We start from the raw sequence: 72,089 nt of genomic DNA, 5'->3' as shown, positions 1-72,089 counted from the left end.
GGGTGATCAATGACGGGGGGGGTGATCAATGACAGGGGGGTGATCAGGGAGTCTATATGGGGTGATCACCCCCCCTGGAAGGCTCCAGGGAGACGCCTGTATGTGTTTTGCGGATCCGATCCATCTATCAGTGGATCTGTAAAAATCATGTGGACATCTGAATGGAGCTTTACAGGGGGTTGATCAATGACAGGGGGGTGATCAGGGAGTCTATATGGGGTGATCACCACAGTCATTGATCACGCCCCTGTAAGGTTCCATTCAGACGTCCGTATGCGTTTTGCGGATCCGATCCATCTATCAGTGGATCCGTAAAAATCATGCGGACATCTGAATGGAGCTTTACAGGGGGTTGATCAATGACAGGGGTGTAATCAATGACAGGGGGGTGATCAGGGAGTCTATATGGGGTGATCACCACAGTCATTGATCACGCCCCTGTAAGGCTCCATTCAGACGTCCGTATGCGTTTTGCGGATCCGATCCATCTATCAGTGGATCCGTAAAAATCATGCGGACATCTAAATGGAGCTTTACAGGGAGTTGATCAATGACAGGGGGGTGATCAGGGAGCCTATATGGGGTGATCACCACAGTCATTGATCACGCCCCTGTAAGGCTCCATTCAGACGTCCGTATGCGTTTTGCAGATCCGATCCATCTATCAGTGGATCCGTAAAAATCATGCGGACATCTGAATGGAGCTTTACAGGGGGGTGATCAATGACAGGGGGGTAATCAATGACAAGGGGGGGGTCAGGGATTCTATATGGGGTGATCACCACAGTCATTGATCACGCCCCTGTAAGGCTCCATTCAGACGTCCGTATGCGTTTTGCGGATCCGATCCATCTATCAGTGGATCCGTAAAAATCATGCGGACATCTGAATGGAGCTTTACAGGGGGGTGATCAATGACAGGGGGGTAATCAATGACAGGGGGGTGATCAGGGAGTCTATATGGGGTGATCACCACAGTCATTGATCATGCCCCTGTAAGGCTCCATTCAGACGTCCGTATGCGTTTTGCGGATCCGATCCATCTATCAGTGGATCCGTAAAAATCATGCGGACATCTGAATGGAGCTTTACAGGGGCGTGATCAATGACAGGGGGGTAATCAATGACAGGGGGGTGATCAGGGAGTCTATATGGGGTGATCAAGGGTGAATAAGGGGTTAATAAGTGACAGGGGGGGGTGTAGTGTAGTGGTGCTTGGTGCAACATATTACTGAGCTACCTGTGTCCTCTGGTGGTCGATCCAAACAAAGGGGACCACCAGAGGACCAGGTAGCAGGTATATTAGACGCTGTTATCAAAACAGCGTCTAATATACCTGTTAGGGGTTAAAAAAATCACATCTCCAGCCTGCCAGCGAACGATCGCCGCTGGCAGGCTGGAGACCCACTCTCTTACCTTCCGTTCCTGTGAGCGCGCGCGCCTGTGTGCGCGCGTTCACAGGAAATCTGGGCTCACGCGAGATGACGCCAATCGGCGTTAGTGTGACCTGGGAGTGCCGCAGAAATGACGCCTTTCGGCGTTAGCGTGGCGGGAAGTGGTTAAAGTTGTGATATTTTGTGAATTCAAGATTATATTCTTGACTGCGAAAATTGGCATTGTATTATTTGCGTAATGCGTGCGAAATACCAGTGTGGGGTAGGCAACTTTTCTATTGGTTGTAAGGAATGTTGCTAAGCTGTGACAAAGCCTTTTCATTGGCCCACAAGCTAGAAGAAGGGAGGGATGATCACCTGATGTGTGCTGCGTTAAAAACAAAAACTATATTTGTCATTACGAATATATAGCACCATATTCAAAATATTAGCGAATTCTCGAAGTGCCGATATTCGCGATAAAAATTAGCTTTTTGAATATTCGCGCTCAACACTATTTATTATATGTTATAGGTAATGAAGTTGCACGCGCAATATGCACATATTACATTACTGATTTTCACAATCACAAATTCTCGAATTTGTGAACTTATGGTGAATACGTGGCCAAAATATCGCAAATTCGAATATTGCCTATGCCGCTCATCACTAGTGAACATAGAGCTTATGTGACTTGCCAAAAAGCTCCAGTTTTGTCTCATATGTCTAAAGGACATTCTCCCAGAAGCTTTGGGGCTTGTCAATATGCACTTTTTGTATGAGTTGCTTTAAACTGTTTCCTCCTCCTTCTTCTTCCAAGCCCACCTTGGCTAAGACAGCGACGGATGGGGCTAATTATAGAGACCAACTAGTATTCATGAGGAGTATTTTATATGGAGAAATGCTGCTCTGGGTTTATGGGAAAAACATATGTAAATTATCTTAATTGTGCTTGCATCAGATAGGCCTACATCAGCCTGACAAATTTGATTTCCTGACAAAAAGGGCAAAAAAGGTAAGCCTTTATGATGCCAGCAGAATTATGATATGCTAATTTACATATATTTTCCCCAGAAATTCAAAGCAAAACTTAAAGCCAAACTTACAATACTCCTTATGGATCCTGACTGGTCTCCATTATGAGAAAGAGCCCCCTCCCCCCCTAGATCCTGGCAATCCAGAAATGGCCTCTCAGATGTTACTTTTGCTGGTGTCCTTTTGGAAGGCAAACTTACTTGCACATCTCTTTACCAGAAGAATGTTTCACATTGATATTTCTCCCTTCTTTTCTTCTCATATTTATTCGCTGATTCTTTTCATAAACATATGACTCCTAGGTGAACAGAGATAGTTAAAACCAATTTTCATGGAAATTGGTGCAGTTTTGATTCAGGTAGAATCAGGTTTTTTGGAAAATTGCCAATTAAGACATAATATGAATTTCAAGAAATTTGCTTATCTATGTCTTCAACTAAACCACACCCACTTTTATTGCCACTTTTTAAAATTTTATGCAGGTATGAAAAGTTGCAAATTATGGCATGCCATAATTTGTGACTTTTTTACCCCATGGTGGTACATATCACTTGATAAATCCCCTATTTCCCTGAATAAGCTTCCAATATATTCACTCTTTACATTGTCGAGCAAAATATCATCAGCACTTGATCAATCTCCCATTTTTAGTCTAGGGATTCTCTGCTTATCTACGTTTGGAGACAAAAGAGAGAAACTTAAATGGTGTACTGTATTGAAATTAGGCATAGTACTTCTCTGAATATACTAAATAATAGTATAGTAGGCAATAATAGACAGAAAATGTACAGTTGTGGCCAAAAGTTTTGAGAATGACACAAATATTTGTTTTCACAAAGTTTGCTGCTAAACTGCTTTTAGATCTTTGTATTAGTTGTTTCTGTGATGTAGTGAAATATAATTACACGCACTTCATACGTTTCAAAGGCTTTTATCGACAATTACATGACATTTATGCAAAGAGTTAGTATTTGCAGTGTTGGCCCTTCTTTTTCAGGACCTCTGCAATTCGACTGGGCATGCTCTCAATCAACTTCTGGGCCAATTCCTGACTGATAGCAACGCATTCTTTCATAATCACTTCTTGGAGTTTGTCAGAATTAGTGGGTTTTTGTTTGTCCACCCGCCTCTTGAGGATTGACCACAAGTTCTCAATGGGATTAAGATCTAGGGAGTTTCCAGGCCATGGACCCAAAATGTCAACGTTTTGGTCCCTGAGCCACTTAGTTATCACTTTTAGCTTATGGCACGGTGCTCCATCGTGCTGGAAAATGCATTGTTCTTCACCAAACTGTTGTTGGATTGTTGGAAGAAGTTGCTGTTGGAGGCTGTTTTGGTACCATTCTTTATTCATGGCTGTGTTTTTGGGCAAAATTGTGAGTGAGCCCACTCCCTTGGATGAGAAGCAACCCCACACATGAATGGTCTTAGGATGCTTTACTGTTGGCATGACACAGGACTGATGGTAGCGCTCACCTTTTCTTCTCTGGACAAGCCTTTTTCCACATGCCCCAAACAATCGGAAAGAGGCTTCATCGGAGAATATGACTTTGCCCCAGTCCTCAGCAGTCCATTCACCAAACTTTCTGCAGAAAATCAATCTGTCCCTGATGTTTTTTTTTGGAGAGAAGTGGCTTCTTTGCTGCCCTTCTTGACACCAGGCCATCTTCCAAAAGTCTTCGCTTCACTGTGCGTGCAGATGCGCTCACACCTGCCTGCTGCCATTCCTGAGCAAGCTCTGCACTGGTGGCACTCCGATCCCGCAGCTAAATCCTCTTTAGGAGACGATCCTGGCGCTTGCTGGACTTTCTTGGATGCCCTGAAGCCTTCTTAACAAGAATTGAACCTCTTTCCTTGAAGTTCTTGATGATCCTATAAATTGTTGATTGAGGTGCAATCTTAGTAGCCACAATATCCCTGCCTGTGAAGCCATTTTTATGCAACGCAATGATGGCTGCATGTGTTTCTTGGCAGGTCACCATGGTTAACAATGGAAGAACAATGATTTCAAGCATCACCCTCCTTTTAACATGTCAAGTCTGCCATTTTAACCCAATCAGCCTGACATAATGATCTCCAGCCTTGTGCTCGTCAACATTCTCACCTGAGTTAACAAGACGATTACTGAAATGATCTCAGCAGGTCCTTTAATGACAGCAATGAAATGCAGTGGAAAGGTTTTTTTGGGATTAAGTTAATTTTCATGGCAAAGAAGGACTATGCAATTCATCTGATCACTCTTCATAACATTCTGGAGTATATGCAAATTGCTATTATAAAAACTTAAGCAGCAACTTTTCCAATTTCCAATATTTATGTAATTCTCAAAACTTTTGGCCACGACTGTAGATATAAAACCAATATAATAAATGTGATAAGACATAGCCACGTTCAATCTAAGAATCAATGTTTCTATGGCATATTTGTTTTGTAGTAATGCAAAGTAATTGTATCTCACTGTTAATACTGATATTGAGTCCTACAGTACATCTGATTTATTAAATCTGCTTTTCTGCTGCTGTAATTAGCAGCATATGGGTTTCATTTTTCCACTTCTGTTATTTTGACTTTGTATGAAGTTGCGCTGATCAGAATAATGAGTTTGGGTGTTTGTTGTAAAAGTAGTTGCATGTTAAAGTAAACAAGCAGATTGGGTAAAGTACCACTGTCAGCACTGTTGGCAATGAAGTAATGACAGTATGTTGAGCGCCAATTCTTTTACATTATTCAAAGTACTGGGTGCAACATAAGATTAAATAAGAAGTCAAGTCAAGTAAAATGAAGGTCCCACAAGGAAAAAAAAAATGTTTAAACTAACAGTGTATTAAACAAGTAATGGCGTATCTAGCTTGCTAATAAATAATTTGAGAAGAAATTCAATTCAGAAGTAACAAAGCAAGGTTTAACAGCCAAACAAAATTCTATATTTATTGCCCCGATTCTGTAGTTTGCATAAACACCCCATATGTGGCCGTAAACTACTGTACGGGCACACAGTAGGGCGTAGAGGGAAAGGTGCGGCGTATGGTTTTTGGAAGGCAGATTTTGCTGGACTGGTTTATTTACACCATGTCCCATTTGAAGCCCCCCTGATGCACCCCTAGAGTAGAAACTCCATAAAAGTGACCCCATCTAAGAAACTACACCCCTCAAGGTATTCAAAACTGATTTTACAAACTTTGTTAACCCTATAGGTGTTGCACAAGAGTTATTGGCAAATGGAGATGAAATTTGAGAATTTAAATTTTTGGGCAAATTTTCCATTTTAATCAATTTTTTCCAGTAACAAAGCAAGGGTTAACAGCCAAACAAAATGCTGTATTTATTGCCTCGATTCTTTAGTTTGCAGAAACACTGCATATGTGGCCGTAAACTACTGTACGGGCACACAATAGGGAATAGAGGGAAAGGTGCGCCGTGTGGTTTTTGGAAGGCAGATTTTGCTGGACTAGTTTATTTACACCATGTCCCGTTTGAAGCCCCCCTGATGCACCCCTAGAGTAGAAACTCCATAAAAAGTGACCCCATTTTGGAAACTACGGGATAAGGTGGCAGTTTTTTGGGGACTATTTTTAGGGTACATATGATTTTTGGTTTATCTATATTACATTTTTGTGAGGCAAGGTTACCAGAAATAGAAATTCAGAAATTTCATCTCCATTTGTCAATAACTCTTGTGGAACACCTAAAGGGTTAACGACGTTTGTAAAATCAGTTTTAAATATCTTAAGTGGTGTAGTTTCTTAGATGGGGTCGCTTTTATGGAGTTTTTACTCTATGGTTGCATCAGGGGGGCTTCAAATGGGACATGGTGCCCAAAAAAAATGTCATCAAAATCTGGCTTCCAAAAACCATACAGCGTTTCTTTCCTTCTGTGCCCTGCCGTTTGCTCATACAGCAGTTTACGACCAAATATGGGGGTTTCTGTAAACTGCAGTATGAGGGTAATAAATGATAAGTTTTGTTTGGCTGTTAACCCTTGCTTTGTTACTGGAAAGAAACGGATTAAAATGGAAAATTTGTCAAAAAATTGCTTTTTTGGCACTTTTTTTTTTTTTTTTTAGCGTGTTCATCTGAGGGGTTAGGCGGGGGTTATTTTTCTAAAGCAGATTCTTACGGACGCGGCGATAGCTAATATTTTTATTTTTTTATTTTTATGTTTTACACTATATTATCTTCTTATAAACAAAAAAAAATTTTTTTTTTGTTTTTAGCCGATTATCTTAGGTAGGGGCGAATTTTTTGCGGGATGAGAGGACGGTTTTATTGGCACTGTTTTGGGGGGCATATGACTTTTTGATCGCTTGCTATTACAATTTTTGTGATGTAAGGTGACAAAAAATTTTTGCACCGTTTTTATTTTCTTTTTTTGACCGTGTTCATCTGAGGGGTTAGGGGGGTATTTTTATAGAGCAGATTCGTACGGACGTGGCGATACCTAATATGTCAACTTTTTTTATTTATTTTAGTTTTACTAAATAATATTTTAGAAAAATTATTTTTATGAGTATTAGTGTCTCAGTGAGAACCAGTTTATTATCCGATTGTCAGTGGCTAAATTGGGATATAAATTTAGTACTCCATGGAAGTGTGGTACTCCTTGAAGCAACCAATAATGCAGAGGCCCGGATGATCGGGGCACGTGTCACACTGAGTAGTGGTGTCCTTCCGTATCCCCCTCCTGTGACACACTCTGCACCTTTTTTGGGTCTGTCCCTTCTTTCCAGTATGGAGGACCACACCTGGAAAGTGTTGGCCAGGGACGATCCAGGCGCCTCAAGTTCCCGAGGTACTCCAGCCTGCTCTTTCCCGGTCAGAAAAGATTAGGTCCTTGAGGACTGCCTCATAGAACTAAAGGAATGTCCTTGTGTTGCCAGCGCTCCAGGACAGCACAAAAGAGTTGTACAAGGCAACCTGCAACTTTTTTGTACCATGCCCAGGTTTTGCGCATGGCGTTATATGGCTTGAGGACTTGATCAGATAGATCGACTCCTCCCATATACCGATTGTAGTTGATGATACAATCGGGCTTGAGGACCGTTGCTGCGGTACCTTGCACAGGGACAGGGGTGATGTCATTACCATGAATTGTGGACAGTACAAGGACATCCCTCTTGTCCTTATATCTGACCAGCAACAGGTTTCCACTAGTAAGGGTATGGGTCTCACTCCTGGGGATAGGTACCTGGAGGGGGTGGGTAGGGTACCACAAGCGGACGTGGATCTGGCGGCGAGGGACTGGAACAAGGGGATACTAGTATAAAAGTTATCCACGTACAGGTGGTAACCCTTATCTAGCATGAGTGCATAAGGTCCCACACAAGTTTCCCGCTAACACCCAGAGTGGGGGGACATTCTGGGGGTTGAATACGGAAATCTCGCCCCTCATACACATGAAACTTTTAAGTTTACCTTGAGGTACTCTCACAAAGTTTGTACAGCTTCACGCCATACCTCGCCCGCTTAGAGGGAACATACTGGCGGAAAAGGAGTCTCCCCTTGAAAGCAATGAGAGACTCATTAACCGCGATGTCCCTTTCAGGTACATAGGCCTGTACAAATTTGGCCCCAAAGTGATTGATGATCGGCCTGATTTTGTACAGGCGGTCATAGGCAGGATCACGGGGGACATGCTACATTATCTAAATAATGCAGGCATTTCCGGATGGCCTCAAACCGGATGGCCACATCACCTCTCAGGATCGCAGGATGGTGATGTATTATCACACCACCGATCACCATCCTGTTCCGGGTTATCCCAGAGACCCGAATAACCCGGAAACGCAGCAAACCACAGGTCTGAATTGACCTGCGGTTTGCTGCGATCACCGACATGGGGGGTCACAGGACCCCCCGGCAGATTTTGGTAAGGTGCCTGCTCAATAATTTGAGCAGGCACCGGGTTCCGATCAGTGCCCGCCAGAGCAGCGGTGATCGGAACTATACATGACGTACCGGTATGTCATGTGTCCTTAAGTACTGGGACAATATGCCGTACCGGTATGTCATGTGTCCGGAACAGGTTAAACTTTTTGTCAGCATATTTTGAGTATGGGAGGAAACACACAGAAACATGAAAAGAACCTGTATATGTTGAACCCAGGACCCCACTGCAGCACGCCACAGTTTTGTACAGGTTGTCTGGAAAATTTATTTTGATGGCCCTATCCTCAGGACAGGCCCTCAATGTCAGATCAGCTTGACTCCAATTACATTGTAGCTCCAGCGCTGAATGTCAACACTGGAACTCATAGCTCTATCCCAATGATGGCTTACCTCCGGCACTCCAGCTGTGGTGAAACTATGACTCCCATCATGCTCCAATCAATTCTATGGAGTCCTGAGAACAGCCAAGCAAGTGTATATCTTGGGAGTCCTAGTTTTACCACAGCTGGAGTGCCGGAGGTTAGCCATCACAGCTCTATCCATTGTACAGTGGATGGAGCTGGTAACTGTAGCACTGTTCCCAGTTACTTCAGTGGGAGCAGCACTGCAGTTACCAGGTCCATCCACCGCACAATGGACCATCTGATCGTATTCCCTTTCAGTACAAGGGAGCTAAAAAATAGATGAGCTGTGTAGTTTGTCTACCAGGTAAAAGTTGATCAGCAGAGGTGCAAAGTGTCAGAACCCCACCAGTCTGGTATTGATGGCCTATCCTGAAGAAAGGCCATAAATATGAAAATCCTGGAAAACCTCTTTATGATAAAATTATTAAAAGTGTATTGTTCTTTAGCTACAGATTTTTTACTATGCTATTATAACTGTAATTTATAACTCATTTAACTAATTTAAAACTCATTAAAAACTATTCAGGTAATTATTACTAAGACTCTAGAAATTAATGAAGGTGTTTATGGGGGTTTTCAAGAGCAAGCTCTAAAACTATCTTGACCAGCTTTATAAATTCCTTATAGACATCTAATATTGATTTATTCATGTAGTGATTTTTGTTTCTTTATATTACATGAAGCACATTGATGCATAGTCACTTTACTGATATAAATCTTATACTTATAAGTGGTCCAACATGTAGAGCAATAGATAAAGCAATTGACATTGCATGTAACAAAGTTCATAAATGTTGCATTAATGTTATGTTTATAGAAATATAAACACAGCATAATGTAGACAATAACTCATTACATATTACAATTTCTAATCATGTTAAAAATTAAGATGAAAAGAAAATGAAAAGAATTAAAGAGAATTATTTGTGACATTTGAATCCTGACAGTGAATAAAACATCCCTAAATTCTGCATTCATAGTCCTATTATGAGACTGTGAGTTAAAGGAGTATACTGGTTGTAATTAGTTATCCCCCATCCGCTGGATAATGCTACTTTCACACTAACATTATGAATTCCAGCATACAGCATTTTCTGTCCGGCAAAATACTGGCATATTAGCTGCGTAGCAGACAGATCTCCACCAGACTACATTATAGTCAATGGGGCTGGTGAGCCTTGCAGAAACATTTGTCAGTGCCGGATTCAGAGAGCTATGGCAGGCTGTTCTCTGCTGGAACAGCCTGCCAGAACTTATAACGTTAGTATAACACTAGCCTTAGTTGGGAAGCCTGCTCATGAGAAAAGGTGTTGCATATCCCCTACTAAATGGGATGATGGTCAAACATACACAACACTGCTCTGTTCAAACTGTATGAGACTTTCAGAGATAGCCTAGCACTGTACAAGGCTATCTTCAGCAATCCAATATACTTTGAGTGAAGTAGTTGTGCTCATGTTTAACCATTGCTACATTGAAAAGTGGGAATCAGGACACCAATTCTCATGATTGTGGGGAACTCAGCAGTTGGACCCAGACCCATCTGTTATGCTCTATTCAGTGAATAACTTATAATAAAGAAAACCCCTTTAAGCATCATGCATATGGCAGAGCTGGGTGCAGGGAGGCTTTACTGAGTCACGGAGAGACTGTGCAGACCTGTACTTTATATGGCACTGTATGGTACTGTGCCCAATGGAGCATGCCTAAAACCTCTATATTGTAGGCATTGCATAGGTACTGTAGGGTCCCATAGAAGTCCTATAGAAGTCTAAAGGTGACATATTATGGTTATGTATAACTCACCATTAGAGATGAGCGAATCAAATCTAATGAAGTGAAATTTGTTCCGAATTTGAGGATACATTCTATTCACCGCCAAGCCGAATTTTCCTCGTGCATCATAGTAGCAAATCCATTTAACCTGAAATAGTGTAAAAAACAACAAAAATCATACTTTCCTCCTCCATTTGCTCGCGAAAAGGCCGTTGTCATCTTGATTGAAGATCTCGGCCGAAATCTGGTGTGTGGTGACATGAGCAAATGATGAGCAAATGATGAGCAAATGATGTCGCATGCAAATGCAGGCAGTATGATTTAATATTTTTTTGGCAATTTTACACTGTTTTTACTCTCAAATGCCACAATCATGTATGAACGCGGCATCTGAGGGGTACCCACTACTCAATTCGTGATGGTGTAATTCATCACAAAGCAAATTTTTTTGTAAGATTTGGTGAAGCAGCTGAATCAAATTTTCCAAAACTTCGCTCACTTCTACTCACCACCGTGCTAACAGATTTAGGCATTATCTTGGCAATCCTCTGGTATTCACTCTTTAACCCCTATACAGGGATCTGGACTTTGCTGCAGGGGAACCCCTAGGCTGTTACCTTCTGGAGTAGTCTTTTTGGTTACCAGCTGAACCCCAAGGTTCAGACAGACCACCAGTGAAGGGTCAGATAGAATCGTAGTCAGAGACGGACTGAGGTCAGGGCTGGCAGAGAACGTGCAATACAGAAATAAGTCTGAGGTCAAGGCAGGTAGCATAGGGTCAATATAGTAAACAGGCATTGCAGGCATTGCAGGCATTGCAGGCATTGCTACGGCATTTTCCCACAGGCAAAGGTGCCTTAAGTACCCCAAGGTTACTAGCTATTGGCTGGTGAAGATGCAGAGGGGTATAGAGGCAGAGAGGTATAGGCCCTCGCGTCAAAAAGCCCACAGCCTGCATGGAAGGACAGAGCAAAGCAGGTCCAGGCTGCCAGGCAGGATAAGAAGAGAAGCAGCAGCTCACAGCCGTTGCATATGAAGCCAATATAGAGATAAACTGTTTGTATAATAATCCTAACTTCCTGTTACTTTAGAAAAGCATTACTCAGAAGAAAAACTTAACATTCTTAAACATACCCAAATTCTCTTGGAATGTCCTGGTTTGGCTCTAAATTTTTACCAATGGATATTCTCTATTACATTAACTCAATATAGTTTAACATTTCTATTTCATTTTAGAAAGAAAAAAGGAAATTATTTTTTCACAAGAAAGATTAATTTCTTATGTAGATGTATATTTTATAATGATTGAAAATAAACCATCTGACCCTAAATCACTTTCAGTACAAGGGAGCTAAAAAATTATCTTCATGCCCTGTCTCTTTCTGTGTACTTGTAGCCTTTCCGGGAACAAATCATTATTAACTGCAAATTAAATGATTGGAATAAAACAATGTAACTTCATTTGTTCAACATCATTCATAAATGTGATATCATAAAACACTTTACTGGATTGCAAAGTAGAAAAAGTGGACATTATAAAATAAGATGTGTATGAAATTAATAAATTGTACTGACACATCCAGAGAGATATTTTTATTGTATAAGGTTTTATGTATGAGGTTAAGAAAAAGAAAAAAAATCTAAATCCGAAAGTGTCTTAGTAAATTATGATGAAAGACAGCCAAAATCAATAAAATTCTGAAAATATTAAAAACTGTACTATTATTGAATTGCCTACTATTGCTATATATAGAACCACAATAGGATCACAACTTGTGATGTCACACTGCTTTAACGTGCCCATGTTTTAACATACTTATTACATACATAAAACCCAGACTCTCCACGGTTCTACTGACCTAATCAAACCACAAAAATCACCATTAGTAGAGATGAGCGAATTAATTCTAAATAAACTGAATGTATAAATTTCCAAATAAATTCTGAATCAAACAGATCCAAATCTTTTGTGGATCATGTAGCTCAAAATAGTGGACACCATTTGTTACCACCCACTACCATCCATTTACCCATAGCCATGTATATTGATGTCAGTTTATTGATGCGGTTTTGAAATCAAAGAGCTTGAAAGGGATTGATACAGTCCTAGGAGACCCCAGAGTGGCGTATGCAATTTTTGGGTTACATTTATTTGGACCTGAATCAAAATCAATGACAGAGTTGTGTGAAACCGACTGAAATCTCAAGAAAGGTGCTCATCTCTAACCATCAGGTTCTAAAGTGATCTAAGAATAGTTCAGTAGAACTATAAGGCTGCATATTACTGTCGTGTAAATCCAGCTTAATATAGTTGTCATGGATTATAAACTGAAACTTTTAATTCTGCGTAATTTCAAATGTTATCAATAAATATACTTTTATGCTGCTGAATATTTAATTCTAGTGCTTGATTAAAGTTATAATGATTTATATTTTATGCTCCATATGGGACCACTTTGAGTTTTATTTATTTAAGAGTAATTATAGCATATTCTGCAGCTCTATTCTTGCCATAGAAATACCACGCACATTGCTCTGTGCTGACAAAGGGCAAAAACTCCAAAACAGCCATCTACAGATGGATGTTGCTTCCTTTTGGAAGAGTCTCTGGTTTGGTTGATATGAGATAGTTTACTTCTAGAGAAGTATACTTCTTCCTATGGAACACTATCTGTAAATAAATCACTATACCCCAGCTGGGTCTTTTCAATGAGAGTACCCCCAGAGCTATATCACAGGGATCTCATCCAGCCAACCAGTACCCTGGTCTGTACTGACAGGGGGCAAGATATAAAAGAGGAAGGCTTTATGTGCAAGACTACAAGTAAAGATGAGCTGGCACAAATAGAACAATTACACACACCTTTATGTGTGGTGCATATAAGCATAACAACTATTCAAGCCTTTTGTTTAAAACTTCTTGGGTAACTGCAGCCACTATTGCTTCTGAAGACTGAAACCAAGAAAAAGCAATAAACACTTGCTGGCGCTGTATGATGTTGATAGAGAGCCTATGATCCAATAAGGGGCAGGATTTTGGTTGGTCCTTCCGTCTCTGAAACCAGAGACACCATTCTTCGGCTACCTTATGAGGAGAGCATTTGTCTTAGCTGTGTTTCCAAAAATGCAATTACAGACACAAGCCAGTAATCTAGTTAAAGGGGTTATCCCATGACTATTGTAAAACATGAAAATCAGACATCATATAGTACATGACAATCTCTTTCTAACAAAGCTAGAACCAGCCCTGTGCCTCACATGGATGCAGAGATCTCCCCATTCATTGCTCTGCTAGATTTATATCAAGCTGACAGCTCAAGGGGAGTGTCTTTTCTGCTGCAGCTAAGGGGGCGTGTCTTTTCTGCTGCAGTTCTCTCCCTATCACAGCTCAGGAGGCAATTAAAGGATGAAAATAAGAATGTGTAGCCATCTTAGTGAACTGGACAAAGAAATAAGAAGAAAAGCAAACAACAGATAATGCTATACGGATACATTTTATTGAATAACTTATTAGCTATGCAACATTTTTAATTACATGCAATTATAAAAGTGTTTAGATCCAGGTGCTGGTTTGAAAACTGTAGAATATATTTTGTGGGACAACCCCTTTATGGGACTTATTTATTTAGGTAGAATAAATAAGTACATGTGAAAGCCAGGGTTTTATCAGGGACAGGGACAATTTACTCAGAGTTATGTCTGTGTTTCATACTGTTTTCATACAGGTGCTGGCAAGTGAAAAGTTCATGTTGCACTACAAAATCTTGCCCTAACAACCACATTTGTTCTGTAAATAAACAGCCAGCCAGCCTTTTTTTTTAAATAAAAACCTCAAGTTTCTACAGTTCAAGTGCTTTATAAGCTGTGAGGCAGTGACAGGCCTCACGGCTGCTAGGGGAGAGATATGGCAGGAGTTTCCAGCAGCACCTGCTCAAGCGAACAAGCAGGCTTCCGGCCCTTTAAATCACTGCACAGCAACACAGCAATTCCTTAACAACATTCAGCAGCACCTGCTCTTTTCCGTCAGGTCATTGCCCCTAGCAACCTGCTGTTATTGCCCGCATCCTCCACCATATGTAAGGGATCGCCTCTTATTCGGGGGTCATTCTCACAATGATCTTCATCGACCACAGGGTCATGTGATATTTTTATAGAGCTGGTTGTTATGGACGCGGAAATACCAAACATGTTTAGGGTATTTTACTTTCTGCATTTTTACCCAATTATAAATGTGCCTATATGGGAAAAGGTTAGATTTAGTTTTTTACTTTTTTATTTACTTTTTTCATTTTTGTTAGACTTTTTTGACTCAGACCCACTTGGTTCTTGAAGATCCAGCGGGTCTGATGGCTCTGCAATACACTGCAGTACACTGTATAGTGCACTGCAGTGTATTTTCCTTCTCAGTAAGCCTGATCAGGCTCCTGCCTCTGGCAGGACCCTGTCAGGCTTACATACCATGGCAAGCCTGGATGCCTGTGTAGGGTATCCAGTTGCTATGCTAACCATTGGGACGCTGCCACAACAGAGTAGCGGCCCGATGGGAGGGGGGAAGGAGGGAGCTCCCTCCCTCTGTTATGATTAATCAGAACGCTGCCACAGCAGTGCAGCACCAGATGGGGGGGGAGCTTCCTCCCTTTTAACCCTTTCCATACAGCGGTCCCTACGGACTGTGGCATGAAAGGAATTAAACGGCAGACATCAGTGCCAGTACCGATGTCAGCTGTTACAGTAGATTGGTAGATGTATGTTACAGCTGACAATCTACTACCGCTCGGCCATCCTGAAATACTGTGGGTGCGGGGAGGGATGGATGGTCCCGCTCCGCCATCCTGAATGGGGGGGGTTGCTCAACACAGCAGCGCAGCCCCGATCTCCTCAACACTCACTGAGGAGATCTGAGCTGCGCTGCTGAACGCTGCGATTGGTCATTCAAATCTGACTGACCAATCGCAAACATTCAGAGGCAGGGACCACACTGATTGGTCCCCTGCCAGGTACCCAGACAGCTCTGCTGTCATTGACATGCCAGTGTCACTGCAAGTGGGTGGCTTTAATTCTCCCTTGGTTCTGATAGGTACCATATTATTATTGATGACTAAGAGAATGAGATTGTGGACTGGATGGCTCATTCCTTATCTCAGTCACAGCTGGATGATGTCAATGTCACCTCTGTGACTAACATGTGCCTTGGAACCAGGGGTTACCACATTTGTTGCTTCTCTTCCTTGGAGCTCACAGAAGCCATCATCTCTGTCTTCATTGACCACTTGTTGTGGGGCACCTTCTTTTTTCATAAGAAGGGGCAATGAAACCCCATGTGGTATGGAAGATACTCAAGACAGTCTTCCTGTTGACTTGTGGTCAGTGGTCAGCTTCAGAATTTGGACTGCAATGAGGTTGAGGCTGGGCACCTCATGCATAGCTATGTTGGTGGTACTGGTAGTCGTGGCAATTGTAGCCATGGTGGTGGCAGTAGAGGCAGTGACAAACAAAAAGGCAAGGGATTGGGAGGGGCACCAAGAACCCCACAATGATATAACACAGTCTGATAAAAGTGGTGGGGATGGTGAAGACTATCATGATGATTGTGTGTTGGACTGGACCTGACAGCCAGATTGGGGGGCTATGGAGAAGGTGACATCAAAGGAGAAGATTGGTGGCAATAAAGAACAGAGGCAATATACAGCTAAAACCTCCAAAAAGACTGTCAGGGCCAGATCTGCTTCTAGTATGGTTACCTTGGGAACTGGCAATGATGCTGATACTGTGAGCACAGGCTCAAAATGTGCCAGAGCTAGGCCAAGACCTCGGCTGCCACTAGCTCTCTGCAGGTATCTCCCTTATGGCATTCATTCTTAACAAGGCTAGTATACAACACCACTGTTGTGTGCAAGATCTGCAAGTTGAAAATAAGCCATTAAACAGACATAGGTACAGTAAAAGGGCTATACATAAAGCAGAATCTCTGGATCCTGTGGGAAAATAGAATTGGCCTGCAATCTGAAATAGAACAAGTCTATTCCCATTCTCCTGGTCTTCTTTGTGGCAGCCAGGCCACATCCCCAAGAAGCACAGGGTCCTTGTCATCATCATAAGCTGCTTCTTCGCCTGATCCAACCCCTCCGCCTCATTGTCCTCCACTCCATTGTGAGATATCCATAATGGTATGTGTGGCTATGAGAAAAAATCTTTACAACCAGTGATTGCCTTGCATGCAAGCTGAACTCCCACCTGACCAAGTTGCTGGCAATACAGTTGCCATTGTACCGTTTAGTTTTGGGTTCTGGCATTTGTGGTACAGCCTTATACATTCACACATTGGAAGTCAATTTTCTACAAAGTAAAGCAGTTAAAAGGGTCCAGAGTTTTTCACCTCCCTCTCTTTCTCTCTCTCTATATGTACAGTATATATATATATATATATATATATATATATACCGTATTTATCGGCGTATAACACGCACTTTTTCCCCCTGAAAATAGGGGGCAAATCATGTATGCGTGTTATACGCCGATATTCATTGCGCTGTATGAGCCGGGAGAGAGGAGGGGCTGGAGTCCGTAACTAGGGGCGGGGCCCGGTGCAGTCACTGTACTCTTACACCGGGCCCCGCAGCTCACCAAAGTATTTATAAACGTGAATCCTTATCCTGTTATTAAGCTGCCCTCTCCCATGTTCCCCCTGTATCCCCATAGCACTTACTTAAGCTCCCATAGCAGGCAGAGCGGACGGCAGCAGTAACGTCACTCACTGACGTTGAGCGCCTGCTCCGCCCCCTTTATGAATGAAGCAGGCGGAGCAGACGCGCGACGTCAGTGAGTGACGTTACTGCTGCCATCCGCCCTGCCTGCTATGGAAGCGTGTGAATGAATCGTAAGTGCTGTGGGGATACAGGGGAACATGGGAACATGGGAGAGGGCAGCTTAATAACAGGATAAGGATTCACGTTTATAAATACTTCGGTGAGCAGAGGCCCGGTGTATTGGGGGACACTGTTATGAGGGGGATCTGTGGATGACATATAGCAGTGTCATCCACAGATCCCCCCCATAACAGTTCCATCCACAGATCCCCCCACCTCATAGCAGTACAATTTGAAATGGACACTGTTATGAGGGGGATCTGTGGATGACATATAGCAGTGTCATCCACAGATCCCCCCCATAACAGTTCCATCCACAGATCCCCCCACCTCATAGCAGTACAATTTGAAATGGACACTGTTATGAGGGGGATCTGTGGATGACATATAGCAGTGTCATCCACAGATCCCCCCCATAACAGTTCCATCCACAGATCCCCCCACCCCATAGCAGTACAATTTGAAATTTAATTTTTTTTCCTGAAATTTCCCTTAAAATGAAGGGTGCGTGTTATACGCCAGTGCGTGTTATACGCCGATAAATACGGTATATATATAAATATACCGCAGATACACACACACGTGTGTGTATATATATATATATATATATATATATATACAGTACAGACCAAAAGTTTGGACACACCTTCTCATTCAAAGAGTTTTCTTTATTTTCATGACTATGAAGGCATCAAAACTATGAATTAACACATGTGGAATTATATACATAACAAACAAGTGTGAAATAACTGAAAATATGTCCTATTCCAGGTTCTTCAAAGTAGCCACCTTTTGCTTTGATTACTGCTTTGCACACTCTTGGCATTCTCTTGATGAGCTTCAAGAGGTAGTCCCCTGAAATGGTCTTCCAACAGTCTTGAAGGAGTTCCCAGAGATGCTTAGCACTTGTTGGCCCTTTTGCCTTCACTCTGTGGTCCAGCTCACCCCAAACCATCTCGATTGGGTTCAGGTCCGGTGACTGTGGAGGCCAGGTCATCTGGTGCAGCACCCCATCACTCTCCTTCATGGTCAAATAGCCCTTGCTTTCAAAGTTTTCCCATTTTTTCGGCTGACTGACTGACCTTCATTTCTTAAAGTAATGATGGCCACTCGTTTTTCTTTACTTAGCTGCTTTTTTCTTGCCAAAATACAAATTCTAACAGTCTATTCAGTAGGACTATCAGCTGTGTATCCACCTGACTTCTCCTCAACGCAACTGATGGTCCCAACCCCATTTATAAGGCAAGAAATCCCACTTATTAAACCTGACAGGGCACACCTGTGAAGTGAAAACCATTTCAGGGGACTACCTCTTGAAGCTCATCAAGAGAATGCCAAGAGTGTGCAAAGCAGTAATCAAAGCAAAAGGTGGCTACTTTGAAGAACCTAGAATATGACATATTTTCAGTTGTTTCACACTTGTTTGTTATGTTTGTTATGTATATAATTCCTCATATGTTAATTCATAGTTTTGATGCCTTCAGTGTGAATCTACAATTTTCATAGTCATGAAAATAAAGAAAACTCTTTGAATGAGAAGGTGTGTCCAAACTTTTGCTCCCTGAACCACTCTTTCACAATTTGAGCCCTTTGAATCCTGGTATTGTCATCTTGGAATATGCCCGTGCCATCAGGGAAGAAAAAATCCATTAATGGAATAACCTGGTCATTCAGTATGTTCAGGTAGTCAGCTGACCTCATTCTTGTAGCACATACTGTTGCTGAACCTAGACCTGACCAACTGCAGCAACCCCAGATCATAGCACTGTCCCCACAGGCTTGTACAGTATGCACTAGGCATGATGGGTGCATCACTTCATCTGCCTCTATTCTTACCCTGATGCGCCCATCACTCTGTAACAGGGTAAATCTGGACTCATCAGACCACATGACCTTCTTCCATTGCTCCAGAGTCCAATCTTTATGCTCCCTAGCAAATTGAAGCCTTTTTTTCTGGTTTGCCTCACTGATTAGTGGTTTTCTTACGGCTACACAGCTGTTCAATCCCAATCCCTTGAGTTCCCTTCGCATTGTGCGTGTGGAAATGGTCTTACTTTCACTATTAAACATAGCCCTGAGTTCTACTGTTGTTTTACTTCGATTTGATTTCACCAAATGTTTAAGTGATCGCCGATCACGATCATTCAGGATTTTTTTCTCGTTACATTTCTTCCTCTAATACGATGGGTATTTTAGTAGTTTCTGCAATCTCCTTAGATGTTTTCTCTGCTTGATGCATGCCAATGATTTGACCCATCTCAAACAGACTAACATCTTTTCCACAACCACGAGATGTGTCTTTTGACATGGTTGTTTAAGAAATGAGAAGCAACTCATTGCACCAGTTGGGGTTAAATAACGTATTGCCAGCTGAAAGATAATCGCCCATGCAGTAATTATCCAATAGGAGGCTCATAACCATTTGCTTAGTTAAAATCCAGGTGGCGACTTTTTATATATATATATATATATATATATATATATACAGTTGTGTTCAAAATAATAGCAGTGTGTTTAAAAAAGGTAATAAAGCTCAAAATCCTTCTAATAGCTTTTATTTCCATACACACAAATGCATTGTGAACACTACACATTCTATTCCAAAACAAAACATGAAGAATAATATATCACATTTGTATTGTTCCTCTAAAAAAAATTGAAGAAAAGTGAATATTTGACAAAAAAATAGCAGTGTTTGTATTCTTCTTTACAAACTCAAACATTTACTATATAAACTGAAAAATGTTTGAAGATTTTGCTTTCCTTTGAATCACTTAACTAATATTTAGTTGTATAACCGCTGTTTCTGAGAACTGCTGTACATCTGTGTTGCATGGAGTCAGCCAACTTCTGGCACCTTTGAACAGGTATTCCAGCCCAGGATGATTGGACTACATTCCACAGTTCTTCTCTATTTCTTGGTTTTGCCCCAGAAACTGAATTTTTGATGTCACCCCACAAGTTTTCTATTGGATTAAGATCCGGGGATTGGGCTGGCCACTCCATAACGTCAATCTTGTTGGTCTGGAACCAAGATGTTGTTCGTTTACTGGTGTGTTTGGGGTCGTTGTCTTGTTGGAACACCCATTTCAAGGGCATTTCCTCTTCAGCATAAGGCAGTATGACCTCTTAACGTATTCTGATGTATTCAAACACGAGCCCTGCTATGCAATAAATAGGCCCAACACTGTAGTATGAGAAACATCCCCATATCATGATGCTTGCGCCACCATGCTTCACTGCCTTCACAGTGTACTGTGGCTTGAATTCAGTGTTTGGGGGTCATCTGACAAACTGTCTTCGGCCATTAGACCCCCAAAAAACTATCTTACTTTCATCAGTCCACAAAATGTCCCTTTAGGCCAGTCAATGTGCTTTTTGGCAAATTGTAACCCCTTCAGCACATGTCTTTTTTTAAACAGTGGGACATTGCGGGGGCTTCTTGCAGATAACTTGGCTTCACATAGGCTTCCTCAAATTGTAACAGTACTCACAAGTAACTTTAGACCTTCTTTGATCTTCCTGGAGCTGATTGTTGGCCGAGTCCTTGCCATTTTTGCTATTCTTCTATCCATTCAAATGGTAGTTTTTTGCTTTCTTCCGCGTCTTTCAAGTTTTGGTTGCCATTTTAAAACATTTGTGATCATTTTAGCTGAGCAGCCTATCATTTTCTGCACTTCTTTATATGTTTTCCCTCTCCAATCAACTTTTTAATCCAGGTACGCTATTCTTCTGAACAATGTCTGGAACGACCTATTTTCCTCTGAATTTCAGAAAGAAATGCACTGTAAATACAAACTTAAAAGAATGGCGTGGTATTAAACAAGCAGGAGCTGCTCAAACCCACATGCAGTTGTGCATATATATAGGGGAGCAAATCCTGCACTTGTGGCCCGTTGCTAATGACGATCCCCAGCAAAAATGCATACAGTGGAGGATGCCCGCAGCGAACCACAAGTACCACAATAGACATCCTACACAAGATAGCAATTATGTGGATGTGAAATGCACTGCAACCAGCATGTACAACATTTGCTGCCTTCCTTCCTTAAATAAGGGCAATAATTGCCACCTGTTTTTCAAAGAATGAATGACCTCACTCATTGAACTCCCCACTGCTATTATTTTGAACATGCCCCTTTCAATTAGTGATTCATTTACACAGAATCAGCAGCATTCATGTCATGACTGTTGGGTCTGTTGAGTTTCTATTACTCTACTACACCTGCTAGTAAATTATTTGCCATGTAGAAATATCATTTCTAACAAAAACAGTGATTGATCAGGTTAGTGATGTCTGACTGCTATTATTTTGAACACAACTGTATATATATATATATATATATATATATATATATATATATCACTTTTCCATAATTCTCTCAAGCATCTCAGCATGCAAACTGCCATCCTGGTGCCCTAAACTTCCTATTCTGCTGCCACTCCAATTCTGTGCCTTCTGTGTTTTTCAATGGGCCCAAATGCTATACTTTAGAAGAAATAGTGCCATAAAGATATAACCCCATTAAAATGCTAGTACCATATATAAATACTTGTGCCAAGCAAGGTGTCCTCTACAGTTATAGTGCCCCATTATAGTGCCCTGAGTATATTCTCCTATAGAAGCCCCAGGTGTAATATTCAGCACCTGATAGATGTCTGTAGGTTCCTGTCTGTGCCCTGTCTCCAATCCTTTACTTGATTTCTGGAGCTGGTTATCAGTTTCTCTCTTAACTGTACTCCTGACCACCTCCACAGCTGTCCTGACATTGGGGTGGGGATGTCTACCAAAGGAGAATGCCTGCATGGCAGATCATGAACATAAAAGGTTAGTGTTGTATGAGTGTGTTTAAGTACATTAGTTCATACTGTACAGTGTATCGGTGTAAATGTGCGTATACTGGATGTGTATATAAATGTGCATATGTGTGCAAATATTTATATGTGTATATGTGTGCATTAATGTATATGAGTGTATGTGTGTGTGTGTGTGTGTGTGTGTGTGTGTGTGTGTGAACATATGAGTAAATATATTGATATTAAGATAATAAGTATTATGATTTATTTACATAGGACTGGCCTGGCCTTTAAAGGCTTTATTCACCACACGTTTATGGCCTACGTTTACCGACAGTATATATGTCATGACATTTAGGTTAATCGGATGCCTCTGACAGATGCCATGGAGTGATATCCATACCCTAAAGGCTCCACTGTAAAAAGAATAAATACTGTACATTTCTACTGGACACTGCTATAGCATAACCTTAGGTAGTTTTTTGTTTATGTTGTACATTTTACATGGTATTGTGAATGTATATATTATGGAGGTCATTTACAAATAGATATACGCCACTTTTTGGCATATATCTGCCGCAGGTTGTGGCACAAAGTTTATTTGTGCCGCAATCTGCAACTTTTTCCCCTTTTCCGCCGCTCACGCCAGGTCTAAAAAATAGGGCATGGCATGTGCGTAGAAAGGGGCAGTCCGACAGGCCTGTCTCATTTCTAATTTTCTACGCCTGTTTTAGGTGGCATAGATTTAGACAAGTGTAAAGTCTGCCTAAGTTATGTATAGGATGGCACCTCTACATAATTTAGGTGGATGACCCGCCAGCATAGGAGGGAATCGCCTGTCTTCATAAATGTCTCCCTATGTGTTTATGCACTTAATAAATATTTATCACAGGGTCCAGAAAAAAATGTAATGAGTGTGAAAAAAATATTACAGTAGGAAATATAATAAAATTAAATAAACATTATTCTCCTCTTACAGTCCTGGTAGCTACTTAGCCAACTCTTCAGTGGTTTCTACCAATGCTGTCCTATGTGATGAAGTCAGGTACATTCACATAACCACTATAGACATACAGTATATCATTGCAAAATAAGCAGACAGGCAGGGATTACTGGAGTGTTGGCACAATAGTGGCAGGGGATTTGTTGAAAAATGGTTAATTTTAAAAATTTTAACACATTCCATTATGCCCATGTTTTTAACACTTCTTTAACAAAGTAAGTCTTCATGAACACAACAATGCTCATTTTGCTGCGTAATCTTAATATTCATTAAAATTTTTGCTATCAATCTTAGGGCTCATTCACATGACCGTAGTGCTCCTGTGACCGTATTGCGGCCTGCAATACACGGGGAACCAACCGTGTGCATTCCACATCACGGATGCGGACCCATTTACTTGAATGGCTCCGCAAATCCGGAGGTGCGGTGCGGTGCTGAACAGAGCGGAAGCACGGAACGGAATGGAAGCACTAAGGAATGCTCCTGTGGGGCTCCGTTCCATGCTTCCATTGAGCAAAAAAATAGAAAGTGTTCTATCTTTTTGCGTAACGGACGGATCGCGGACCCCATTCAAGTAATGGGGCTGTACACGTAGGATGCCATTACAGAGATCTCTTACTGTCCTCTACTAGGCCTCAGTTGAAGCCTTTGCAGCCATAACTATAAAGCAGTGCTGTGTTGAGCCATGACAGAGTCACTATAAGAAGTATACACAGACAACATCACATAATGTTACAATGATGCAGTGGCGTACCAAGGGGGGGGCGGCCCGCCCCGGGTGCCACTCACAAGGGGGGTGCCAGCCGCGACTGAGGATAAAAAAAAAATAAATAAATTTTTAAATAAAATAAAAAATATGTGGCGAGTGGGCCAGGCGTGGCGCTGTGATAGGCGCAGGGCTCCAGATGGTCTCTCCCTCCCCCTGTGCTGCTGCCGCCGCGGCCAATAAGAAGAGGGACAGGGCCGGGGGAGGGGCTGTGGCCACTGCGCCACCAATGAAGATAACTGACCTGTTAATACAAATGCAGGAGGCGGGTGCCGGAATCAAATAGCGGCACCCGACCTCTATGACAGGGAGCTGCGATCAGCCTCATCAGCGGCAGTTAACCCCTCAGGTGCCGCTCCCTGTCATAGAGGTCGGGTGCCGCTATTTGATTCCGGCACCCGCCCCCTGCATTTGTATTAACAGGTCAGTTATCTTCATTAACATTGAGTGCGGCCCCCCCCCCCCAGTATAATAAACATTGAGTGCGGCCCCCCCAGTATAATAAACATTGAGTGCGCCCCCCCAGTATAATAAACAATGAGTGCGCCCCCCCGAGTATAATAAACATTAAGTGCGGCCCCCCCCAGTATAATAAACATTGAGTGCGCCCCCCCCCCCCAGTATAATAAACATTGAGTGAGGCCCCCCCCCCCCCCCAGGATAATAAACATTGGTGGGCAGTGGGCAGTGCCAATGAGGGTTAAAAAATAAAAAATTAACTCACCTCCTCCAATTGATCGCGTAGCTGCTGCCGGTCTCCTTGTAATTTCTTCAGGACCTGTGGTGACGTCACTGAGCTCCAGCCTCTATCACATGGTCCATTACCATGGTGATGGATCATGTGATGTATCATGTGATGAGCTCAGTGACATCACCACAGGTCCTTTGACAGGTCCTGAAGAAAGTACATGAGACCGGCTGCTACGCGATCAATTGGAGGTGGTGAGTTAATTTTTATTTATTTTTTTAACCCTCATTGGCACTGCCCACCAATGTTTATTATGTTGGGGGGGGGGGGGCGCACTGTGCCACCAATGTTTATTATACTGGGGTGTTGGGGGGGGCGCACTGCACCACCAATGTTTATATGTTTATTATGCTAGGGAGGGGGGGCGCACTGCCCACCAATGTTTATTATGTTGGGGGGGCACACTGCGCCACCAATGTTTATTATACTAGGGTGTTGGGGGGGCGCACTGCACCACCAATGTTTATATGTTTATTATACTAGGGAGGGGGGGCGCACTGCGCCACCAATGTTTATTATGTTGGGGGGGGCGCACTGCGCCACCAATGTTTATTATACTGGGGTTTAAGGGGGTGCAGGTTTTTATTTTATTAAGGAAGGGTTAAGGGGTCTATTAAGGGGTGGTTAATGGGTTTTATTAAGGGGGGTTAATGGGTTTATTTCGTTAAGGGGGTGTGCAAAGGGTTTGCCCCGGGTGCCAAATGCTCTAGGTACGCCCCTGCAATGATGACTACCTCCTGAAGGATATAATGATAACTACTCCCTGTAGGATACTAACAGGGCCCCAGTGATAATATGGCTTGGATAAAGGTTAGAGGTAATATTACATCAGGTTTATGTCTTTCAGGCTCTATGATGCATGACTTCTAACTGCTAGTTTTCCATTTTCACCTCTGAAGATGGAGCTTAAGTATGTGCACCACCCACTGACATGTACAGTGGCTTGCAAAAGTATTCACCCCCCTTGACTTTTTTGTTAGATTATAGCCTTAAATTTAATGTTTTGTTAATCTGAATTTTATGTGATGGATCAGAACACAATAATCTAAGGCTGCGTTCACACGGGCGAGATTTCCGCGCGGGTGCAATGCGGTAGGTGAACGCATTGCACCCGCACTGAATCCAGACCCATTCATTTCAATGGGGCTGTTCAGATGAACAATGATTTTCACGCATCTCTTGTGCGTTGCGTGAAAATCGCAGCATGCTCTATATTCTGCGTTTTTTACACAACGCAGGGGCCATAAAAGTGAATGGGGTTGCGTGAAAATCGCAAGCATCCGCAAGCAAGTGCGGATGTGGTGCGATTTTCACGCATGGTTGCTAGGTGACAGTCTATTCACTGTATTATTTTCCCTTATAACATGGTTATAAGGGAAAATAATAGCATTCTGAATACAGAATGCTTAGTAAAATAGCGCTGGAGGGGTTAAAAAAAATAAACAAATTAACTCACCTTCTCCTCTTGATCGCGTAGTTCCCAGTCTCTTCTGATGAGCTGTCGGCTAAAGGACCTTTGGTGACGTCAGATCACATGCTCCAATCACATGGTCCATCACCGTGGTGATGGACCATGTGATTGGAGCATGTGATCTGACGTCACCAAAGGTCCTTTAGCCGACAGCTCATCATTAAAGAAGTAAAGAAGAGACCGGGAACTATGCGGAGGAGGTGAGTTAATTTTTTTATTTTTATTTTTTCCCTCAATTGATCACCTACTATGCATTCTGTATTCAGAATGCTATTATTTTCCCTTATAACCATGTTATAAGGGAAAATAATACAATCTACAGAACACCGATCCCAAGCCCGAACTTCTGTGAAGAAGTGCACCCGCGCGATAAAGAAGAAGTGCACCCGATAAAGAAGAAGTGCACCCGCGCGATAAAAACTGAACATCGGAACGCAATCGCAGTCAAAACTGACTGCAATTGCATTCCTACTCGCGCAGGTTTGCCGCAACACACCGGGACGCATCTGGACCTAATCCGGACACACTCGTGTGAACCCAACCTAAGTTGATGAAGTGAAATTAGAAAAATATATAATTAAAACTATTGTTTAGAAATAGAAAGCAGAAAATTGGCATGTGCGTATGTATTCACCCCCTTTGTTAGGAAGCCTATAAAAAGTTCTGGTGCAACCAATTACCTTCAGAAGTCACATAATTAGTGAAATGATGTCCACCTGTGTGCAATCTAAGTGTCACATTATCTGTCATTACATATACACACCTTTTTTGAAAGGCCCCAGAGGCTGAAACACCTAAGCAAGAGGCATCATTAACCAAACACTGCCATGAAGACCAAGGAACTCTCAAAACAAGTAAGGGACAATGTTGTTGAGAAGTACAAGTCAGGGTTAGGTTCTAAAAAATATCCAAATCTTTGATGATCCCCAGGAGCACCATCAAATCTATCATAACCAAATGGAAAGAACATGGCACAACAGCAAACCTGCCAAGAGACAGATGCCCACCAAAACTCATGGACCGGGCAAGGAGGGCATTAATCAGAGAGGCAGCACAGAGACCCTGAAGGAGCTGCAGAGTTACACAGCAGAGACTGGAGTATCTGTACATAGGACGACAATAAGCCATACACTCCATAGAGTTGGGCCTTATGGCAGAGTGGCCAGAAGAAAGATATTACTTTCAGCTAAAAACAAAAAGGCACGTTGTGAGTTTGCAAAAAGGCACATGGGAGACTCCCAAAATGTATGGAGGAAGGTGCTCTGATCTGATGAGAATAAAATTGAAAACGCTTTCACTGATGGCGATGCACCTTGCCCTGATAGTAGGGGCTCAGCTGTCAGTGACAGCTAGACCCGTGCAGCTGATCGGATGGGCAAATCTCCTGCACCTGCCAGATCAGCCCACCATGCCTGTGCAGCGCTGGCACTCAATTCACGTCCTGCAGCGCCGTACAGGTACAGCACTGGTATCCTACAGGTTAATAAGCCTGGTCCTTTCCCATCCATATTTGGGCCCCTTGTAAATTTATGTCCTAGCACTAGCTGGCAGCAGCCTTGTAACTCCTTAAAATTCAATACAGCAAGGCCCTTAACAGAAAAAATACCTCTCTAGTTTGTCTAGTCTGCAATTTTTATTTTATTTTTTTTAACCGGCATACTAGGAATAGCAGTGGTACCATACACCCAAAAATTGGTTAATTTCACCAGAAAATGTTAATTACAATTTTTATATATTTTTTTAAACGGCCTACTAGGTATAGCAGTGGTACTTTACACCCAAAAATTGCTTAATTTCACCAGAAAATGTAAATGACAAAGTAGTGAAATGATATAAAATAAAACACGTACAAAAAAAAAAAAATGGATTTATGAGGTGGACTTCCATATGGAGTAGGAGTTTGAGGAGGCGGTGGACGTAGCGGAGTAGGTCGAAGCGGCGGTGGAGGAGGACAAGATAGCCAACACAGGTTTTTGGTTTTAATTTAATTTTGTAAAATTAAGGTACACTCCAAAAGAGTGTGAAATATCCAAAATACAAACATGAGCAATTGCGCTGCAGTATAACAATGGCTGCTTAGTGCCAGTATACATGTCTATTGTGCACAAGGAACGGACAAGTCCTGTGGGATCTATGCCTGGTTCATTTTAATGAACGTGAGCTTGTCCACATTGGCTGTGGACAGGCGGCTGCGCTTGTCTGTGATGACGCCCCCTGCCGTGCTAAACACACGTTCAGATAATACACTGGCTGCAGGGCAGGCCAGCACCTCCAAGGCATAAAGGGCAAGCTCAGGCCATGTGCCCAATTTGGAGACTCAGAAGTTGAATGGGGCAGACCAGTCATTCAGTACATGTAGGCGTGTGCACACATACTGCTCCACCATGTTGGTGAAATGCTGCCTCCTGCTAAGACGTTCCATATCAGCTGGTGGTGCTGGTTGTTGTGGCGTGCTGACAAAGATTTTCCACATTTCGGCCATGCTAACCCTGCTTTCTGAGGTGCTGGCGGTGCCCCAGCTGCGTTGGCGACCTCTTCCTCCTCCTCTGCCTTCGCCTTGTGCTTCCACTGTGCCCCCGCTGTCAGGTGGGAATGCCACCAGCAGCGCGTCTACCAGCGTGCGATTGTACTCGCGCATCTTATGATCACGTTCCAGTGACGGAATTAAGGAGGCCGCCGAGCGACTCACCCGTGCGTGCTGCAGCTGAAACTCCACTATCGCCTGCTGCTGCTGCTCGCACAGTCTGGATAGCATGTGCAAGGTGGAGTTCCACCTTGTGGGCATGTCGCATATGAGGCGGTGAGCGGGAAGGCCGAAGTTACGCTGCAGCGCTGACAGGCGAGCAGCAGCAGGGTGAGAACGCCGAAAGCGCGCACAGATGGCCCGCACTTTATGCAGCAGCTCTGACATATCGGGTTGGATTTTAAGGAATCTCTGCACCACCAAATTCAGCACATGCGCCAGGCAAGGGATGTGCGTCAAACCGGCTAGTCCCAGAGCTGCTACAAGATTTCGTCAATTATATGAGGCTGACGGGCACAAACCACTCATCGGTCTGTTGTTCAAGGCCCGTCCACAGCTCCTGTGCGGTGTGGGGTTTGTCCCCCAAACAGATAAGTTTTAAAACTGCCTGCTGTCGTTTACCCCTGGCTGTGCTGAAGTTGGTGGTGAAGGTGTTACGCTGACCGGATGAGGAGCTGGTAGAGGATGAGGAAGCAGAGTAGGAGGAGGAAGCAACAGGAGGCAAACTGAAGCGCCCTGCAATCCTCGGTGGTGGAAGGACATGCGCCAAACTGCTATCCGCCTCAGGACCAACCACCACTGCATTTACCCAGTGTGCTGTTATGGAGATATAACGTCCCTGACCGTGCTTACTGGTCCACGTATCCGTAGTCAGGTGCACCTTGCCACAGATGGCGTTGCGCAGTGCACACCTGATTTTGTCCCCTACTTGGTTGTGAAGGGAAGGGATTGCTCGCCTTGAAAAGTAGTGGCGGCTGGGCACGACGTACTGTGGGACAGCCACCGCCATAAGACCTCTAAAACTCTCTGTCTCCACCAGACGGAATGACAGCATTTCAAAGGCCAGTAATTTAGAAATGCTGGCATTCAGGGCTGGGGATCGCGGGTGGGTAGGGGGGTACTTCCTCTTCCTCTCCAGCATTTGGGATATGGAGAGCTGAACGCTTCCGTGGGACATTGTGGAGATGCTTGGTGACCCAGGTGTTGGTGTTGCTGGCAGATCCTCTGTTTGCGGGGTGCCAGGTGGCACTGTCACTCCAGAGGTGGATGAAGAGGCTGTGACTGCAGCAGAAGAGGAAGCAGGAGGAGCCAGAGACCTTTCTTGGTTTTTGAGGTGTCTACTCCACTGCAGCTCGTGCTTTGCACTTAAATGCCTGGTCATGCAGGTTGTGCTCAGGTTGAGAACGTTTATGCCTCGCTTCAGGCTCTGATTGCACAGCGTGCAAACCACTCGTGTCTTGTTGTCAGCACATTGTCTGAAGAACTGCCACGCCAGGGAACTCCTTGGAGCTGGCTTTGGTGTGCTCGGTCCCTTGCTGCGGTGGGCAGTAGGAGGCGTACTGTCTAGAGGACGGCAGCTAACTCTTCTGCTGTGCTGGTGGCTCTGTACGACCACCGCCTCTTCCTCCGAATTACATAGGTCACTCGCATGACCTTGATTCCATGTGGGGTCGAGGACCTCATCATCCTCCACATCATCTTCCACCCAGTCTTCACCCATGCCTTCCTTGTCGGTCTGCGCACTTGCAGCAGTTGGCACCTGTGTTTCGTCATCATCCGAGACAAGCTGCGATGGTCCTCCCATGTACTCATCTTGAAAGATAAGTGGTTGGGCATCAGTGCACTCAATCTCTTCCACTTCTGGGGCAGGGCTAGGTGGATGGCCCTGGGAAACCCTGCTAACAGAGTCATCAAAATGCAGAAGAGACTTCTGCATGACTTGGGGCTCAGACTGCTTGGCTGATTTGTAAGGGGGTGAGGTGAAAGACTGATGGACATCGGCTGCAGGTGCCAACTGTGGTCTTTCAGCAGGAGACTGGGTGGGAGACAATATGAAGGAACTGGATCCACTGTCAGCAACCCAATCTACTATCGCCTGTACTTGTTCAGGCCTCACCATTCGTAGAGAAGCATTAGGCCCGACCAAATACCGCTGCAGGTTTTGTCGCCTACTCGCACCTGAGGAAGGGGTTTCACTTGTGCGTGTAGCTGGCACAGATCGACCACGTCCTCTCCCTGCAACAGGAGCTCCACCAGCAGCACCACGACCTGGGCCACTTCCCTTATTTGATGCTCTCCTCATATTTTTCAAATTTAGGATCTTGCCCTAAATGGGTGTTTAATTAATAGTAGAATAGAACAACAGTATGTAAAGGGTGTATCTCTCACGGCATGAACCAGACTAGGCCTTAATTAAAGATTTTTTTGCCCAAAATGGCTGTATTTCAAATGCCTGAATCAAACCCCTGTATGTAAAGGGTGTATCTCACAGGGCCTGAACCAGTGTAGGCCTGAATGAAATATTTATTTGCCCAAAATGGCTGAATTTCAAATGGCTGTATTTCAAATGCTTGAATCAAACCCCTGTATTTAGAGGGTGTATCTCACACTGTCTGAACCAGTGTAGGCCTGAATTAAATATTTATTTGCCCCTCCAGCCCTATTGTACTATGCATTCTGTATTAAGAATGCTATTATTTTCCCTTATAACCATGTTATAAGGGAAAATAATACAATCTACAGAACACTTAACCCAAACCCGAACTTCTGTGAAGAAGTTCAGTTTTGGGTACCAAACATGCTGATTTTTCTCACGTGCATGCAAAACGCATTACAATGTAATGCACCAGCATCTTATCCGGGCAAAAAAATATGACGCCCGTGTGAAAGAGGCCTAACACTGCCCCGTTCCGATTGGTTAGTGTGCACAGACTAACCAATCAGAGCGATCACCGACAAGGGACCACTCTGATTGGTCCCTTGCCGTCAATACTGGGCCGTATTCTGTCGATGACAGTAGCAGTGCAGGGGTAGAAGCTTTAATCCAAGCGTTTTGCAATGCTTGGATTAAAAAGCTGCCATGATGGGGTATGTACAGATAGCTCGTATATAGCCATATGGCAGTCGTGAAGGGGTTAATGAAAACTCTGCCATGTATATAATGTCATTGCCAATTTCCCCCAGAGGATGCCAGGGATCTGGCAAACATTTTGGTGGCAGCGTATGAAGCCATTTTAGAGGACAGCTATCTTCAGTGCTGACCCTAAACCATATAATCAATGCGATTAATCAATGAAAAGGAAGTAATAGAGGGCTGAGTGGTGACAGTGCACAGAACCACATTCCTGGTGCAGGATTGAACACAGAATAATACACTACGATAGCTCGGGGGTGTTTAGTGGTTGGAGGACTTTTAATGAAATAGAGAGGATTTATTATTAGAGATTATGGGATAAATGTCAATTGGGGGCTATCAGCCATAGGGGGGCCAGATTTTATTTAGTAGAACCTAATACCCTTCATTTATCTAGGTCAGATTTGTTGAATTGACATCTATCATATAACACCTCCAGCCCCACATAGTGTATAGCATACAACACTCCGCAGTATACAGTGTAATACCCCACAGCATACATTATTTAAAACCGCCCAGAATACAGTACCCCACAGTATGCAATACATAGTATACAGCACCCCACAGTATGCAGTATAGCACCCTATAGTATACAGCACCCCACAGTATGCAATATAGAACCCTATAGTATACAGCACCCCACAGTATGCAGTATAGCACCCTATAGTATGCAGCACCCCCCAGTATGCAGTATAGCACCCTATAGTATACAGCACCCCACAGTATGCAGTATAGCACCCTATAGTATACAGCACCCCACAATATTCAGTATAGCACCCTATAGTATACAGCAACCCACAGTATGTACTATAGCACCCAATAGTATACAGCACCCCACAGTATGCAGTATAGCACCCTATAGTACACAACAACCCACAGTATGCAGTATAGTACCTTATAGTATACAGCACCCACAATATGCAGTATAGCACGCTATAGTATACAGCACCCCATAGTATGCAGTAAAGCACCCTATAGTATACAGTAGTGATGGACGAACATCTGGGGGGACGGTTCGCGAACGCGATCAAATGTTCGCGAACCGCAAGTTCGCGGTGGGTCCCATTAATTTTAATGGCAGGCGAACCTGAAAAACCTTCAGCTAATATTTGCAGCCAAGAAATAATTACTAGAAGTGCACAAATAGTCCCACAACATGGACAGTGACATACCAGAAGTGCACAAATAGTCCTACAACATGGACAGTGACATACCAGATGCATTATTCGAATTTGCGATCTCCATTAATTTTTTTTTCAATGCAAAATATCGGCAATATAATTTTCGCGTACGCGCATGCGCAAATGCACTATACAGTACCCAAATGCACTATAAAGAAAGTATATTGGTATATAACACCCCGCTTCAATCAGTTTTTTTTTTGGGACGACTGGTATATCACACCAGTAGAAATTATTTGTTCCAATAACGCTTGTCCCTCTATATACCTGCAGTATCGCAGCAGAACCGCACACAACTGCCGCACAATACAAATGCACTATAATATACTTTCTAACATAGAAAGTATATTATAACATTGTACAAGGAAGGCAATCCATTAGAATATACATGAAGATAAAACGTAACCTTTAATAATTTTACTATGAGGGTCCATTCACACGTTCGTAAGTGTTTTGCGGATCCGCAAAACACGGACACCGGCAGTGTGCATTCCGGAATTTGTGGACTGCACATCGCCGGCACTATAATAGAAAATGCCTAATCTTGTCTGCAATTGTGGACAAGAATACCACATTTTCTATTTTTTTGCGGAAACTGAAGCACAGATGCGGAAGTGCGGATCCGCAAATGCGGATGCGGACAGCACATTCCGGCCCCATTGAAAATGAATGGGTCTGCACCCGTTCCGCAAAATTGCGGAATGGATGCGGACCCATTTTGCGGACAAGTGAATGGAAAAATCCTTCAAAATTAAAATAATTTAAATTATTAAAGTTAAGCAAAAAGTATAGATGTGGTAGGCAATAACAAGTGCTCGGCGGCACTAAATCAGGTGCTCGGCGGCACCAAATCAGAAACCATATGTCCTACCACAATCCGGGGGGTTCCAGTGCACATCGATGAATCCAGGAGGGAAAGCAAAAAAAAATCTATCCCTGGGCTAGATAGTGATGTGGTATTGAAGGACAGGGTGGGCAAAGAACTGTCCCTGATATTGCCCTACAGAGGGGTGCTATTCTGGCCCTGATAGCCTAACCACAGACCACCCGCCCTGATAAGAGCGACCCTGTCCGGAACCTTACCCTATATAAAAATGGCCCTAGTAAGCCCCTAGCCCCTAGGCCCCTGACTTCCAGGTGATCAATATATAGATCTATGTGTGGCAGCACTTGTATTCATTCCCTTTGCAGAGCACGGGGAGGGGCAGAGATTTTTGTTATTGCGGGTAAATAAAGGGCCAGAAGAGAACCAGGGAAATGAGAAAATAGATTTTTTTTTTTGCCGAAAACTTGCTTAGCTTAGTTATATATTGCTGATCATCAGATTTACAGTGCTATATATATTTTTTTTTATAACTAAGACAACCCCTTTAATGTTGGAACCAGAGCATCCATCACAGAGGAGTCATTTGTTTTCATTCCTAGCACCCTGTCTGCCCATATGAAATGGGGTTCCCAGTCTCAAAGAATCCTTTTAAGGAGTCACAGCCAAAACATTTTTGATTGGAGATGATGTAATATATTTATTGAAAATTTGACATTTTACAAGTTGAAAATGGAAAACCTCAATAAATTTAAATTTGTAGCATCTTTTAATATTTCTTACAGGTTGTTACATCAAAAAACAAATAATAAAGCTGGTAATTTAGCATGGATGGTTAGAAATCTTTAAGTCTATGCTATTCATTTACTTTTTTTGTAGTATCGTTTGATTCAGCAGCATTGCCAAAGTTTGCCAAGAAATTAGATTAGTGATGAATTTATTCATCACAAATCACTACTTTAAAACCCTACTCAGCGTATCAATCAATGGGACCATTTTTAGTGGCCGCTTAGACAAAAGTGCACCTATCTAACGGTCATTAAAAACGGTAATACGCTAGTCCAATGGGGCCTTTTGGGTTTAAAAAAAGGTCTTTCGGCAGGTATTTTCTGCTCAAGAAAGTAGTGGACTGCCTCTACGCGAGCAAGTGATTGAGGTGAGTATTTTTTTTCCGCTCTTTATAAGACTCTAGCTGCCATTTTAGGAAAAATTATTCTTTATCACAAAGCGCAAGAAAATTCAGCTTTGTGGTGAATCTAAATTTCCTAAACTTTGGATGGAATTCCGCTTTAGATGCTTCCATTCGCTCAACTCTAATTGCTAGTATCTTTTTTCAGTATTAGATAACCTTGATGCTAAACAGTTGGCTAGATGTTGAGAGGTGTTGATGTAATATATATTTTTGCAGTGTCTGTGACATATTTTTGGAGCCATGTTGTATAAAATAGGTTTAGCTCATACACTGATATGTCCTTTCATACTCTACATATTGATTTGTTCAAGTTGCAAGTATTACTATTATTTTATTGCTTTATTGAACATACTATAATTCAAAAGTTGTATTACGGTTTTTATGATACATATTGCAACATTTCATCATTTTTTACTAGTTACCATTTATATGATAGTAATCAGGGAGAGTGTTTTGGCTCAGCGTCAGTAGGAAAAATTGATGCATGAGTGCTCTGAAATACATTTAAGGACATATCTGATTTTATCAGAAGTTGTTAGAAAAATACAAAAAGGTAAAGAACATCACATACATAACTGCAGCATGGGCTGCTATAACACAAGAGCCCACATATTACAATAAGATACATCAGTGCACTCAAAGAACCTTCTTGTCTCATGCCATTTTTTATTTTGCAGTGTTAATATCCTTTTTGCTGAACTGTAAAAAGCAGTATACTATATTAGGCTACTTTCACACTAGCATTCGGGGCTCCGCTTGTGAGCTCCGTTTGAAGGCTCTCACAAGCGGATCCGTACGGCCCCAATGCATTCTGAATGGATGCGGATCCGCTCAGAATGCCTCAGTCTGGCACCGTTTGACCTCCGTTCCGCTCAGCAGGCGGACACCCGAACGCAGCTTGCAGCGTTCGGGTGTCCGCCTGGCCGTGCGGAGCCAAACGGATCTGTCCAGACTTACAATGTAAGTCAATGGGGACGGATCTGTTTGAAGTTGACACAATATGGTGCAATTTCAAACGGATCCGTCCCCCATTGACTTTCAATCCAAAGTCTGGACGGATCCGTCTGACTAACTTTCAGACTTAGAATTTTTTTCTGAAAGATAATGCAGACGGATCCGTTCTGAATGGATCCCATCGTTTGCATTATAGGAGCGGATCCGTCTGTGCAGACACCAGACGGATCCGCTCCGAACGCAAGTGTGAAAGTAGCCTTACCTTGCATGTGTAAATACAGTACAGCCATTAAATAACAAAAAAACACAAATGAGTTGTTGGGATCAAATGAAACTTTATATGTGTGAATGCAACGATACATGTAAGTGATCACAATATTAAAGTAAATGGATAAGTTTATTGGAGAAAAATGTATAATTGAAATGTACCCTGTTGTGCCTTTAGCCTGGAGACAAGATGAGATATGTCTGGAGGGATACAGGTTCTTTACGGTATCCTGCATGACATAGATATTGCAGCTAAGCATGTAGATCCTGCACACTTGTAGGTTTCAGAATCTGGTGTCCCAGCTGGTCCCATAAATACTTGTGTGTGGGCAAGCATTATCTAGTTGAAAATGCCAGTTGGAAGCCCTGGCATGAGAGGCAAAACTCATGTGGCTGCAGGATGTCCTGCATATATTACTGAGCTGTTAGTGTCACTAATATGGGTGACCGACTTTAGCTATGATATGGCTCCCAAAATCATCACACTAGCAATTGGGGTGGCATGTAACAAAGGCAGAATTGAAGCGTTCAATACAAGACTTCCATCTTCTAACCCAACCATCGTCAGATCCCAAACAGAACCTGGATTAATCACTGAAGACGATGCAGTTCCAGCCCAGTGTAGTCCTGGTTTCTCGATCACAACACCACTGCAAATTAAGGCGACGGTGGATGGTTGTTAATGGCAGGACAGGTATTGGGCCCTATGACACCAAATTTCCTTTTGCTAAGCAACTGGAAATAGTCCGACCTGAGACAGGAGTGTGTAATAAAGGTGATACCTGTGTCTAGGTGGTAGATAAAAATGTGATAGCCATTTGTGCTTGTTGGCGGATCAGATGATCCTCTTTACTGGTTTTATGTCTTGGCTGTCCAGAGCCTGTTCACTGTGTGTGCATGTCCTCACGTAACTATTGCTCCCAATACCTCCTAACAGCTATGTCAGAACGGCCTAGATGGTGGGCAGTTTGTAAAAAATGGCCATCCTGATTCTCTCAATCCAATGATGCACCTCCTCTCAAAGTCTGTCAACTGGCAAAAATGTCTTGTAGTGTATCGTAAAGGTATCGTCTACTAGTCAACCATCTGTCATCAAGAGGTACACTGCCCAAAAGCAGTCTCTGAGAGAGATTTTTTATAGAGCAGCGGGGGAAGCACTTTTATGCCCTCTTGTGGCAAGACCCAGTGCCTAATCAGACCATGCCAGTAATCATTTACATATCCATCTGAGACAAAACTAAATGCAAGTTTTAAAGCAATCCAACATTTATATCTGGGTGCGCTATTTTTTTAAGTTTTTTTGTCAATGAGTTTAAATGGTTGGAGCAGTGGCGTACCAAGGGGAGGGCGGGGGGGGGGGGGGGGGGGGCGGCCCGCCCCGGGTGCCACTCACAAGGGGGGTGCCAGCCGCGACTGAGGATTAAAAATAAAAAATAAAAAATGTGGCGAGTGGGCCAGGCGTGGCGCTGTGATAGGGGCAGGTCTCCAGATGGTCTCTCCCGCCCCCTGTGCTGCTGCAGCCGCGGCCAATAAGACGAGGGACAGCGCCGGGGGAGGGGCTGTGGCCACTGCGCCACCAATGAAGATAACTGACCTGTTAATACAAATGCAGGAGGCGGGTGCCGGAATCAAATAGCCAGCACCCGACCTCTATGACAGGGAGCTGCGATCAGCCTCATCAGCGGCAGTTAACCCCTCAGGTGCCGTTCCCTGTCATAGAGGTCGGGTGCCGCTATTTGATTCCGGCACCCGCCTCCTGCATTTGTATTAACAGGTCAGTTATCTTCATTAACATTGAGTGCGGCCCCCCCCCCCCAGTATAATAAACATTGAGTGCGGCCCCCCCAGTATAATAAACATTGAGTGCGGCCCCCCCCAGTATAATAAACATTGAGTGCGCCCCCCCAGTATAATAAACATTGAGTGCGGCCCCCCCAGTATAATAAACATTGAGTGCGCCCCCCCCAGTATAATAAACATTGAGTGCGGCCCCCCCCCCAGTATAATAAACATTGGTGGGCAGTGGGCAGTGCCAATGAGGGTTAAAAAATAAAAAATTAACTCACCTCCTCCAATTGATCGCGTAGCTGCTGCCGGTCTCCTTGTAATTTCTTCAGGACCTGTGGTGACGTCACTGAGCTCCAGCCTCTATCACATGGTCCATTACCATGGTGATGGATCATGTGATGTATCATGTGATGAGCTCAGTGACATCACCACAGGTCCTGAAGAAAGTACATGAGACCGGCTGCTACGCGATCAATTGGAGGTGGTGAGTTAATTTTTATTTATTTTTTTAACCCTCATTGGCACTGCCCACCAATGTTTTGTTTATTATGTTGGGGGGGGGGGCGCACTGTGCCACCAATGTTTATTATACTGGGGTGTTGGGGGGGGGCGCACTGCACCACCAATGTTTATATGTTTATTATGCTAGGGAGGGGGGGCGCACTGCCCACCAATGTTTATTATGTTGGGGGGGCACAATGCGCCACCAATGTTTATTATACTAGGGTGTTGGGGGGGGGGCGCACTGCACCACCAATGTTTATATGTTTATTATACTAGGGAGGGGGGGCGCACTGCGCCACCAATGTTTATTATGTTGGGGGGGCGCACTGCGCCACCAATGTTTATTATACTGGGGTTTAAGGGGGTGCAGGTTTTTATTTTATTAAGGAAGGGTTAAGGGGTCTATTAAGGGGTGGTTAATGGGTTTTATTAAGGGGGGTTAATGGGTTTATTTCATTAAGGGGGTGTGCAGAGGTTTATTTTATTAAGGGGTTTTATTTTTATTTATAAATATTATTGAAAACATTGAAAAAAGTTTGTGCATGTTTTCTTAACTTTCTTGGGGGGAAGGGGGGGTGCCAAACAAAGGGTTCGCCCCGGGTGCCAAATGCTCTAGGTACGCCCCTGGGTTGGAGTGCTGTAACAGGCAGTTAATAGAAAGAATTGTGATCTTTCATTTAGCTTTAGACCTGTCGTATAAAACCATCAGCCAAGAGAATGGAACACCTTGACTGTTGACAACTTGACCAACTTAGTCCTCTCCCTTTGCCAGCAAAACAGCAGTACAGATCATGGTGCTCAAGGGGTCAAACAGCTATCAATTCACGTTAAGGTAAACGCTTGTAAGTTTATTTATAAATTTGAAAAGTATTACTATACAAAATGCAATGCACATGCAGTTAAAATATTGTTTTAAAATATTGTTGATTTTCCTATCTCCCCTGCTGTTTATTCTTCTGATCCACCTTTTCCTGCATTTCCCCTCCCTTCAATGCTGGTGTAGTGATCGCATAGTAACTTAGGAGATGCAGCCCAGGCACCTTTCATTCATTCATCTCTACTTGTAAATTCATAGAATTATATAGCTACATCTCTCTAGATAGTAATGAAGAAAATTGTGGGCATTGCATATTATATGTATCTCTGGGGATCTATGTGAGAGACTATTTTCTATGCAGGGGATAAAGAGCTAATTGCAATTCATCCTGGGAGATGCAACTGCTTGAGGCTCTTTTGGGAGGGAAATTCAGGTTTAACAGTTCAGGATCTGACTAAGGGCTCATGCACACGACAGTATTTTGCGTTCAGTATACTGGCCGTTTTTGTAGTTCAGTATGCGGTACATATACTGAACCATTCATTTCAATGGTTCAGCAAAAAAAAACTGAAGTGTCTCCGTGTGCATTCCGTTTCAGTATTTCCATATTTCCGTACCGTGAAAAGATAGAACATGTCCTATTCTTGTCCGCAAATCACTTTTGCTTTGCTCCATTCAAGTCAATGGGTCCGCAATAAAAACGGAATACATACGGAATGTAACCGTATGTCTTCCGTTTGTCCTCCGTTTTTGCGGATCCATGTGTTCTTCTGCTTTAAGTCCAGCCTACTTTTGCCATGTGCTTCTTGTTGCCAAATATTGGCAGAGCACATGACCTGGAAATTCCCTGAGGCCTTGAGTAGCTGCCTTTCGGAATAGTTTGGAAGATGGATGTTGAGAAGGTTATTACACACATTCAAGAAAGACCCCAAATCTGGGACACGCGCTGTGATGGTTACCATGACCGTGTAGCCAAGGAGCGGGCATGGGAGGAGGTGGCACAACATGTGATGGGCAGCCAATGGGAGAAGGCTAATTCCAAAAAGCGACGTGATTTAGGTAAGATTACCCATTTGTTAGATGTTTTTATATGAAAGTATATTGATATGTACATTTGATGTAGCAGCGTAGCGAAAGGTCCCTTGCAGACAAGCGTTGGTCATGCTGCGAGTCTGCAGCGCTGCTCCCGGCCTGACCTCCCAGCACTGCCGGGGGTCAAATAGCATTTTATATTGATTTATAATGCTATGTTAACCCTTTTTCAGTTCTGGAATGTATTGGATAACACTGGCAGCATTATGTCAGTGTTTTTAGAAAATTAATTCCATAACAGTTTTAAGGGTTACATAATATCATAAATGAAGATAATGCTATGTCACCCCTTGCAGCGATGGGAGTTCAGCCCAGGCGGTGCGGATTCGCAGCATGATCACCATTCGTCTTCAATGTCACATTGGGGAAGCAGGCCTATTGTGTAATTTGCTGCGCAACTCTAAAGGGGCACATCCAGGCGTGATATACATTTATAGCAAATATGTACCTCCTGCTCAGTACCTGATTGAATATAAAACTTGCCTAATAGCTTAATTTTTTTATAGTTGGTGTAGTGTCTATTATACATTACTCACGTTTGCCCTCAATGGAGAAACCATATAAGTGATTTGGAACGTAATTTATTATTAGGTTTAGATAATCACATCTACATGCTTCCTAAGTATATAAAAGTTCACCCCCCAGTAATACTTTTTTTGTTCTCAATCTAATGTACCATTCTAGTATTTTATATTATGAACAAATCTCCTTTTTTCCCATGTCTATTCTAATTTGGTTTGTGTATGTTGTGTTTTAACAGTTCAAAAAGTAAAAACCAGATGGCATTCTTGTCGTGACCAATTTCGACGCAAATTAGTGAAATCCAAGGGTCATAGCGGTGATGGGGGTTAAGAAAAAAAACATATATGTAACACCGCCAGCTACAATTTCTGCGTCCCGTTTTGGACTTAAGGCCGTAAGTATATGCTATCTTTGTTTGCTACAAAGTAGTTATATATGTATAATTTTATGTATGAAGATATAATGTATGATGGTTCCAAAAATATAAAATTCATTTACAATTTCAGTACCGTGGACAACCTTGAGGATGAAGGGCAACATTCCAGCAGCTCACAAGAAGAGGAACAAGCTGCTACTGGGACACATTCCCCACATCCTGTGAGCGGTGAGGAGGATGTCAACACACAGGAGCTGACCCCTTACCAAATCCAGGGAGAAGCTTCTGGTGTCGAAGCTGGAGGAGTCACCGCTTCAAGTCCAGAAGGCCAGGCCAGGCCACGTCAGCGGAGAAGGGGGGCTAGGGCAAATCCTTCTTCTCAATTAGATAGTCAAGCAGTGGTTGATGGGCAGGTGCTCAATTATTTGAGTGAGAGAAGGAAAGAAGGTAAAGAGGAGAGGATGGTTGGTGGTCTAGCTCCCCTGATCCAAGGCTGGCCCCAAGAAAAAAACACAATGTATATGGTTATGATGACATCGGTGGCCGCTATCATGGACTCAAAACCTGACACACTGGAGCTACTTCGCTTTATGAATGCCATGAAGGAGCTAGTGTATGCCCGGTCTCTTCAGCCCCAACCGGGACCCAGCATGCCACAAATGCACATCCGCCCTACCAGTCATCCTATGCCCCTGTATTCACAGGACCCCCAAACTTCTTGGCGCCCACAGTACCCGACACCAAGCTCTACACAACAACAACAGTACAATCTACCGGGTGATGTGGGTGTTAATCCAGGCCAAGTTTGTGGCCCTTTCACCAGAGAACTTTTTCAATTGTGATGTGTTTTTTTATTTTGTACATTTTAAGTTAATGCTGAATGTGAAGCTTTTTTTTTTATGATATACATATAAAAATTGTTGTCAATCGCATTTTGAGTGGATCTCTTTATTTAAAATAAATAAAAATTAATTGTGCAAATATTTTATTTTAAACGCAGGGTCACAAGTGACAATGCAAACACATATTTATATTTATTTACAAACCATATGTTTTTGAACAAGTATAGTATGTATAGCGAAAACAATCATCAAACATATATAGATAGGTGACACAGATAGGTGACATCTTCTTCAAGGTGTGTTAATCCCAACCCGGACAATTGAAAACCATTGTAAAGTGTCATCAATGCAAACCTACGAAAAGAGAAGGATAGATAATGGGAATAGTTAGCATTCATACTCATATAAACATGTTATTGTGGATTAGAAATAATTCTGTAATGGATTAGGTATAATGAGGTATTAGAAGGTTTATGTAGGCAAAACATTAGACACTTTTGATGTTAAACACAATCATGGTCATTGTCCATAAAATATATAGAGCTTTTGGTCTAAAAAGTTTTGACTACAATACACCCCAGCCCGCAAGCCCATGTCAAGGGTCCTCTGTCTTGCGAGTCCCTACACTATCTACTATAATAAAAAAATAATAATACTGACTGAAAAATAACAAAATTCTACAATGGCCAGAGTCCAGATAACATCATTGTCTGCCAAGAACTACGTCCATCTGCCACGGTAATGATCCCTCAGGGCTGATAAAGTAATCAGCATAGAGGTCTCGAAATGCAAGTCCAGCAGATCCAGGCCATCCATGACGAGTCTGGTCCAATCCTCCAGATGAAGAAGAAGAGGTACCAGACTCCACTAAACCAGCATCTAAGGGATCATCATGAATCCTGACGAAGTTATGCAGGATCACACAAGCTTTAATAACAAGGGTGGCATTGTCCGGCGACATCTGTAAGGATGACAGCAATACTCTCCACTTGTTGGTGAGTATTCCAAACGCACACTCAACATACCGACGGGCTCTAGTCAGCCGATAGTTAAATATGCGTCGCCTGTCATCCAGATTGCGTCTGAGGAAGGGTCGCATGACATGTGGTGCCAAAGCAAACCCTTCATCAGCCACAATTACAAATGGAGCCGGGGGACCCGCAGAACCTGGCAACAATCTGGGCTCTGGGAGGGCAAGTTGGTTGGCATTAAGTCGCTCACTCAATCTTGAAGAACTGAAAATGCGTGCATCTGCAGTGCTCCCATAGGCCCCGATATCCACAATTATAAACTTATATGTACTGTCAGATAAAGCCAACAGCACAATGGAAAAGTATTGCTTATAATTGTAGTACCAGGACCCTGAGTGAGGCAGCTTCTTAACACGAATGTGTTTGCCATCCAGTGCCCCAATGCAGTTTGGAAACTGCGCATGAAGTTGAAAGCCCTCAGCAATTCGGATCCAATCGTCAGCTTTGGGCTCAGGCATCACCGTGTCCTGGAGTCGCTGCCAAATGACTTCACATGTTTGGCGAACAATACCAGAAATAGTTGACACTCCCAGCAGGAACTCAAAATGCAGATTAGCAAATGAATTCCCAGTCGCCAGAAACCTGAAGGAAGACACCAAAAAAAGTTAAATTAATAACACAGCCACTACTGGGGGCACAAATCATAGTGTTGTAAAGTCTAACATGCTTAGTTGCCATATTAAATACATACATTACACCAGGGATGGTCAAATTGCTGCTCTCCTGCTGTTGTCAAAATACAAATTGCATCATGCCATGCTACAGGCTGATAGCTGTAGGCAGACCGGGCATACTGGGAGCTGTAGATTTGACACTGCTGGAGTGCCGCAGGTTGGACATCCCTGCATTAGATATTTGTTTTTATAAAGGAGCTGTCCAACCTGAAAAGTTGGATATTCATGTTACTACGGGCAACTAAGGCAGATTTACTTTACTACAGTTCAATTAATGAGCCCAGATATTTACACATAACAAAGTGAGTCTAACACACTTAATATCAAGATTAATATTAACAAATTATTTAAATAACCATTGTAATAAATAGACATACCTCAACGTCACGATGAGCCGTTCCTCAGGAGAAATGCAGCGCCTCATGGTTGTGTCCTGGTATGTGAGGCCAGGGCGCAGAGACGCTAACAACATGTCAAAGCTGCTCACAGACATACAACAGAACCCATGAAATTTCTCAGGATGCTGTCGCAAATCCATATACAGCGTGTGGAAGTGGCCCTTCCTGCGCCTCTGAGAGACAATGGGGTGAACCCAATGCCTTCTCCTCGGTTCGTTGCTCAGCATAGTAGGCTGCCGTTCATCGTGCCGAGAAACCAGCCAGCGCAGAAGTAGGTCTTCCTCAAAGTCAGCCATAATACAACAGATAGCCAAAATCAGAAACCAATGCCAACAAGACACCAATTTCTAACAAAGCTCTCAATGCTGCAAAAAGCTGTAGAAAATGGAGTCTGCACCATCACATGACCATCTTAAATAGGGGGTGTGTAAAGGGGTGTGTAAAAGGGGGAAGAGTCAAAATGTAGATTTTTTTCCTGTTTCAGGAACACGGACACGCATTTCCGCAAAAACGGAACAGAAACGGAGTATATACGGAAACACAATGGATTGCGGAAACGGAACCACGGATCCGTAAAAAACGGACCGTTATGCACAACGGTCGTGTGCATGAGCCCTAATTCCAACTAATCTTAAGAATGTATGGCATATTCACAGGATATGCCAGAAATGTCTGATAGATGTGAGTCCCGCAGCAAGCTCTATATTGTACATTTTTCACGCAACGCAGGCCCCATAGAAGTGAATGGGGCTGCGTGAAAATCTCAAGCATCCGCAAGCAAGTGCAGATCCAGTGCAATTTTCACGAATGGTTGTTAGGTGACGATCAGGATGGGGACCCGTTCTTTATTATTTTCCCTTATAACATGGTTATAAGGGAAAATAATAGCATTCTTAATACAGAATGCTAACTAAATTAGGGATGGAGGGGTTAAAAAAAATAAAAAAATAAACTCACCTCATCCACTTGTTCGCTCAGCCCGGCTTGTCTTCTTTCTTCTTCTTTGAGGACCTGGGAGAAAAGAACCTTTGGTGATGTCACTGCGCTCATCACATGGTCCATCACATGGTCGATGACCATGGTGATGGACCATGTGATGAGCGCAGTGACGTCACCAAAGGTCCTTTTCTCCCAGGTCCTCAAAGAAGAATGAAGAAGACAAGCCGAGCTGTGCGAACAAGTCGATGAGGTGAGTTTATTTTATTTTATTTTTTTAACCCCTCCATCCCTAATTTACTAAGCATTCTGTATTAAGAATTCTATTATTTTCCCTTATAACCATGTTAAAAGGGAAAATAATAAAATCTACAGAATACCTAACCCAAACCCGAACTTCAGTTAAAAAGTCCGGGTTTGGGTCTGGGTACCACATTCAGTTTTTTCTCACATGCGTGCAAAATGCATTGCACTCGCGCGGAAAAAACTGAAGAACGCAATGCAATCGCATACAAAACGCACCCGCATCCTATCCGGCCCTCACACGCAACGCCCGTGTGAAAGACTCCTTAGACTCTCGCTTATCTCTAGATTGAGGTTTTCAAAATTGTGCCTTCTGCCTGGCTCTATAGCTGCTGTTAATGGAAAGCTGGCTGTGCATGTAGCCTCCTTTATTCACTTCTCCCGTATATAAGTTACAAACACAGCTGGGCAACTGTGTTTAACTGCTACCTGAAATCCAGTGGAAGTGAATTTATTGTTTTATTCATGCACGACCACACCTCTGCATACACAGTGGCCATAGCACCAGTCAGAATGGGGGGGGGGGGGTGTTGGGAAAGCTCTATACATGCAAACACAAAATACTAAGATCAGGTAGACTCTTTTTAGCAGTTATTTTTGGACTGACATAATTTTGTTTCTATTATGCACTTGTTTAACACTCTTATATTTCTCTCACTTTCATTGACATAATGTAAAGAGTCTTATGTTTGGATAAATAGCATATCATAGCTTGTAAACTATTAAAGGTTAAAGGCTTTTTCAGGACAGTGAAAAAATTGGGGATGACAAGGTATTGTTACTCACACAACATGCATGGCCAACCTTAATTATTTTCAGGGCCAACACAACCCTTGCAAAACAGTAAGTATAGAGCATGAATGCAAGTATGGTGCATGAATGCTAAAAGCAAATCAGAATATATTTTACTAACCTTGCTGCTATAGCATCCCAGCTTGCTTTGAAGCACTTATTTGTGCAACTAATTACCTTGAGGTCAGCAACTATGCAACACTGACTGGATACAAACCATTTTCCAACAAAACTTAGATATGCATCATCAATGATCTTCATGACAACTCACTTAGGAATAAAGCCATAGGTTGATGGGTAAGGTTATATACCTTATTAACCATGTAGCGGGTTCTTTGGGGGTGGGTTTGAGGGAGGGATTGGCTGTAGTCATTGGCTTTTGGTCTACGTGTCTCTCTCCTAGATAGGGGACTGGGATTCTGATTTATATATTGTCTATGCCATGTAATATTCTATTTTGGAATGTGAGAGGGTTGGCAGACAGGACTCAGAGGACGGTGGTATTTGATCTTGTGGCATGTCATCTGCCGGCTATTGTGGTATTATTAGAAACACATAGATAGGCTTTATACATTGAAAAGGAAATGGGCATCTTTTGAATATCACGCTTACTTCTCTTCGTATGCAAGAAGGGTCAGCGTATATATTCACTGCGGGATAGAGTTTCAACCTGTAGATAATATGATAGATAAAGAAGGGAGATTTGTATTCCTCCATGGCTTTTGGAAAGGGCAGGAGATTATATTGGTGTTTATTTATATTCCTCCACCATACAAATCAACTGTCTTTTCTCTATTAGCTAAATACATAGCCACAAAAAATCTATGTGCATTATTAGTAGCTGGAGATTTTAACTCAGTTCTTGATCCTGAGTTGGATCGTTTCTCCACCTCTTCTGGGCAAGGTCGGACTGGATCGCCTCTGAGTACTTTTTGCCAGGAGCTGGCGCTGGTTGATATCTGGCACCACCTCTATGGCAATAAGAAAATCTTTTCCTGCTTCAGCCAGTCCTATGGGTCAATGTCCCGTATTGACCTGGCTTTTGCAAGTCGTGATTTGAGTCATCAAATTGTGAAAATGAAGTATGAACCTCATGGAATTTCAGATCACTCCCCAGTTCTGATTATGTTCAGAGAGGCGGATGCTCCAGCCTCAGGTAGAACTTTTAAACTGAATTCGCATTGGTTTGATGTGATAGGGGAGCAATGCCGAATTCATCTGGATATACAGGAATTCTGGGGCTTTAATGTAGGCTCAACACATATACACTATGTGTGGGATGCATTGAAGGCCCATATAAGGGGCTTATACTTTACTAAAATCAATAGGTATAGATCTGAACTTCGTCGAAGGGAACAACAGCTGACAGAGGCAATTTGGAGCCTACGGGCTTTATTAATTGCTCAACATAATGAGCAATATATAACTCAGTTAAAGGAGGCCAATCTACAGCTTAAGACACTTCTGTACAGTAAAGCACAGCATAAGCTTCTTTTCCAAGGTCAAAATTGCTTTTGTGAATCGGGTAAAATGGGCAAGTTTCTTGCACGATTAGTGGCTAATCAGAAAGAGGCTACTAGTATAAGGGAGATTAGGAACTCAAAAGGTAATAGGGTGAGGTCCTCAGAGGAGATTAGGTAGGAATTTGTGAAATACTATTCTACTCTTTATCAGTCTGATTCTATGTTTAGTCGGAATGATATGGACCAATATTTACAACAATTGGAGCTTCCCCAGTTGGATTCACAGGACAGAGAGATGCTGGATCGCCCTATTCTTTTGGAGGAGTTGCAAGCGATACTCCCATCCCTAAAGTATAATTCATCCCCTGGTCCAGATGGCTTGCCGTTTGAACTTTATAGGTACCACGCTAAATCGCTCCTTCCTATTCTTGTGCGGGTCTTGAATGAATCCTGTTTATTTGGCTCTTTACCTCCATCATTTAGAGAGGCAGTGATCATCTTGGTTTTGAAAAAGGATAAAGGTATATGCGATATGGGGTCATATAGACCCATATCGCTTTTAAATACGGACTACTAAATTTTTGCTAAAATTCTGGCTAATCGCTTGAAGAGGGTCATAGCCTCTCTGGTACATCCCAATCAGATGGGTTTTATTCCAGGCCGGCAAATACAGATGAGTCTTTATAGGGTGCATTTGAATCTTTCTGTTGGGGGTAGTATAGACCACTCCATCCTGTCCTTAGATGCCGCAAAGGCGTTTGACAGGATGGAGTGGTCTTTTATGTGGGCTACTATGTCTCAATTTGGTTTGGGGAACATATTTATGGAAATGACTCAAATGCTATATGAACAGCCGTTAGCATGTATTAATATCAATGGTATTAGTTCTTCTCCCGTTATGATGCGGCGAGGGATGAGACAGGGATGCCCCCTTTCTCCTCTTCTTTTTGCCCTATTTATTGAACCGTTGGCCTGTAAGATCCGTTTAGATAACTGTATAGACGGCTTTGGGGTGGCGGGAGTGAGCGATAAAATAAGCCTCTATGCTGATGATGTGATTCTGTTTCTGGATCAGGGATGGAAAATCCTTCCTTATGTGATAGAAGCAATAGAGGATTTTGGTAAATTATCGGGTTATTTGATTAACTGGACTAAGTCATAGCTCCTCCCGCTGAACCGTAAGGCCGTAGATGAGGGGAGTGGAGTCCGTGTTCTTGCTCCTAATGATTAGTGTTGATCACGAATATTCAAATTTCAAATTTTTATCGCGAATATAGGTACTTCGAAAATTTGTGAATATTTCGAATATAGTGATATATATTCGTAATTTCGAATATTCTATTTTTTTTTTAATCAGTACACATGATCCCTCCCTGCTTCTAGCTTGAGAAGGCTGCAGTATATTTGACTTGCGAATTTTTATTGCGAATTTTTCAACTTACAACTATTAGACAAAGAAGATTATAGCACTATATTAGCTAAATTGCTCTATATTCATTTTTTTTTTTGAATATTCGCTATATTGCTATAACTTTGTTTTTTCGAATATTCGTAATATTCTAAAACAAGAATATATAGCAATATAGCAAATATTCGAAAACAAAAAACCGAATATAGAGCAATTTAGCTAATATAGTGCTATAATCTTTGTCTAATAGTTGTAATTTTTTTCTCATTTGAAGTTCAGATTGGAAAAAAATTACATCTATAAAAAAAAAAGATTATAGCACTATATTAGCTAAATTGCTCTATATTTGTTTTTTTCGAATATTCGCTATATTGCTATATATTCTTGTTTTAGAATATTAAGAATATTCGAAAAAACAAAGTTATAGCAATATAACGAATATTCAAAAAAACAAAAACAAATATAGAGCAATTTAGCTAATATAGTGCTATAATCTTCTTTGTCTAATAGTTGTAAGTTGAAAAATTCGCATTACGAAAATTCGCATATTACACGATCATTACCTTGCTGATTTTTCGAGTAAAAAAATCATAGAATATAACCAATATTCGAATTTGCAAATATTCGACGAATATTCTACAAAATATTCACGAAATATCACGAATTCGAATATGACCCCTGCCGCTTATCACTACTAATGATACTTTGGACTATTTGGGGGTTAAGATTGGGGTTCCCATAAATAGGTTTTATGAGCTTAATTTGGCCCCGGTTTTGAATAAAGTTAAGTCTAAAATATGCGCTTGGCAGAAATTGATATTGGCACAGACAGATCGAATAGCATTGGTTAAAATTATTATCTTGCCTATTGTGATGTACCCGATGTGTGCTTCCCCTGTTTGGATCGATGATATCTTTTTCCATAGATTGGAGACTCTTATTAACGATCTAATTTGGGGAAGGAAGAGGGTGGGTTATCCTCTTGTATAAAACAAAGATATTTATGGCTGTCGGAGTCAGAGGGCGGGTTATCATTTCCTTTTTTTCAAGGATATTATTTGTGTGCACAGATTCAGCGATGTTGTAACTTTAAAGAGAGTTCACTTGCACGATATTTGACTAAGGTTATGGATAAACCAATAGAGAATATCTTCACATGTTTGGAGTCTGGGTATATGGGATTGAGGAAGTCCCTATTGATCCCTTGGACCCTACAGAGGGTTTGGAATAAGCTTAAGGAGATTCTAAAAGTTTCCTGTCCTTTTGCTTTCACCCCTCTGTGGGAGAACAGGAGTCTGGTGGAATTCTTCAAAATTACAGATTTTGTTTACTGGTTACGTAAGGAGGTTGTCAATGTGTGTCACCTTTTTTCTTCGGGACATTTTAAATAGTTTTGGGAATTTAATTTCACTGATAGTCCACCATTAGATTTGTTCATGTACTCACGTTTAAAACACATATATGAGGCCTCTAGGAATAAAGGCTACATTTTCCCACGAGAGAATATATTTTTTGATTATTGTTTTGCCCAGAAAGATGAGAAGGTTAAGATATCTAGATTATACTGAAAACTCAGAATGGCATTGGCAACTGTAACACTTTTTAAAAGCCCAAGTAAGTGGGAGCAAGAGTTGCATTGCCCTCCACTACAGTCGACCAGCATTTACAGAAATGTAAGAAAGGCTACAATTTCAAATGCTCACAGATTAATTCAATTTAAGATCTTGCACCGATTGTATTATACACCAAAAATGCAAGCGAAATTCCCCCAAAATAAAGGCCGAGATTGCTGCTGCCCTAAATGTGGATATGTGAATGCGGATTACGGCCACTTACTTTGGAAATGTAGTAAACTAAAAAAGTACTGGGAACAGGTCTTTGTAACCCTACAAAAGGAGTCCTCTTCGACATATAATCCTGGGATGTTGACAGTGATATTGGGATACTTTGCTCCAGAAATGGTAATCCCGGTCCGGGTCAGACAGATCTGGATGAGGGGTTTGATGGCGGCAAAAGTTATTCTAATTAAACACTGGGGTTCTGTCTCCCCGCCCTTGCTAAATGAATGGATCCTGTACCTTCAACAAATTAGAATGCTTGAGGAAATGGAAAGGAAACGGAGAGCGGCACGTATGACTGTTTAGCTATAATTAATACTGTAATTATGGGTATATTTGATAGAGCTGTTCTGATGCCAATTGGTAGGGGGGAGGGGGGAGGCTATAGTTGTACTCTCTGTATATTAATCTTGAATCTATAGAGATATTTATAATTTAGGCAGGATCCTGCCTCTCTCTATAGGGTAGCTGATTGTTGCCTATAATGGCTATCCTGTGTTGATTATTTTGCTTACAATAAAGTACTGTTTTTCACTGTGTTTTAAAAAAAAGTAAATAAATATTTAAATAAAAAAAAGCCATAGGTCATCATCATAGGAGCCTACAAATATTAAATAAAATAAAGGTCAAAACAGATATTAGAGTAATATTAGCTGAGAAAATAACTTGTAAGATAGGTGAGAAAATAATTAGATGGATTAGTAAAGAAACAAAATGCCAAAAATCTATTGAAGAGCATGCCACAAATACTGAATGAAAAGAAAGGTAAGCAAGTATTATTTCTTTGTTTATTACAATTCTGTAGCCATCATTAAGTCTCTGTAGAAGAGTGGGGCAGATTTTTATACAGTATAATCTTGACTAGATAGTCTAAAAATGTGCCAAATGTATCAAAGTGGCTGATGGTAGATCTTGTACACTTTTAGACTGTGCAGTCTAAGTTTACAATGCCTATCAGTTGACTTACTGTACATTTGACCACAACTGTGTGCCAAATGTTTGGCACATTTTTGGTGCATAATGTTGCATGTTAAGCAATGCACGATTTCTAGTAGACCACAGAACAGGTCTGGTTTTAGGAAAAACAAAGCAGGATATTATACTAGGATTCTGTATGGCATTAGTCTTAAAGGGAGTCTGTCACCTAATCTGAGCCTTTTAGACATCTCAGATCAGATTATAGACTAATTTGCTCTTATTACAATGGTACCTTTACTTGTTCTGTCCCTCGCCAAGATCTTCAAAAGATGACTTTTTAAAAGTATGCTAATGATGAGCTTCGGCAAGTGCCCAGGCCCCTCAGCGATGTGCCCAGACAACCACACCTCTTTCACCCCTCTGGCCAGCCCTTGTTTCCTTTTATTACCTCCTCCTCTCCCTCCCACATCTCATGCCTGCGACCCTCCACACTTGTCCCGCACCTGCGCACTGCTGTGCCCATTACAAGCAGAGGAACAGGTAGTTGGACTGCGCATGCACCGGTGGCGCAGACGCGAGATCTGGGAGGGAGAGGAGGTAATAATAGGAAACAAGGGTGGGCCAGAGGGGTGAAAGAGGTGTGGTTTTGTGGGCACATCGCCGAGGGGCCTGGGCACTTGCTGCAGTAATGCTGCCCCTAGGCACTATTTACCGAAGGCCCAGTGACATCACAACTAGTATCAACTGGCCTGGGCGCGGCTAAGCTCTGTTTACTTGAATGGAGCTTAGCCCCGCCCAGGCCATTGATACTAGTCGTGACATCACTGGGCCTGCGGTAAACAGTGAGAAGGCCGCAGCGCTCCTGGAGTGCCGCTGCCTTCTCAAACAGCTGATCGGTGGGGGTCCTGGCTGTCAGACTCCCGCCGATCAGATGCTGATGATCTATCCAGAGGATAGATCATCAGTTTAAACAAATTGCAGAACCCCTTTAATGTCAACTCCGTAGTGCCAGTCATAGGAATTTGGAATCAATAATCCCTAGGTAATTTCCAGTTTTCAGGCCTGTTGCAATCAGTAAGTCTCTACAATATGTTGTGTTACAGTTTAGTTCAGTGATAGAAGAGTTTTATTGTACTAGTGTCCAGATAAATATTAAAGAACTTATTAACCGCTTTACGTCCGCCCATAGGATATAAACGTCCTATGGGTGGACGTCTATTTCTGAACGCACGTTCCAGAACGTCCGTTCAGAAAGTGCAGCTGCACGCTAATCGTGCAGCTGCTGATCGGGTTGCCCGCTGTCAGTGACAGCAGGGAAACCCTAAGACAAGGCAGGGACAGTGCCCAGGTGTCCCTGCCTTCCGGATCGCTGCAGACACACCGCTCACCGAGCGCTGTGTATGCAGAGAAGGAAGCGCTGTGCGCTTCCTGTTCCGGCCCGGCGGTCATGTGACCGCCGTGACCGGAGTGTGCAGGAGCTGTGTGAGGTCTCTCAGAGACCTCGATCAGCCCTGCTCTGAGGCTGTACAGCGCTGGATTGCTGCTGTACAGCCTCTCTAGGGGTGTATTTGTCCTGTAACTGGGGCTACTATGTCAGCCCCAGTTACAGGAGAAATCAACAGTGAAAAAAAAAAAGTGAAGTAAATGTCCCCCAGAGGTCTTGTATGACCTTATGGGGGACGAAAAGAGTAAAATAAAAAAAATAAAAATAAAAGGTTGAAAAGAAAAAAAGAAAAAAAAGTTTCACATGTAAAAAAAAATAGTCCCCAGGTAAGGAATGAAAAAAAAAAGTTAAAAATAGAAAAAATAAAAATAAAAAAAGTATACATATTAGGTATTGCCGCGTCTGTAAAAACCAGCTCTATAAAAATATCACAAGACCTAACCCCTCGGGTGAACACCGTAAAAAAAAAAAAACTGTGTCAAAACAAGCAATTTTTGTCACCTTGCATCACAAAAGGTGCAACACCAAGTGATCAAAAATGCGTATGTCCCACCAAATAGTACCAATAAAACTGTCACCTCATCCTGCAAAAAATGAGCCCCTACATAAGAAAATCTCTCTCAAAAAAAAAAAAAATATAGCTCTTAGAACATGGAGACACTAAAAAAATCATTTTTTTTGGTTTCAAAAATGCTATTATTGTGTTAAAGTGAAACAAATAAAAAAAAGTATACATATTAGGTATTGCCGCGTCCGTAACAATCTGCTCTATAAAAATGTAACTTGACTGAACCCCTCAGGTGAACGCTGTAAAAATAAATAAATAGAAACTGTGCTAAAACAACCAATTTTTTGGTCACCTTGCCCCCTAAAGTGTTATAATGAATGATCAAAAAATCATATGTACCCAAAAATAGTACTAATAAAACTGGCACCTTATCCCCCAGTTTCCAAAATGGGGTCACTTCTTGGGAGTTTCTACTGTAAGGGTGCATCAGGGGGCTTCAAATGGGACATGGCATCTAAAAACCATGTGGAGTTCCTTTTCTTCTGCGCCCTGCCGTGTGCCCATACAGCAGTTTATGACCACATGTGGGGTGTTTCTGTAAACCGCAGAATCTGGGTAATAAATATTGAGTTTTGTTTGGCTGTTAACCATCGATGTGTTAAAGAAAAAAATTGATTAAAATTGAAAATCTGCCAAAAAAGTGAAATTTAAAAATTTGATCTCCATTTTCCTTTAATTCTTGTGGAACGCCTAAAGGGTTAACAAAGTTTGTAAAATCGGTTTTGAATACCTTGAGGGGTGTAGTTTCTACAATGGGGTCATTTATGGGGGTATCCACTATGTAGGCCCCACAAAGTGACTTCAGACCTGAACTGGTCCTTAAAAAGTGGGTTTTGGCAATTTTCTTAAAAATTTGAAGAATTGCTTCTAAACTTCTAAGCCTTCTAACGTCCTAAAAAAATTAAATGACATTTCCAAAATGATGCCAACATAAAGTAGACATATGGGGAATGTTAAATAATAAATATTTTATGAGGTATCACTTTCTGTTTTAAAAGCAGAGAAATTGAAATTTAGAAAATTGCGAATTTTTCTAATTTTTGGGTAAATTTGGGATTTTTTCATAAATAAAGGTGAAATATTTTGACTCAAATTTATGACTATCATGAAGTACAATGTGTCACGAGAAAACAATCTCTGAATGACTTGGATAAATAAAGGCGTTCCAAAGTTATTACCACATAAAGTGAGATATGTCAGTTTTGCAAAATTTGGCCTGGTCAGGAAGGGGGCAAATGGCCCAGATGGCAGGTGGTTAAGGGAACATTTCTGTGTCTTTCAAACATTTGTTACCAGTTTATTTTGCAACTATGATATACTAACAACAGTAGCTGAGAAAAGTTATACTGAGGCAGAGCTGCTGTTATGGTCAACCCCTTATGGTGGCTAGTCTGATCTCCTCCCTAGGTGTCTTACACATCAGTTAAAATATGGAGACACCTGGAGCAGGATGTAAACTCTCAGTTGACCTTCACTTGTAAACTTTGCTTCTGTTATACAGAGGTTAATACACCCTTATGGTTACTTATTTTATACGATTCCACACAGGTTCACACACTCTGCATTAGTCTCGACTTTTGTGCCCTGTCAGGCTGCAGTGGCTCTACTGTTTATCATTTCTCACGAAATTCTGCTGAAGGGTACCTATTCAACTTCCCTACACAGCAACCCAATTGTACTCAGTTGTTTAAACATCTTGTCTCCTCCATGTTTAAGGTTTCATCATCTACTCTATCATGGGTGTACAGTATCATGAGTTTCATTCGACAAACACAGTATGCCTTCCAGATCTCTCCAGCCCTTAAAATAACATTTACTTGAAGGGATCTGCCCCATGACTGAGCCTTAATACAGCACCATCAGATGAAATACAGATGATGTAATCCCAAACAGCTTCTGGCATGTTCCTCTTGTCAAGGAAGACGGCTACATCCAAAACAATGCAACTCACTTTATCATCTTAATTTAAGGCATTAACCTGTTAACTCAGTCTTTAAAGGGAACCTGTCACCATGAAAGTGCAAAGTAATCTGCCCACAGCATGTTATAGAGCAGGAGGAGCTGAGAAGATTGATATATACAGTACAGACCAAAAGTTTGGACACACCTTCTCATTCAAAGAGTTTTCTTTATTTTCATGACTATGAAGGCATCAAAACTATGAATTAACACATGTGGAATTATATACATAACAAACAAGTGTGAAACAACTGAAAATATGTCATATTCTAGGTTCATCAAAGTAGCCACCTTTTGCTTTGATTACTGCTTTGCACACTCTTGGCATTCTCTTGATGAGCTTCAAGAGGTAGTCCCCTGAAATGGTCTTCCAACAGTCTTGAAGGAGTTCCCAGAGATGCTTAGCACTTGTTGGCCCTTTTGCCTTCACTCTGCGGTCGAGCTCACCCCAAACCATCTTGATTGGGTTCAGGTCCGTTGACTGTGGAGGCCAGGTCATCTGGCGCAGCACCCCATCACTCTCCTTCATGGTCAAATAGCCCTTACTTTCAAAGTTTTCCCAATTTTTCGGCTGACTGACTGACCTTCGTTTCTTAAAGTAATGATGGCCACTCGTTTTTCTTTACTTAGCTGCTTTTTTCTTGCCATAATACAAATTCTAATAGTCTATTCAGTAGGACTATCAGCTGTGTATCCACCTGACTTCTCCTTATCGCAACTGATAGTCCCAACCCCATTTATAAGGCAAGAAATCCCACTTATTAAACCTGACAGGGCACACCTGTGAAGTGAAAACCATTTCAGGGGACTACCTCTTGAAGCTCATCAAGAGAATACCAAGAGTGTGCAAAGCAGTAATCAAAGCAAAAGGTGGCTACTTTGAAGAACCTAGAATATGACATATTTTCAGTTGTTTCACACTTGTTTGTTATGTATATAATTCCACATGTGTTAATTCATAGTTTTGATGCCTTCAGTGTGAATCTACAATTTTCATAGTCATGAAAATAAAGAAAACTCTTTGAATGAGAAGGTGTGTCCAAACTTTTGGTCTGTACTGTAATTTTGTGGGATAAGATTCAGTAAAATGTGTATCCCAGTCATTTCTATTTCTGCTCATTCTGGGATTTGAAGTCCAGGTGGCAGTCCTATCAGTGATTGACAGCTCTCTCTGTATAACAGTCATAGAGTGAAGACTGTCAATCACTGATAGGACCGCCTCCTGGACTTCACAGCCCAGAATGAGCAAAAACTTAATCTGCTCAGCTCCTCATGCTTTATAACATGTTTGGTTAGGCTCAGACACCATGTTCAATATGACAGGTTCCCATACTCATTAGAAAGCAATGCAAGATATAAAAGTTTAATACTTTAATAAAGTGCAGCAACAAGGTCTCATAAGTCCAAAGTTAAAGTCCTGACTCTCAGCCCCAACCTGTAAAGGGGAAAATGTAAAGCACTAGGAATCATAAAACCCGACTGGGGTTACACCCTTCCAGGACAAAGAAAAGTAGTAAATGAAACATCAGCTTGGCTACAGTTCCATGAAGTAATTGGCACAGTATGTGTCTGATATCTTACTATTAAAAATTAATTTGACCACATTGCATGGAACAATGGGACGTGGGAGTTGAAAATCTAATTTATTATTACTGTGAGTACCTATTATTACTGATACTGGTAACAAAACTGTCTCTAGCTAAGGTAAGAGCTTATTCAGCAATGCAATAAAAATATGTGTTTTTGGAATTGCCATGGGATTGTACCCTTACTGTGCCTCTCAAACAAACACACAGCCTCTAATTGATCTAATAGGTGGATAGTCTTGGCCTCTGTTCTCTCTTATATCCATTCATATAGTGACTGCAGCTTGGAAACTGGATTTCAACAAACTGCAAAATACTGAATATGTTTTATTCGTTCTACTGTTGAATGAAATGGGTGTTATTTCTTAATACCAGAGAGCCCCTTTTAACTAAGGGTGGGTTCACATACTCGTTGTATATTTCGTCATACCATTCTGTAATAACAGAGTTATAATGGAATATAACGGAATTTAAGGATGGAATGCAAAACAGAACACTTTAGATGCATTCCAGTTTGATCCGTCCTAAGAGAGTTCTATGGGCACAAATAATTCAATTTTTTTCAGTTATGTAAGACAAAAAAAAAAAAAAAGTGATGCCCTTTACAGACATAGACAATATAGAGTGCTTTGTTTGGTTTACTAAGAAGAGGACCCATCTTCGAAACCCAAATCTCTCTTCCCCTCTTATCCCACCTGTGGGTGATCAGGTATTGGTAACCTATCCTGAGTATAGGTCGTAAATATTCAATTTCTAGAAAATGTATTTATATTTGTGCATTACGGTATATTTATATTGAGTAGGTAAACCCAGGACCAAATTGTGATTGTTTAAAGTAGAGGTTCCAAATCTATCAATTGTAAAAAAAAAAGTAATAGTGGATGCTTGAATTAAGCTATAATCCCATAGAAAGCCATTGTTCTAATAAGGAATGAATTGCAATTTTACATGATGTAAACTTTTTCTTATGAAGTGGTAGTAAAAAATTAAATAATGACAACAAATAATTCTCAACTGCAATGGATAAATCAATCCATCAAAAGAAAACAATTTTGCCGTGAAACTTAATCACTAAAGGTCATGTCGAGGAATGAGGAACAGATTAAATTAGCATAGTATTAGATATGGAAAATGATTTCTGTCAAAATCATCTTTACCACAATTATAATATGTTAATTAAGTATTTCATTAAGGAAGCTGATTATGGCTCACAGATGAAATCATGCAGACGAAGACACCTGGAAGGAAGCAGGAGAGCCTGAAGCATCATTCACTCATTCCTTTCTCCACACACACTTTCTTTAACATCTTTTCTTCTATACTCAGCTACAGTATTGTAGATGTGTCACGCAGGTTTTTAGAACTGGAGTTAGAATATAAAGAATGTGACTTATGCTCAGCTATTAATAAGACTGTTAATGACTATCCCCTTCCAGTCCCATTTAGTTCAAAGATACCCTCTTAATTGTTTAGACAAGGCCCACACTGAATAGTGATCTGGGTCATTGATTTTTTTAATTATTATATTCATTGCTGGAACTTACTTCCATTACTGTGTATTGTAAAGTGCTAAATACTGTTCAATAAGCTGATGTGGAAAACGATTAAAACATCAGAACTATGAATTAAGCAAAATAGAGGAGCTACTTAAAGGTTACCTGTCATCAACTTTGTGCTGCCCATACTAACGGCAGCCTAAAGTAGAGACAGGTGAGTTGATTTCAGCGGTCTGTCATTTAAAAGTTAAAAGTAAGTGGTTGCCAAGAACCAACATCACAATCATTGTAGTCATGGTTATTCATGAAGTCCTGCTCTCCCTGCCCACCTGCTGATGACTGACAGGCTTGTACCTAGTTTTCTCCCTTTCTCTATAGGAGAGAACTGTCAATCATCAGCAGATGGGCAGAGAGAGCAGGAAATTATGAATAACCATGACTCTTCTAAGGTAGATTTGACTCTTTTCAAGGCATGGACTGCAATGATTATGGTGCTGGTTCTCGGCAACCACTTACTTTTAGCTCATGAGTGACGGACTGCTGAAATCAACATGTCTGTCAGTATTTTATGCTGCCCTCTGTAAGGTCAGCATAAAGTTGCTGAGAGGTTCATTTTAATTTGATTGTCTAACCTGGACTAAATAGCTCAATGATACTGTGCTGACTGATTACTTAAAATATACTTTTATGGGATCATTTATTAAGAACGCCATTTTAGACACTGGTCTAACTAACCCCACACTGGCGTTTGATGCGCCTAAGTAGAGGCACTAGCCTCTACATAACTTAGCCGATGTCGGTGTGACTTGTTTAAATCTATGACAGCTCCCTTGCTGGCATAGATTTTAGTAATTTTCTATGCCTACAACAGGTGTAGAAAATTATAAATAAGACCGGCCGGCCCCCTTCCCTGCCCACATCACACACCCTTTTTTTGCCACCTCGGAAAAGTGCAGTAAGCGAGTAAAAGTCACAGATTCAGCCACAAATCCCCTTTGCGACCGAATCTGCAACAAAAGTACAGCAAAAAGTGGAGTAATTCCAATCATAAATGACCCCCTTAGTGTTAAAAATTCCTTTTTTTCTGATATCGAGCATTAAATTCAGTGCATAGTGTAGGAAGGCGCAAGGGGCAGTCATTGATGGAAGGTATGTGTCACCGAGATTCCTGGCCTTTGTGAGGTAAGAGCCGGTGGTTTTAAGTATCAACGGACAACGGCAGCTAGTGCTGACTGACACTTTGTTGTTAGTATGGCAGTAAAGCCAATCCGGGCCGGCTCTTACTGGGAGTAGCCAAAGTGCTGGGTGGGTGGCTTCTCCCCACGCTCCAGGCCGGTTCTTTTTTGGCCTATATAAAATGCAACCAGCAGTCTCAGCTGTGTGTGGTTTATACTTCATCTGACAGAGAAGCCGGGGAGTCTGTGTTTTGGGACCTGTGAATTTGTGCCGTGCTAAAGGGCTAGAGATGCATTCCAGGATATAGGCCCCTAAAGCCTGCTGTTGTCTGCGGGTGGAAAACTGCTAACCAGGTGAAGTTTTTGTTCTATGGACATTGTATGGTGTGAACAAACACCAACACTGTGAACGGTCATTTTGTTTTACCTTATGTGTGAATAAACACCGAACCGTTTAAGTTAAAAACTTTGTGATTGCGTCTGCTAGCCTGTCTACCAGAGCAAAACCCCACAATAGACATATACAATCTAAAATTCTGGTTGCTTAGGAGCTTACTGAGTACAATTTTATAAATTTTATATACTGAACTTAAAGGGATTGTGTCACTTAAGCAAGCGGAATTTATCTTGTAGAGAAAGTTAATACAGTCCTGATCAAAAGTTTAAGACCACTTGAAAAATGGCAAAAATGGCAAAAAAAAGCATATTTTACATTGTTGGATCTTAACAAGGTTCCAAGTAAAGCTTCAACATGCAACAAGAAGAAATGAGAGTGAAACAAAACATTTTTTGAGCATTCAATTAATTGAAAATAACGATTAAACTAAAAACAGGCTGTTTTTCAGCAAATTTTAGGACCACATGCCTTTAAAAGGCCAAATCTGTGCAAAGATGTGGATTCATTGTCATTTTCTGTCAGGTAGTCACATGTTGTGATGGCAAAGGCAAAAAAACTCTTCCTTTTTTAACGTGGTCAGGTTGTTGAACTGTATAAGCAGGGTCTTTCACAGCGCGCCATCGCTACTGAGGTGGGACGCAGTAACACAGTCATTTGGAATTTCTTAAATGATCCTGAGGGTTATGGAACAAAAAAGTCAAGTGGAAGACCCCAAAAAATGTAATCAGCACTGAGCCGGAGGATTCAATTCGCTGTTCGTCAAGACACTGGACGATCCTCGGCCCAAATTAAGGCCCTTACTGGTGCTGACTGCAGCCCCATAACCATCAGACGGCATCTGAGACTGAAGGACTTCAAAAACAAAAAACGTCTTCAAAGACCTTGTCTCCTTGAACACCACAGAACTGCTCGTTTGGACTTTGCAAGAGAGCACCAAACATGGGACATTCAAAGGTGGAAGAAAGTTTTATTCGCTGAAGAGAAAAAATTAACCTTGATGGTCCTGATGGTTTCCAACGTTACTGGCATGACTAGCAGATCCCACCTGAGATGTTTTCTACGCACCACCACCGCATAATGGTCTGGGGTGCTTTTTCCTTCAGTGGAACAATGGAGCTTCAGGAAGTGCAGGGGCGTCAAACGTCCGCTTGCTATGTCCAGATGTTGCAGAGAGCATTCCTCATGACTGAGGGCCCTCGTCTGTGTGGTAACGACTGGGTTTTTCAACAGGACAACGCTACAGTACACAATGCCCGCAGGACAAGGGACTTCTTCCAAGAGAATAACATCACTCTTTTGGCCCATCCTGCGTGTTCCCCTGATCTAAATCCAATTGAGAACCTTTGGGGATGGGTGGCAAGGGACATTTACAAAAATGGACAACAGTTCCAGACAGTAGATGGCCTTCGTGCGGCCGTCTTCACCACTTGGAGAAATGTTCCCACTCACCTCATCAAGCATGCCGAAGCAAATTTTTGAAGTGATAAACAATAACGGAGGGGCTACTCATTACTGAGTTCATGTTTGGAAGTTGGATTTCTGTTTTGGGGGGTTTCGGTTTTCTTGGAGGTGTGGTCCTAAACTTTTGATCAGCTGAAAAACAGCCTGTTTCAGTTTATTTGTTGTTTTCATTAAATTGAATGCTCAAAAAATGTTTTGTCTCACTCCCATTTCTTCATGTTGCATTTTGAAGCTCTACTTGGAACCTTGGTAAGATCGAGCCATGCTAAATATGATTTTTTGCCATTTTTCAAGTGGTCTTAAACTTTTGATCAGGACTGTACAAGGCACTTACTAATGTATTGTGATTGTCAGCTGAAAAACAGCCTGTTTCAGTTTATTTGTTGTTTTCATTAAATTGAATGCTCAAAAAATGTTTTGTCTCACTCCCATTTCTTCATGTTGCATTTTGAAGCTCTACTTGGAACCTTGGTAAGATCGAGCCATGCTAAATATGATTTTTTGCCATTTTTCAAGTGGTCTTAAACTTTTGATCAGGACTGTACAAGGCACTTACTAATGTATTGTGATTGTCCACATTGTCCCCTATGCTGGCTCCATTAATTTTTTCATCACATTATGCACTGCTTGTTTCCATGGTTAGATGCAGTTCAGCAGTGGCGCTCGTGCTTGCACACTATAGGAAAAAGTGCCGGCCTCTTTGGTGAGCGGACCGTGGAAGCTCACATGGGCTGGTGCTTTTTTCTATGGTTTACAAGAACGACCACCACTGATGGATTGCAGGGTAGTCATAAACATGGAAACAAGCAGTGTATCTGTCTCATGGGCAGCTCCACTGAGGAAGGGGTAAGAGGTCCCCGAAACGCGTCTGGCGTGAACCAGCATACTACTCCCTTTGGACAAGAAAGAGGCCTTTATACGAACATCTGCAGAAATCTGAAAATAATTTTTCGGGTAACTTCCGAAAGATTGGAGCGCTCCGAATTTCATAACAGTTTTTCTTCATCCGAAATCTCGGCACCAACCCTTGTGATACTTTCTGCTGTGAATCACACGCTACAGCCTTGCAAAAAATCACGTGACATACTGGCGTCCGTGTGAACAAGTTGGAGTCAGCTAACACAGTAGCGCTCATTCAACACAGCAGTTTCTACAATATCCAGGTTTGAAAGACTGTTACTCCGGATATATTGCCTCGACCAAGGGCAAGGTAAGACCCATACTGGGTTTTAATATAGTGCATCCTAGCACTCTATATCGCTTTAATAACTGAGTCTGGACATTGATAAATCATCTGAAATCAAATAGGACTCTTGTTTCAGCAAAGGACTTTGTGTTTGGAAATAGACAATATACGACTTGACCTATAAACATTTGTCCACTTACAATCAGCGGATTCTATTCTTTTTAGCAATATATCAATATTTGTCTGCGCTGACCCATACCTTAGACTCCCAGCCATTTTGTTACCAGCATTTATCACCTTTGTATAATTTTTAGGTGACATATTGCAATTTTATTGGTATTTTATTCTATTTTTATTATTGTTTTACTTATTAAATGTATGTGATCACTTTATATTGTATGAATTATTGATTTTATCCACACATACAGAGTGCCAGTCCATAATTTCCTTTCTATTATGAAAAAAAATAGATGGCGCTATTGAGTTATAAACAGCGCCCTCTATTGGTTTTACAGTCTTATAACAAGTATAATATTCTTGTCAGAAGACTATGAAACCAATAGACGGCGCTGTTCATAACTCAATAGCGCCCTCTATTGGTTTCATATTGGCACATACCTGGCTTTTGGCATATAGCCTTTGTGTGGTTGTCTATTGTATGTTGCATGTATTAGGAGTCTAAGATGTATCCAGCTTTCCTTGTAATGCTGTTTCCAAACCATTTTGATGGGGTATCTATCAATTTCTCACCTTTTATTATAAACCAGACACCCTCTTCTTTTCCGAACAGGGGGTGCCTGGTTGTCTCCCATTGACTTCCATTATACTCGGGTGCTCGACCGAGCACACGAATATAGCAATGTGTTCGGGCCGAACCCCCGAATACTTTGGTGCTCGCTCATCACTAGTTTTGACAACATCTAGCTGTCCTTAATAGACAGCTGGGCTCAGCAGCAAGGTGTCTATGTTTTGGGATCTGAGGCATGGTGCAGTGCTAGAGGGCTGAGAGCCGCATGTGGGAAAACAGGTCCCCTAAAGCCTGTTGTGGACCGCTGGTGAAAAACTGCTAACAAGGTGATTGTTTTGTTCTTTGTACTTTCCTTTGTGTGAACTAACACTAAGACTGAAAAATGTCACTTTGTTTTTGCCTTGTGTGTGAATAAACACTAAAGTTTTGTTTTACAAACAGTTTTTTTGCCTCTGTTCTGCATCCGCTTACCCTGCCTACCAGAGAGAATCCCCACAATTGGCGGAGGACGCGGGTACACGCAGTGAGGATGGCCTGAAGGCCGAAAAGTTTTTGTTTTTTCCGGGCACGGGTGTATGTCTTATACACTGCCCAAAAAAATTAAGGGAACACAAAAATAACACATCCTAGATCTGAGTTAATTAAATATGCTTCTGAAATACTTTGTTCTTTACATAGTTGAATGTGCTGACAATAAAATCACACAAAAATAAAAAAATGGAAATCAAATTTTTCAACCCATGGAGGTCTGGATTTGGAGTCACACTCAAAATTAAAGTGGAAAAACACACTACAGACTGATCCAACTTTGATGTAATGTCCTTAAAACAAGTCAAAATGAGGCTCAGTAGTGTGTGTGGCCTCCACGTGCCTGTTTGACCTCCCTACAATGCCTGTGCATGCTCCTGATGAGGTGGCTGACGGTCTCCTGAGGGATCTCTTCCCAGACCTGGACTAAAGCATCTGCCAACTCCTGGACAGTCTGTGGTGCAACGTGACGTTGGTGGATAGAGCGAGACATGATGTCCCAGATGTGCTCAATTGGATTCAGGTCTGGGGAACGGGCGGGCCAGTCCATAGCATCAATGCCTTCGTCTTGCAGGAACTGCTGACACACTCCAGCCACATGAGGTCTAGCATTGTCTTGCATTAGGAGGAACCCAGGGCCAACCACACCAGCATATGGTCTCACAAGGGGTCTGAGGATCTCATCTCGGTACCTAATGGCAGTCAGGCTACCTCTGGCGAGCACATGGAGGGCTGTGCAGCCCTCCAAAGAAATGCCACCCCACACCATTACTGACCCAATGCCAAACCGGTCATGCTGGAGGATGTTGCAGGCAGCAGAATGTTCTCCACGGCATCTCCAGACTCTGTCACGTCTGTCACATGTGCTCAGTGTGAACCTGTTTTCATCTGTGAAGAGCACAGGGCGCCAGTGGCGAATTTGCCAATATTGGTGTTCTCTGGCAAATGCCAAACGTCCCGCACGGTGTTGGGCTGTAAGCACAACCCCCACCTGTGGACGTCGGGCCCTCATATCACCCTCATGGAGTCTGTTTCTGACCGTTTGAGCAGACACATGCACATTTGTGGCCTGCTGGAGGTCATTTTGCAGGGCTCTGGCAGTGCTCCTCCTGTTCCTTCTTGCACAAAGGCGGAGGTAGCGGTCCTGCTGCTGGGTTGTTGCCCTCCTACGGCCTCCTCCGCGTCTCCTGATGTACTGGCCTGTCTCCTGGTAGCGCCTCCATGCTCTGGAAACTACGCTGACAGACACAGCAAACCTTCTTGCCACAGCTCGCATTGATGTGCCATCCTGGATAAGCTGCACTACCTGAACCACTTGTGTGGGTTGTGGACTCCGTCTCATGCTACCACTAGAGTGAAAGCACCGCCAGCATTCAAAAGTGACCAAAACATCAGCCAGGAAGCATAGGAACTGAGAAGTGGTCTGTGGTCACCACTTGCAGAACCACTCCTTTATTGGGGTGTCTTGCTAATTGCCTATAATTTCCACCTGTTGTCTATCTCATTTGCACAACAGCATATGAAATTGATTGTCACTCAGTGTTGCTTGCCAAAGTAGACAGTTTGATTTCACAGAAGTGTGATTGATTTGGAGTTACATTGTGTTGTTTAAGTGTTCCCTTTATTTTTTTGAGCAGTGTATCATGCCGGCAAGGTTATGACCCATGTCCCCTGACAAAATGGAGGCGGTTGTGAAAACTCTCATGGAGGCTAACTTGCAATAGCAGATGGCTAACAAGCAGCAGCAGGAAACCAACCAGCTGCTATCACAGCATATGATGGTGTTACAAGCAGCAGGAGCGTCCCGGAACGTACACGATGCCCTGAAAGCTGTCCCTAAGATGACCCCCTCAGACGACATCGAGACCTATCTAGCTGTATTCGAAAAGGTGACCATGAGGGAGAAATTACCCAGGATACCAATGGGCTGAGATCGTTGCTCCGTTCCTGGCGTCTGGACCCATCAGGTATTTTTCGACCTACCAGATGATCAAGTGGCCGGCTACCCGACCATAAAGGGTGAGATTCTGGCAAGACTGGGGGTGAATGTATTGGTCTGGGCCCAGCGGGTGCATCAGTGGGAATTTAACCTGGCTGAACCTGCCAGACCGCAGTATTATAATCTGCTACACCGGTTGCAAAAATGACTGCAGCCTGACGTATTGATTCACACTGCTATGCTGGACCGTCTGTTGGCTGATGTGTTCTGGAGGGCTTTGCCGTTCCCTCTCCAGCACTGGATCGGCCAGGTGTCCCCTGGTATTGCCCTAGAGATGTTCGACCTGGTAGAGCGCTGTGAAGCCAACAGAAATCTGTAGGTTTTTTTTGGGGGGGGGGCTGTTAAACCCCGGAAATCTCCCCCCTTGACCAGGCGGCTAAGGACAGCAAAACCTGCTTGGAATATACTCCCTACAGACCCAGCTCCGATGTTCTCTTGGCGGTGTCAAGAGCCTGGTCACATAAGGGCCGACTGTCAGGGGGAACCCATGGACACTAACTATGCTACAGCCCCTCAATGTATGCCAGGAGGCTGTATGCAATCGATACACTCGAGACTGTAGACAATAGTGCAAGTGGTATTTACCCTGGCCGTGGAGATGCTGAACTTAGGGAGCCTGCTGTCCCTGGTAAGAGCTGCCCTGGTGCGGCCCGCCGAGTGTACTGGCAGAAAAGTCGGCAGCGTGTGCATCCCTGTTGACTTAAATGACTATCCCACCACCCTGGTGTCTCTATCCACAGTGACCGGCAGGTGGACTCATGAGGTGGCCGTCGCCACACAGTTACATTATGAATTAATAATTGGGAGAGACTTCCCCAGTTTCCCGTCACTGTGGCCTGAGGCGAGAGTCACCGATACCCATGGGGCAGGAGTAGCCCCGATAGAAGGGCCTTGCTCCGGGGGGAAACCGGAACCCTTGGAACCTGAGGCTGAAGGGCCAGCAGTAGGGGTGGCCACCACTGCGGTGGAAGGGGGGGAGCCAACCCCACTGAATTTAATGGTGGGAGACGTGGAGGATTTGCCGCCGGGTCCGGAATTGGCAGGCCTCAACGTCTCTGGAGACAATTTTGGTACAGCACAGCACCAGGACCGGACTATCTCGGGCCTGCGAAAATGTGGTAGTAGTTGAGGGTGAGCCGCAACAACCGGAGGCAGAGTCTATGTTCCCCCATTTTGTGGTTCAACAGGAGATGCTGTACTGGGTAAATCAACTACGGGGTGAGGATATTGAACAGTTGGTGTTGCCCAAGGCATATCACAAGCTCATGTTGGAGTTAGCCCACCTACATGTTCTTGGCCAACCTGCCAGATAACCAGCCCCCAGCCACATTTCCGTATTCCCCTGGTCCCTCTCCCAATTATTCAGGCTTCATTCGAACGGATCACTATGGATCTCATAGGCCCAGTACCGAATTCCGCTAGAGAGCACCAACACATCTTGGTAGTCCTGGACTATGCCACTTGGTACCCGGAGGCGGTGCCACTGCGAAATACCTCCGCCAAACTCATAGCCAACGAGTTAATGGAGATGTTTTCCTGAATGGGCCTACCTAAAGAGATTATGACCGACCGCGGGACCCCTTTTATGTCAAAAGTCATGAGGGAACTCAGTAAACTACTACAGATCAAACTGTTACGGACGTCCGTCTATGACCTGCAAACGGACGGCCTGGTAGAGAGGTTTAATCAAACCTTGAAAAACATGTTAAAGTGGATTGTGTCTAAAGATGGGAGGGATTGGGATCTTCTACTGCCCTATCTCATGTTCCCAGTGCGAGAGGTGCCCCAGGCCTCTACCGCGTTCTCGCCCTTGAAACTGCTGTATGGCTGACATCCACGTGGTCTGTTGGACATAGCCAAAGAGGTGTGGGAACAACGACCCACACCGCATAAAAATGTGATTGAGTATGTCACTCAGATGCAAGAGCGGATTGAGACAGTGTTGCCACTGGTTAAGGAACATATGGAGGCAGCTCAGTGAGCCCAGAGTAAAGTCTATAATCGTCAGGCTCGGGTCCTGAATTTTAACCCGGGTGATCGGGTTTTGGTTCTGGTACAGACCCTGGAGAGTAAGTTCCGGGCCAGGTGGCAGGGGCCCTATGAGGTACTCGAGAAAGTTGGAGAGTTAAATTACAAGGTACACCAGCCAGAGCAGGTTTACCATGTTAATTTACTAAAACCTTGGAAAGATAGGGAGACCTGTACTGAAGACAGCCCGCGGCCGGGTTTTCTAGAGGAAGAGGATGCGGCCCCTCTGTCTAATGCAAGGGAAGCGGTTGCCACAGTAAAAATTGTTGACAGCCTCTCCTCTAAACCGTCTCAGGAGGCCAGGGAGTTCATTAGTCGGAACACGAATGTGTTCTCGGGCCTCCCTGGATGCACTTCCGCAATCCAGCATGACATTGTCACCCGAGGCTCAGCGACAAGCCATCTCAAAGGAAGTGCAGCTAATGCTGTGGCTAGACATCATCGAGGAGTCAAAAAGTGAATGGGCCAGTCCGATAGTCTTAATACCCAAGCCGGATGGGATGTTACGATTCTATAAGGACTTCCGCAAACTTAATGAGGTTTCCAAGTTTGACACATATCCCATGCCCCAAGTGGATGAACTTATTGAGAAGTTAGGTCAAGCCCGGTATTTCTCTGTTTTGAACCTCACCAAAGGGTGAGGTACCCTTGGCAGGGACTCTTGATGGAGGCTGTCAAGGAGAAAACGGCTTTCATCACACCAGAGGGGCTGTATCAGAATAAGGTATTACCCTTTGTCTACATGGCGCTCCCGCCACATTTCAAAGGCTAATGGACATTGTACTCTGTCCACATCATCGGTACGCTTTGGCGTACCTGCACAATATCGTTATCCACAGTACCGACTGGGAAAGTCACTTACCTAATGTACAGGCTGTGGTGGACTCCCTAAGGAAGGCTGGCTTGACAGCTAACCCAAAATAGTGTGCAATGGGGTTAGAAGAGACTAAATACCTTGGGTATGTCATTGAGCGCGGAGTCATCAAACCCCAAGTAAACAAAATAGAGGCGATACAGAATTAGCCCCGACCTGTCACCTCTAGGCAAGTAAAGTCGTTCCTGGGGATGGTGGGCTATTACATGAGGTTCGCCGCCCACTTTGCTACAATAGCCGCGCCATTGACAGGACTTTTGAAGGTACATAAGTCCATGATGGTTCGCTGGGATGATCAGGCGGAAGAGGCGTTCTCAGCTTTGAAGTCAGTCCTGTGTGGGTCTCTGGTTTTGGTGACGCCCGACTTCAAGCGGGAATTTATAGTACAGATGGATTCCTCAGAGGTGGGCCTCGGTGCTGTACTGTCCCAGGAAGTCAACGATGAGGAGCATCCCGTTGTCTTCCTCAGCTTTAAGCTCACCGCAGCCGAGACCAGGTACAGTATAGTGGAGAAAGTGCCTGGTTATCAAGTGGGCACTCAAGTCTCTCCGCTATTATTTGTTGGGGAGAAAATTCCCCTTGGTGACCGACCACTCCCCTCTCAGGTGGATAAGCCAGGCCAAAGACAGAAATGCCCAGGTCCCCCGATGGTCCCTGTCCCTACAGAACTTAAACTTTACAGTGGGACACAGGGAAGGTCGGTTACAGGGAAACGCGGATGCCCTGTCCCGAGTACATTGTCTGGCGAGTGTTCACCCACTCAGGGTTAAACAAAGGGGGGGGTATGTGACACAGTGAAGGGTATGGTCTGGGAGGACAGTTATTTTAGGTATTTTACTCCCAATGTCTGCTGCTGGGCTGATTTGCAGCCAGGTGGGGTCAAACACTGGACTGGAGTTTAAATGCCGGTCCGGGTTTTGACAACACCTAGCTGTCCTTAAGAGACAGCTAGGCTCAGCAGCAAGGTGTCTCTGTTTTTGGATCTGAGGCATGGTGCCGTGCTGCCTGCCGTATCCAGCAATCCGGACGAAAGCGGATGAGGATCCGTCTCACAAATGCATTGCAATACCGGATCCGTCTTTCCGGTGTCATCCAGAAAAACGGATCCGGTATTAATTTTTTGTTGCATTTTTAAAAGGTCAGCGCATGTGCAGACTGGAAAGCCGGATCTGTTTCGCCAGAACACTTAATTCCGGATCCGGCACTAATACACTTCAATTTCAATTAATTCGGCATAACGGCAAGTGATCAGTATTTTTGGCCGGAGAGAAAACTGCGGTATTTTCTCTGTCCAAAAAACGTAAGAGGGACTGAACTGATGCATCCTGATGCATCCTGAACGGAATGCACTCCATTGAGAATGCATTAGGATAAAACTGATCTGTTTTTTTCCAGTATTGAGCCCCGAGGATGGAACTCAATATCGGAAAACTTTAACCCAAGTGTGAAAGTACCCTAAACTAGAGATAAGCGAATTGAAGTTGACAAAGTGGAATTCAATCCGAATTTCAGCAAAAATTTGATTTGCCCCGAAGTCGAATTTCCTCCCACTTTGTGGTAACAAATCAAATTTTTTCCTAAAATAGCTGCTGGACATGTTACTGTAGGACATGGAGCAAAGAACTCTGGGATGGAGGGATCACCCACAATGCCATGCAAGCAGGCAATCAGCAGCCAGCCATCCCCTGTGATGTCACAGCCCTATAAAAAAACCTCAGCCATCTTGGATGCTGCCATTTTCAAGTGTATTTAGTGCAGGGAGAGACGTGAAAGGCACTAGGGACAGTGCTAGGAAAGACTTTATTGTGCTGAAAAAAAAGATTTCCAAGTTCCGGGAAAGATCATTCAAGGTGCAGGGAAAGGATAGGGAGGCATTATCTACACTGTAAAAGAAGAACAGGGTCCAATAGGAGAGTGTACAGACTGGTAATAGGAGTGATTCTGATAGCTCAGTAATTCAAGCAAACCTTGCTTGTTACTGGGGTGCAAGTGCTGTGTGATACAGCCATTTACAGGGTTTATTAAAAGGAACAATATGTACGTCTTATTAGCCGTTTTGCGGTGAACGTGTATTTCTTTATAGACATTTTTGTGGTGTATTAAGAAAATAAAGTACGTCTAATTAGCCATTCAGCGGTGAACATACATTGTTTTATATACATTTTGTTGGTGTATTAAGAAAAAATAATACATCTTATTAGCTGTTCAACGGTGAAAGTACATTGCTTTATAGACATTTTTGTGGTGTATTAATTTACTTTTAGTTTAAAGTAATAACGCGTGTGCTTGAGCGCGATGCTCAAGTCTTCTCCCCGCATGTTTGTTGGCTGCTACGCAACCAATAAACATGAAGGTAAGTACTGCCACTCACTGTAATGCCATAGCCATGTTGGTTACTGGCATTACAGTGATTGGCTGGCTGAAACGCATCATAGGGTGCTATAAAGCACCCGCTGACACGTAGTTCGGCTAGTCTTAGTCAGGGAGAGTTGTGCTGTAGAAGGGACAGATAGTGTAGGGAATTTAATACATTTTTTTTGTTAGGCAGGGTTGGTGTTAGAGACCCAAATGTCCTTTTAAGAACTATTGTTGTGTCTGGCAGCAATATATATTTTTAGCGCAACCTGCGCTAAATTGCGTGCAATTATAGAGACCCAAAAGTCCTTTTAAGGACTATTGTTGTATCTGGCAGCAATATATATTTTTAGCGCAACCTGCACTAAATTGTGTGTTAGTCCT

The sequence above is a fragment of the Bufo bufo genome, chromosome 5 (genome assembly GCF_905171765.1).
Source record: "Bufo bufo chromosome 5, aBufBuf1.1, whole genome shotgun sequence".
Taxonomy (NCBI): Eukaryota; Metazoa; Chordata; class Amphibia; order Anura; family Bufonidae; genus Bufo; species Bufo bufo.
Note: the sequence above shows the minus strand (reverse complement) of the source record.